The sequence below is a fragment of the Bidens hawaiensis genome, unplaced genomic scaffold, assembly GCF_021521415.1.
Source record: "Bidens hawaiensis isolate Kalapana, Puna unplaced genomic scaffold, B.hawaiensis_p1.1 tig00004774_1, whole genome shotgun sequence".
Classification (NCBI taxonomy): Eukaryota; Viridiplantae; Streptophyta; class Magnoliopsida; order Asterales; family Asteraceae; genus Bidens; species Bidens hawaiensis.
In genome coordinates, this window is record NW_027491298.1 from 1,333,863 (window position 1) to 1,405,951 (window position 72,089).

General features: G+C 38.3%; 3 protein-coding genes across 3 annotated transcripts; all 3 read left to right on the forward strand.

Moving 5' to 3' along the window:
* The first annotated feature begins 418 nt into the window (after positions 1–418).
* On the forward strand, positions 419–829 carry LOC143628044 (histone H3.2-like). Its single transcript, XM_077097724.1, has one exon. The coding sequence runs from the start codon at positions 419–421 to the stop codon at positions 827–829; it is 411 nt and encodes a 136-aa protein (XP_076953839.1).
* A 19,558-nt stretch (positions 830–20,387) lies between these two features.
* Positions 20,388–20,798, forward strand: LOC143628046 (histone H3.2-like). The gene has a single exon (XM_077097726.1). It carries the CDS (start codon positions 20,388–20,390, stop codon positions 20,796–20,798), a length of 411 nt encoding a protein of 136 aa, XP_076953841.1.
* Positions 20,799–50,750: 29,952 nt separating this feature from the next.
* On the forward strand, positions 50,751–51,161 carry LOC143628047 (histone H3.2-like). Its single transcript, XM_077097727.1, has one exon. The coding sequence runs from the start codon at positions 50,751–50,753 to the stop codon at positions 51,159–51,161; it is 411 nt and encodes a 136-aa protein (XP_076953842.1).
* Positions 51,162–72,089: the final 20,928 nt, after the last annotated feature.

Below are 72,089 nucleotides of genomic sequence, written 5' to 3' on the forward strand. Positions count from 1 at the left end.
CTCCTGTGTGAAAACTCGTGCTGGCTTGAAACCTGAACCGAACTCGTTCCAATCTCAAACCCGTTTCGTGCCGAAACCTATCTCGCGCGAAAACCGGTTCTGATCCGAAACCTGCCACATTTCCTTAAGACACTAACCCACATTGACCTATTTATTTGAATACGTCGACCAATTTTGACCCAAAAATAGTAAGATGAAATTTCAGATGACCAATTTTGACCTATTTAGTTAAAATCTCTTACTCAAACCAACCCATTTAATTTTTAAAACAACCCAAATTAACCAATTTAAAATGGTTTGGGTCACGATTGCTTCAACCCTTCACAAACCCTCATAAATACCAAACCCCCAGTCACCAATCTCACGTCATCCAAACAATCAAACAAACTTGAAATTACAAAAAACCCATCTCTAAATCATGGCAAGAACCAAGCAAACCGCCCGCAAATCCACCGGCGGAAAGGCACCGAGGAAGCAACTGGCGACAAAAGCCGCTTGGAAATCGGCACCGGCGGCGGGAGGAGTGAAGAAGCCGCACAGATTCAGGCCAGGAACGGTGGCGCTGAGAGAGATCCGGAAGTACCAGAAGAGCACGGAGCTGTTGATCCGGAAGCTTCCGTTTCAGAGGCTGGTGAGAGAGATCGCTCAGGACTTCAAGACGGATCTGAGGTTTCAAAGCAGTGCCGTGGCGGCCCTTCAGGAGGCCTCGGAGGCGTATCTGGTAGGCTTGTTTGAGGACACGAATCTGTGTGCGATTCATGCTAATAGAGTTACTATTATGCCCAAGGACATGCAGTTGGCCAGGAGGATCAGAGGAGAGAGGCCTTAGGCTCATGAAATTAGATTTGAATTAGGGTTTATGCTGGCTTGGTATGTTACATATTTGTATGATGATGAAGTTTGATCTTTAAATGTAAATTAAGTTGTTTTGTGCAAATGGGTTCTGCAGTGTTGATTTTGGTTCAATTGTCTCAACTCTCAAAATGCTCCTTAAAACTCAAGTACAAATTACAGTCAATATTAACTTTTGATGCCTTCGTTTTGACTTTAATTTATATAAGTGGAAGCCATCTTTTACAAACAAAATCTCTACAGTTGGTATTTTTGCAAACTTAACAGAAGTAAAGCCTAAAACATTAGAAGCATGGAGACATCAAGATGGAGGATCTGCAGGGTGGAATCAAAACAGAAGAAGTCGAACACCCAAACAAGTGGCAAATGTGAGAATTTGTTTTGGTTTTATGGTTAGCCTGTTACCTATTTGTGCGTGTAGACATTGCAAAAAAAATCCAAAAAAATGAAAATGCACATTAAATTCAAAACACAACAAACTTGCAAGGGTACCAAAGTTTAAAAATTCAATAAAGTTCTTAATAAAAAAACACTAAAAATTTAGTTCAATTCATTCTTCATCTTATTCATTTTCAAAGTTTACTCCAAATCTTAATCATCTTCATAATCTTATCACCATCAACGGTATATCCTTTTGGTGTTTTGTTTTTTGTCATAACATCTAAAAAAACACATATAATTGTATTAATATTTAAGTAAAAATACATATCGGGTTCGGTTCGGTTTTTTTTGGTTTTTTAAAAATGGAAAACCAAACCGAAACCGAAAATTCGGTTTTTAAAAAAAACAAAAACTTAACCGTCGGTTAATGCTTTTCGGTTTGATTTTTCGGTTAAATCATTTTCGGTTCGGTTAATTCGGTTTTCTGCTCACCCCTAAAACATAAGCTCTTTATAAGATAGCAAGCACATTTAAAGTTAAAGTGTTGCGCAGACTTTTTTTCGGTCTTGAGTTATTGCTTCGTTTATAAATCATATGTCTGTCATCCACTTAATCGGTTTGGTTCTGATTTGTTTAGCTTAGAAAATCAAAGTTTGGTTCAAACCTTGGCGTAATGTTACTTACAGTTTTTCTCAAACTAACTAGTAAGGTTTTATTTTTGTGATTTTTCTTTGTGGGGAATGTGCAAGAATACACAAACTCTTTCGTGATGATGAGATGGTATACAACTTTATTACAACTCTTTATGAGTTATAATGTGTAAATCCGTTAATTTTTTTTAGCTAAATTGGTTACATGAATCATATTTAGGTCATTTTCTAAGGGGGTGTTTGGTATTTCTTATTTTACCTCCTTATAATTTTTTATTAAGTTAATAAGTTACAATATTGTAACTTATGAAACTTTTTCTCTTACAATATAAACAATCCAAAACACCTTATTACTTTTTAAAAAATTAATAAGTTAGTGAAAATAAGCAATCCCAAACACCTCATGTGCTTAGATTAGAGTTGATTTATTTTATGCAGCTAAATATTCTAGTTGTATTCAAGTACACCAATTTCAAGCTACCGATCTGACACGGTTGTCACTCTACTATTGCGTCTTCATTTTCCTATAAAAAGGTTGTATCTTCTCATTTTTTCTTACCTAAACAAATATTTCCTCTGTTTTTCACTTTTAATTCGATAAATCTAATTTTTAGTTATCATTTAAAAACGGGTAGCAGCGCAGCTTGTTGCCCGCTTGTCTTCTATTTCGATGTCATTATAAACATTTAAGTTTAAAGATAATATAATTATAATTGTAATAATTTTTGCTAGTTTTTTTCTGTAAGTCATGAGAAGAGTTGTATTATAATGTATGAACATGTATAAACAAAAAGACACTCATAGCAAATGAAATATTGACCAAGTCGTGTCAACTAGACCAAAGTACGTGTAGTCGTCCAAGTCATGTGTAGCTAGTTGGCGTGTCTCCTGTATGACATCCATCTATGTGCAGCTTACTAACAGGGCCGGCTCAACTGTCTCGAATGCTTAAAACCAATTAAAATGGTGAGGCCTTTTCTTTTCTTTATGCATATAGCATCAGAAAGTATCTAAAAATTATGAAATATTAATGATATGTAGTGATAATTGATATGAAACAATCCTCTTTAGTTTGTGGTTCATCAATAAGTTATTAATTCTAAAAAGAACTCTACTTTCAAAAACTCATAACATTTAACCCCCATTTAAGATTGAGGCCCTATAAAACTGGAGGCCTAAAGCCGTTGCCTCATTTAGCTTACACAAGAGACGGCCCTGCTTACTAAGTGTTGTGCGATCAACCAAAAGACTTTTTGCATGTATAATCGTGAGGGTATGTTTGGTATCCATATGAGGTAATGGAATCGACGATAGAATAGAATAAACGCGGAAATGGAATTTACAAAGGAATGGAATGAGTTATTACCATTTCAATGAGATGTTTGGTTACTACATGAGAATAAAATGAATTATTACTTTACGTTTTTTGGTAGGTAGGAAAAAAATTAAATTAAAATGGTAGTGAGTGGCGACGGTGGTGGGAGGTAGGTGACGGTCGTGGCATTAGTGGGCGTTGATGGTGGCTGGTGGTGGCGGGTGGTGGTGGTGAGCGACAGGAGATATTGGTGGCTGGAGGTGGATGGTGGCGGTAACGATAAAGGTGGCAGGCGGTGGTGGCATTGGCAGTGGTGGGCAGCGTTGACCGTAGGCAGTTGGTGGCGGGTGGTGGTGGTGAGGGGTGGGGGCAATGGTTGATGTTGGCGGCTGGCGGTGGCAAGCAGCTGGCATTGATGGTGATGGTTGGTGGCGGTGAACGACAATGGTGGTGGTTGGTGGCAGCGGCGGTGGTGGTGGATAACGTGAAAAAAAATATGGGGTACGGATAGAATGAAATTAGGGTGTTTTAGAGGGAATTGAATGGACTAGATAACGAGTCATTCCATTCCTTTGATCAACCAAACACATTTTTCTCCATTCTCTCACAATAGGCCATTTCATTCCGTTTTTATTCCTTCATAACAAACGCTACCTAAGTGGTTTTTTTTAAAAGATAATCATAAGTGAACAATTATTTATTACTAACTAGTTTGAGACCCATGTATTACATAAGTAATTGATAAAAATTTTTAACTTTAAACATTAAGAAATATACAATCAACAATAAAATTATCATATACTATTAATACAATTACAATTTACAATAAAATTACATGAATTAAAAAAGAAACATTACGCAAATATTTTATAAATAAGAAAAAATTTCCTTATACACTACATTTGTGGATGTATTGGTCAGATTATCTTGTTTATCAAGAATCAAAATCTTTAAAACATATTAATAAATATAATCTATGAATCGTTATATCTTAAAGTGGTCGAATTGGTATAATTTTACATGTGGAGGTAGTCGTTGGCGGTTGGTTGATTTATTTATAAAAGTTTATCGTTCAAAAAAAAATTGTATATATGGTAATTTAAATATGCAAACACAAAGAAAGATAAATAATAAGTAAAGATAAATATAATAAGTACATAAAAATATTTTAATAATGTTACAACATGTTCAAATGAGAGTCAACTTCTTAGTATGAAAATGCGGATTTTTGTCGGTTGTAATCACAAAAGAAACAATGTATTCACTAAAATGACATTAGAAATGATCATAATATTTTTCCGTATTAGTTTGTAACTTGATAATCCAGATACTAAAAAGGGACTTCAAAAATGAACATCTTACAAGTTTCAAGAATATGATTCAATACAACTACAACAACTATCTATTCTTAAAGCAAGGATTCAACATCTTTTGCATTTAATCAAGATAAATATAAATAATTGTAACATAATCCATATTTGACAAATAAAAACCCAAATTCATAAAAAAAGAAGAAGAATAAAATAATAGTAATGAAATTGAACCTACCTCGTACCTTCAAAAAGCTTTCCTTCTTGGCATGTTGCATACGTTTTTGTAGTAAGATATTACTATTAATTTTCAAAATGTTTATACTTACATATTCACTTTTAATTTATTTTAGTGCTTTAAATGATTTTATATTAGGTTTTTACATTTATTTGGGCGGGTTAATCCGAAATAAATACCATTTATTGAATATGGGTTAAAAAAATGAGAAGTTGTGAGAGCTTGACAAGTGGCAAAAAATAGTATTCTTTTATTAGAGTAGTAAAATATTAATATTAATTTTCAAAATTTTTACACTTACATATTCACTTTTCATTTATTTTAGTGTTTTAAATGATTTTATTTTAGGTTTTAACATTTATTTAGGCGGGTTAATCTGAAATAAATACTATTTATTGAATATGGGTTAAAAAAGATGAGGATTGTTGAGAGCTTGACAAATGGTAAAAAAGAGTATATTTTTATTAGAGTAGTAAGATATTAATATTAATTTTCAAAGTTTTTACACTTACATATTCACTTTTCATTTATTTTAGTGCTTTAAATGATTTTATATTATGTTTAAACATTTATTTGGGCAGGTTAATCCGAAATAAATACAATTTATTGAATATGGGTTAAAAAAGATGACGAATAATGAGAGCTTGACAAGTGACAAAAAGAAGTATTCTTTTATTAGAGTAATAAGATATTAATATTAATTTTCAAAATTTTTAAACTTACATATTCACTTTTCATTTATATTAGTGCTTTAAATGATTTTATATAAGTTTTTAACATTTATTTGGACGAGTTAATCCGAAATAAATACCATTTATTAGATACGGGTTAAAAAAATGAAAAGTTATGAGAACTTGACAAGTGACAAAAAAAAGTATCGTTGAAGATATTAGTGAAGGTCCCATCCCCGTATTCCCTTTATGAGCTTAACATTCACGTGTCTTGTCTCAAAGCAAAAATATATAGTTTTTGTTAAAAGTGAAAACGCAAATGCCATGAATGATATTGAAGTCTATCACATATATATATTTTTTAGGGACAATTACATATCTCTCTGCCAACTTTGAATAATTATATATATACCAAACTCAAACTTTTAATTAGATATATTCTCTTTCTTATACATTAATATTACATATTTATCCATTTAATTAAAATTAACTTACTAAATGATAGTTTTATCCTTCGTTTTAATAAAACTATAATTTTAGATATTCATTTAAATCACATATTACTTCGATTTCAAAGCACACCTGAGTGCATCAAAATCACATATTAATTTATTAATTTCACATATTTAAATCACACATTCACACAGGTTCGTCCCTAACGCAACACAATTATGGGTTTGATTTCTGAGTGAGATGAAATTATTGAATTTTTAAAGCCATTTTGTGGGTTTTGAGCATTGGATAAGTTTTTTTGCTTTGGAAACAACATCGATTAGGTTACAGTTGGTAATCGGAAGCAACATCAATTTAGGAATTGAACAATTTCATCCCTGGAGTCTCGATTGTCCTCCGATACAATCGGCGACACATAGAAGCAAAGCTTAAAGTCACCAATTCCATCTTTCTCAAATCTCAATCATCTCTCCACATTTAACCCGCTCTCATTTTCCTTTTTCGGATGTTCTAATAATCAGGTCTGCAACTCAAGGTATACCGTCGACCATGTTTCTTCGCTCCGCTGGTAAGAGCGAGGATGATCGTCGCAGCCGTGGAAGGTTAGTGGTTCTTCTCCCGCTTGTTTTATCAGTTAGATTAGATAGGGTTGCATAAGAAAAGGATAACTTGAGATATATGTAATTAAAGGTTTAGGTTGGGTATATATGTAATTTATTAAGTTAGCAAGAAGATACACGTAATTCCCCCTTTTTTTATACATGCAATCTTTAATGATATTTAGACAAAGAAAATAAAATTAATAGAGTGTAAGGTAATAGTTTATAATATATTAATAACATTAAAAAAGATGTGTTGGTTTATATTAATAACGTAAAAAAACATGTGTTGGTTTGTAAATAATTTGAATGAATATAAACGATGCCTGTTCATGTACGTTTGCTTAACTTTAACTAAACAAACGATCGAAAACAAACACTTAAGCAAACGTACCTTATAATATCTCATTTTTAAAGTAGGGTCTAAGGAGGTTGAGATAAGAGAAAACAATATCTATCCCATGAGATAGAGATCTTTCTCCCGACAAACTCCAACATAACGTACCATGATACATGAAAAAAAAAACATCTAAAAAAAATAACTAGTGCAAACATCTTGACGAAAGGAAACGAAAAGGTAGAACAAGCCACAATACCAAGACAAGCTAAAACACAATGACACGTATCTTTCCAAGTCCCTAACATTTAGAGGGTATTTGTTTTATTTTAAAAAGCTCTTCCTAACATCTTTTGTCTGCGCCACGCAGACGTTTAGGTCTACAGTGTGTTTGTTTTTCGGAATACATTTTATTAAAAAAAAGTTCGTACGCCCTCTTTTTAAAACAAACATTGATCATGTGCTTCAAATCTCTTCCAACTTCTTCTGCTTATTATTCAAACCATAACCTAGAGCATATTATTCATCTCTTATTTCCTTCAAATCCTAGCTCCTCCACCATCACACCTCCGACCACTCCCTCCATAGCCTTCGCCTACCTTCGCCACCTCTGCCTACCTCCAAGTATTATTATTTTATTGATTTGTGTACTTTACCTATATTTGTATGATTTGTGATGTAAGCGGTTTGAATTTGTGTATTGGATTATACGATTGAAAGTTTATAAGATCGGAATTTGTTGAAATCAGGTTTAATTGATGTTCGTATACTGATTATTGATGTTGTGTTTATAAATTTAGGGTTATTTTGTGTAAACGAGCTCGAACTTGACTCGTTTTGACTTACGAGAGCCCGAGAGTTGTTTTTTTTGTAGTATTACATGATATTCAATATTCATGTCAGACTTTATTTTCTTTGTAGATGATGTGATCTAAACCTTGAAGATAATCGATAAGAAGATGATTGATGTGCTTGAAGTAGTTTAATAATTATTAACTAAATTAACTAAAAATAAACACTAAGTAATATTCTAGACTCTCTAAAACTCGACTAAACTACTAACCGGCAAGTGAACCGATCGAATCTAGTAAAGCTAAGTAAATCCGGATATCGAACCCACGAGACTCTTTAAATTACGTTTATTAGCTAATTAGACTCGACAACAAAACACGAGTTATTAAATATGATGATGAGAAAACTACCTAGGCTAGAATCCCCTAAATTTCAGTAATGAATTAACCCGGGAAAATATTTAGTTATGGACTGTGATCGTAAAATAGACACTTAAAAGAAAACCCGAACAGGACCCCTGACCCTTATCAAGAGACACCTATGGATTTCTAACAAGTTTTAACGCACACCAGTATTGAAAATCAAGTTCCCTTACGGTCACCTAATTAATTATAATTTAGTTCCTTTATACGAAATCCTACTTTACAGCGCGAAAATTAAAGGCAATTTAGTATACTTAATTGATTTGACAAACAATAATAAATAATCAAACATAGACGGACTTCTTACGAAGAACTAAATCTAGCAAGATTAAACAGTAAAGACTTATCAATAACCTAGCACTTTACAGATTTTAGGTTAGCGGCACACTTAGGTTTATTTGACAATATTATTCCTATGACCTTATCATGACATCAATCATAAAACAATCAAGAAAACGAAGTAATTGACCTAATAACAATCCTATCATATGACAAGCAATAATCAAGGAAAACTATGGAATAAAACTCATCAAACAATCCTAAGCATTCATATGCATCAATTAATTATAAATAAATCTTTTACTAAACCATAAAAACCATAACGTAAATAAATCCCAAAGTCAAATCAAAACATCAAAGTAGGTTCATCATAAGCCTAGATAGTTCATGCAATTTAGCCTAGCATCTTAATTTTAAGCAAAACAAACAATAAAGAACTCATGGCGTTAAAATAAACGAAAACGAAAGAAACAAAAGATAAAACCCGTGTTCTTCGTCTTCAAACAATATGTTCAACACCATCTGATTCTTCGACTCCAAAGCTGCTAAAATCTGATCTCGGACGCCTCGGAACTCACCAAATTCAGATGGAACTTCAGGGTATGCTTAAGGGTGAGTTTAGAGGTTTTTAGGCAACATGAGTCCAAAAATACATAAGACGGTTAAAATAATCTGGAATCTTCCAATATAGGGCCGCCGCGCCGCGCGGCGGGCTTGGCCACCCCGGTCGCGCGGCGCTCCGGCGTGATTAGGGGGGCCGACCGTCCTAGCCGGTCCGGTTCTCTTCCTGGTCTAGTCCGGTTCGTTTCCTGATCCTTCGGTTCTCTGGTTCAACTTGTTTTTGCTCTTTTTTCGTCCTTTTTTCACCACAATTCAAACCCGAAACCTAAAATATAAAAATATGTTAGTAGTATACAAATCTTACGAGAAACCCAACAAAACTAATAAAATAATAAATAAAATGTACATGAGATTAATGTATATTAAACTTTATATCAATGATTATTACAATCATGTAATGAGTGGTGAAAACTTCAATATATTAAGAGCATGGGATTGCCCCGCCTTCGTAACGGGTCCGAAAAGACCGAACCTAAGACTTTGATCCAAATGAGTCTATGGAACTAGAAATCTGGAAAGACTTCCTAGAAGATTTGTATGAAACCCTAATCACCCGACTCCAAATTGCAACCTTTTTCGGTTCAAATCCGTTTACCAGAAATGGAACTCGAAAATTTGATTTGTTGAATTATTAGTGTTTTTTTTGGTAGAAATTGATTTGTAGAAATTGTTTTTTTGAATTTTTATTAGTTTCTTTTGTAGAAACTGATTTGTTGAATTACTATTAGTTTTTTATTCAATTAGTGGTTTGCATAATTGTTCAATTATTAATAGTTGTTTTTTTTATTGAAAAAGGTTTGTAGAAAGTTTAGGACCAATGAAGATCTTGCTGCATTAGGTTTGCATAAAGTTTTATGTTTTAAAAAATCAGTTTATTTAAACATCTGTTTATTTTAGCAGTTGGCAGACGTTAAAAAACAAACAGTCTTTTTCTTGCAGACTGCAAAGATTAGGTCCATCTTATATTACAGATGTAATCCGCAAACTGTAGATATTTAATATATGAAAAAACAACACCACCTTATTTATCTTATGTCTTGAAAATTTCTATCACCGATCATATTCTCGTAGATGTGAATGCTTACAAAATTTCTTTTAATTTGCTCATTCCAAGTTAGTTTAAATTTGTTGTTACTACTTTTTTTCATATCCGTTCATTAAGAAAATAAATGTCCTCGCTTTCATTTGTTTATATCTTAAACAAACATAAATAAACGAACGTATGCGAACATAAAATCATAAATGAACAAATAAAAGCGAGGAACATAAAAAAATAATCAAAATAATAATAAAAAATGCACCGGCACAAAACAATGACGTCGAACCGGCCGGTCTGCCTTTAAGATAAAAACCGCCAACCGTCACCATGAACAATAAGAGAAGTTCCTATAACTACCCACACGTACCCCTCAGTACCTACGCTTTGACCACGATGGAAGAACCACAACCAACTCCATTGATGATCAACAACACATGCTTCACCATTTACCGAACACTTCAACAAATCGAAGCCGAAATCATTCAGTTCACCAATCTCCCAAACAATACACCCTCTCTCGATCTTCTAGCCCAACACATCAAGAGCAAGTTAGTGTTCATCAGAAGCATGTTGAACGCAGAAATCAGTTCTAAAGGCACGAAAGCTCATGATTTGTTGGAACTCGAAGGGAGATTAACCGAACTGGAAACCGAATTTTACGAGTCGAATTTGCATCCTGTCATTGTTGAAGATCGAAGTGACGACAGTGAGATTGATTCTGGTTGTGAGTCACGCTTTGATAATGATCGTGTTGATGTGTCGAGTGGTGATGAGGCTCCGGAGGTGTTGCATGATGTCCTGGAAACAGTGTTTGAATGTAAGGGTGAGGTTACGGGTGGTGGTAAGAGGCGGCGGTGGTGGAGGACGGTGGCGGTTTTGACGATGGTGAGTGTGGCTTTAATGGTGAGTTTTTCTGGTTGTTTGGTTAGCAATCAATGTGAAGGTTTTACTATCCCTACTTGATTATTAGTTTTACTTGTTCTATTAGATTAGATGAAAGTTATTTATTCCTGTTAAATTTATAAAATGTTTTGTTTTTTTTTTCTGTCGTAAGTTTTTGATAAATTATATAATGTTCATGTTCTCGGTGACGGCTAAGTCTTAAGAAGCATGCAAATGGGCTCAAAATGAGCTTTTGTCAAAGGAAAATAACTGTGAATGAAGGGTTAAAGGGTATTTAAACTGAAGTAGTTGGCCCAACCTAACTTCTATGCCCAACATAACTCACTAGGTAGTCTAGGTCAATGGGTATAAAAGTGAGCTTACAACGCCTTTAATAAATATGAAATAATGTGGCATGCAGGTTCGTATACATGCATTGTTTGGTAAGCAATTATTATGAAGAGATTATGAAATCATCCATTTAATTGGTGCAAAAATAAGGTGTTGGCTTTTGTGCAAAGAAATGGAATTGCTTATTCTAGGGATTTCTTTTTCAAAATATAACGAAGAGTGAATGGCAAATGGTTTCTAAGAGGGAAATTTTATTTCATGTTTTTTGGTGATTCGCTTTTTCAAATGGAGTATTCTAAATTTTTTTAACCGTTTTAAACTGGTAAATTTTTAAAATTGAGTGTTGTAGTGTGAATTGGGGGAGAGAGTCATGAGTGTACTCATGTAAGTGAGTCGCACCAATGGTACATGGGTGGAAGGCACCGTGTGAGGTGTGAGACCCATGGATTCATGAGAAGCGAGCTGCACTAGTGCGGGTGAGGCATGGTACATGTGAGGCATGAAGCCCATGCATGTTAAATAGCCTTAAGGCCATTCTTTAATCTGATCAACGTTAAATTTAACCATGGAATGATCGTACACCTTACTTCAAAATGACTCTGTTGTAAAATCCTCACTTCATGTATGTGACTGGTTATGCTAGAATCTTTATAATTTATTTAATGGTGTTCTAAAGACATGACACCCCAATTAAACCACTTAATAAATGTGTAGCACTTGCATATCAAAAGCCATGAAACTACCATTTGTAGAATTTTTTCACAATTTACATTCCCTGAAGCCGGATCCCCTTAAATTACTACCATTGAGGAAATAAACATTCCCATCCACTCAAAGGTACCCACCAAGGTGGATATCCTGGGTCCACTACCACAGATAACCCAATTTCATTTGGTTGCAGAGCTACTCCACTTGAGTTGAATCTCATGAAAACAAAATGTAAAATGTCAAATTTCCAGATATCCAATTATCGTTATTTGCGTGTACATGTGTTGTAAATAGTACAAGTAGCATATTTTATAACTTTAGCTAAGAGCTTCTGCTAGGCGAAAGGATTTCCTTCTACACATCCACCGTGGCACTCCGTTTGTGGGAAGAATGCAAAAAGTGTGCATTGGGGCTACGCTTCTCAAACTTAACACATCAATTCACAAACCAACTTAACCCAATCTTTATTATAAAATTAATATATCTTTCTTTCACATACCCAATCCAATCAAACTCAAAATTTCCACACTCATTAGCAACCCAACCATTATTATTTTCAATAAATGTAATTTATAATTGTTTTTTTAAGTGGCTAGAAATATAAAACATAATAGCTTTATTTAAAAAACAATCAAACTATTTATTTTAAAATATTAAAAAATCTATACTCATCATACATGCTAAAATAAGTAATATTAATTTTTTTAAGTAACTCATTTTTTAATAAAATTTATACCTGTATGTTCACGAAAAAAAGTTGAACAAGGTTGTGTTTTTAGATTTTTATAAAAACTTAATTATTAAAAATTAGTAGCAAAACTCAAGATTAGACGTAAAACTATTTATTGTGAAAGAATAAAGAAAAAAATTAAAAAGATACCCACTCATATAATGATATGTGACACCAATATGGGTTGCAAGCTAGTTTGCTTTAGTTCATCATATTTTCAAAGATTTTTAATATTTTTTTTCTATATAGTGCGGCAAACCACCATTAGTTTACCAATGAGAGTAGTCTAAGGGTGCTTAACATGCGAATTTGGTAGGCCCCTTTAACATAAAAACATTTTTGTATGGATATAAGAGCATCCACAATGGGGTGTGGAACCCAAGATCCTGATCTACGTGGTGTACTACGGACGAGGTGGCTACAAACTTTCTCGTTGTGGAGTAAAGTCCATGGACCAAAGTTTGTTCCTGCAAACTAATGAGGTGGACAACTTTTTCTCTCTCTATCTGACATACACATATAGGTATATTATATACATATATATTATATATTATTATAATTAGATTTGTAGAGGTTTGTTGTTGTGGGATAAACGGAGGCTTTCGAGAAAAGTTTAGAATCTGACATGAAGCTGATGTGACGGTTTGTGAAAGTTTGTTATTGTAGATGCTCTAATGGGGTGTTTGTGGTAAGAATGAATATGATAGTGTTATTGGTAAAATGAGTTTGTAAGAAATATAGGTAAAAAGGTGATGTGATGGCTGACTACTCATGTTTGTGGAAAGAATGAGGCGTTGTGGATAATCTAACGAGTATTAGCCCGCACATAATTTAACTATGATTTAATGAGTAAATTACAGTTTTAATCCTTGTTATTTGGTAAAAATAATCATTTGAGTCCAATAATTAACTTTTTCAGTCACTGTTGCTACATTTCTGTTTAAACTAAATGTAGACGTCTAGCAACAACCAAGTTTTCTAGTTATTTTTTTTTGGTAAGACAAAAATTCGCATACACACACACTAATACTTTATCATACATTACATGCGCGAAATTCTAGATCGTTGATTTTCAAAAACATGCTAACCCTAAAATCATAACCACGCTAGCCGATCTTCGTCCACCTCTACTCTTATCAATTCCGTCCACCATCAACGTCATCGCTCAAAAATCCGTCATCATCCAGCGATTTTGTCCGCCGTCGAAACCATCATCCATCGTCGTGATACACCGTCGCCTTTTGTTGTTCACAGGTTTGTTTAGCTTTTTGATAAGAATTGATATTAAAATTGTAGTCAATTGATCAATTAATCTTTGAAATAAATCCAATTAATCATCAATTTGAAACTTCAATCGATCAATTTTGACTTTGAGTGATGGGTTTTAATCTTGAAAGTATCATATTTAAGCCTGAACGCTTTAGGTTTAAGTCTGAACATTTTAGAATTTAACCTTGAACGTATTTCGCGTACGTAATGTATGTTAAGCGGTTATTGTATGTTATATATATATATATATTGAACTCTTTTTTTTTCAACATTCCAACACTATTTATTCTCTCTCTCCGCAAGTTTCCCAACAACCTCTCTCTCTCTCTTCGCAAGTTTCCCAACAACCTAACCCCTATTGAATACCTAACTACTCCCTATGCTATCCATATCACCACCCAACCACTAACCACTGTTGATTAGAGAAACAACCTTAAGACTCCTAAGTCGTCGGAGATAATCAATAATCATCTAGATCGTTAAAAATCTTCAAACCCCTCATGTGTCTCGGTGGGGGTGTTTAATCAAACTGAAAAATGCATTCAAGTTCTTAACCACATATACACAATTTCAAGTTGAATTGGCCCTTGTTTTTTTCATGCTTTCTTACACCATAAAAGGGCAATTTGGAAAACATAGTAAGCATGATAACAGATAAAATCGAATAAGCAATGCACACACACACAAACACTAAAACCCTAATTTCCTAAGAACAAACACATGTAGTTAGAAAATAAAATGACTAAATAAGCCAAAAAACGAAATCACAACTGCACATTCTGAAATTTATAAACATACATTTATGGGAGTTTTGGTGCAATAAGGGTTGTGCCATACGCTTCTAATGTGTGTACCATAATGAGTCATCCTACTTGTCTGGTTTGTTGACAACTGTCCATATTAGTGGTATTGTGTCGGTTTTTGGTTTATAACCTTCTCTCTTTCATGTATCTCTCTTTTAAAGATCTCACCACCGCCATCCTCTTCTTCATCTCGGTAATCCATCGGTTTATCACGGGGTTATAACACAAATAGGGTGATTCCAGAGAGAGAAGCAGAGAGAGGAAGTGTTTGCTTGTTGTTACCGGCGGTTCCTGGCAGTGGTTTCATCGGCTTAGGCCGACGAATGTCCATTACCGGCCGTCTATGGTGGCGGCGAAGGCGTCTCTGTTATCTCTCCCTGTTTGGGAGGCAGCGTTGTGCCTCTTATCTCTCTACTTGGATCATAGTTCGTCTATCGTTGCCGGGTTTGGGGATGTTGTTGGACACGGTTTATGAGGTTGGCTATGGCAGTGACAAAGCTACAATGTTGACAGTTACGACCTAGATTTCTACTGTTGCTGGTTACCCACCTCTATTTCTGATGTTGTTGGGTTTCTTATCAAAACCCTAGCTGATGGAGGTGTTGTGTTGATAGTGGTCTGACAGGGGTATACCGATTTCTATTGTATATTCTAACTGGATTCGGCACGTTCTTCATCGATTTCGTTGTTTATGATTTTCTCAAAGGTTAGTCTTCATGTTGTTAGCGTATCATGCTGTAGGGTTCGTAGGTCTTGTTGGCCCAGTTTATTATTTGAAGTCCAAAGGGCAGATGGGTGTAGGGTGGCCGGGCCGGTTTAGATTTCTTGCTTAATAATTTACTAACCTTAGTTCAATATCTATATAAACCACATCATGTACTTGTAATCTTTGTCACTCAATAAAGAATACCTAGTTGCCACCCATGGACATAGGTCAGTTTAGACCGAACCACGTTAAATCCTCGTGTTCGTTATTGCTTTCGCGTGTGTGTTCAGTTTCGTGTGTGAGTTTAATCCTAACAAGTGGTATCAAGAGCTTAGGTTTAGATCATGCGAAGAACACGTTGAACCAGCCAAGTCGCTGCCAAACCATCCAGCCGCCGCCACCCTACTGAGCTATTTGGTTCTGTTGCCGCCTACGGTTTTCTGATCGCCGTTAGGGTTTACGCCGCCGTTGTCGCCGCCACAGCAGTCGGCTGCCACGGTCTATCGCCGTCAAGGATTGGAGTTTTTGGGTTCCATACGAAAGTAGTTTGAGCACCGCGTAACCACCATTTGACCGCCACTAGAAACTGCTTCAGATCTGATCGAAAAGGGCAACTTATTGGCCGAATTGCAGGTGCGTCCGTCGAATAAGAGGCTTGAATCGATAGAAGGAAGTAGAGTTTGAAAAGAAAGTGCCGCCCAAAGTTTTTGTTCGAGATCGAAAAGTTAGTTTGGTGTTTGCGATGGACTAGAAAAAGGAATTTTATTTATTCCTTTGCTTTCTGGAGTTCATTTGCAAATTGCATTTGAGTGGGTCAAGATCCGGTTTAGAAAAGTACGAGCTAAAAATAGCTGAATCAAGATCCTAATTTTGTTGAAAAACAGTTGTTAAGCAAGAAGAAGCGTTAAAGAAACAGTGAACCAGTGCCAACCGCGTTTGTCAGGTTTTATCGTTTCGGTTTAAAGTTTCAGTTTCTGATTTACAAGTTCGTTATTCTGTTGCGTTTAAATAGGTTGATTTTTAACAGAGTTCAGTAATCAGCCGTTAAGTTCAGGCTCGTGCCATTGCTGTGTTTGTCTCTGTATTTATCTAGGTTTTTGTTTAGTCATTGTCATGGTAGAAGACAGAAAGGTTTCGATACAGAAGATTGATGGACAGAAATTTGGTTGGTGGAAGATGCAGATTAAAGCTTTACTTTGTCAGAAAAACTTGGATGTAGTGCTTGAGGATGAAAAACCAGAAAAGATGTCAGAAGCAAATTGGAAGAAGTTGGATAAGAGGTTAGGGCTTGCATTACTTTATCATTGTTGGAAGATGTGGCGTTTAATATCATGAAGGAAACCACAGCGCGGGGTATGCTGGAGGCACTGTCCAACATGTATGAGAAGCCTTCGGCAGCTAATAAAGTCTATCTTATCCGAGAGCTAGTGACAACAAGAATGAAAGAGGGTGGGTCAGTTACAACGCATATTAATAATCTTAATTCGATCTTGTCCCGCTTAGTGTCAGTTGACATTAAGTTTGATGATGAAGTTCAAGGCCTGTTGTTATTATCCTCTTTGCCTGATAGTTGGTCGCAAACAGTGACTGCGGTTTGTAGTTCGTTTACAAAAATTACCTTTGATGGGATTCGGGATATGATTCTGGGAGAAGATTCAAGATGCAGAAGTTCAGGTTAATCATTAGGCAATATGTTAGTCACAAAAGGTAGAGGTAGGGGAAAGCAGCGAGGCAGTGGGAGCAGGAAGAGGAGCCAGTCTAAGACTCGTAAAGATATTGATGTTGGAGTTGTAAAGAGAAAGGACACTTCAGGAATCAGTGTTCGAATGGTAAGAAAGAGGTGAACGTTACAGAAGACGACACAGATGACGGGGTCAATAGTGAAAAGGCTTTGGTTTGCAGTGTTAAGAGTAACATTGATTCTTGGGTGATGGATTCTGGTGCATTGTTTCATGCCACTCACTATAGTGAAACGATGAAGAATCTCAATTTTGGGGATTTTGGAAATGTTTGACTAGCGAACGATGATATTTTAGAGGTTACGGGTATGGGAGATCTTGATTTGATAACTTCAGCCGGTAGTTCTTGAACTTTGAAAGACGTGAGGGTTATTCCAGGTTTGAAGAAACGTTTGGTTTCAGTTGGGCAGTTGGATGACCAGGGACACGGTGCTAAGTTCGGGAATGGGCAGTAGAAGGTAGTCAAATGGAATCTCGTGGTTGCTCGTGGCAAGAAAATGGGTTCGTTGTATATGGTCGATATGTCACCGAAAGGAGTGGATCCAGTTTTGGTGAAAGACAAAATCCGGTTCACAGAATCTCGTGGGCAGAAGAAGGTTCGTTTTGCAAGTAACAAACCCAGAGCCAAAGTGAAGATTCATGATGAACGAGCTAGGAAGGTTAAATCAGTTGGGGGACATTGTGACAGTGGAAGCGGAGGTCGTATTTCAGTTACAGGTCCAGGTCATCAGTGGATTAAGAAAACCATTATTCCAGCTGTAAAAGTCTCTCCAGTGAATTACTTACTGAATATGGAGAGTGTTTGTTCTCAGGCTATCTTAGAATTTGGTAGTTCATTACGGTGGGAGTCGGTAGGGATAGAGAGCGGTCGGGAGCAGTTTTAGCTGCGATTGACGTGTTGGAGCTCCGGAGAGCTTCAACGAGCCTTCAGGTTCATTGATGAGAAGGCGGTGGTTCGTAGGCCTTGTTGGCCCGGTTTATTATTTGAAGTCTAAAGGGCAGACGAGTGTAGGGTGGCCGGGCCGGTTTAGATTTTCTTGCTTAATAATTTACTAACCCTAATTCAATATCTATATAAACCACATCATGTACTTGTAATCTTTGTCACTCAACAAAGAATACCTGGTTGCCACCTATGGACGTAGGTCAGTTTAGACCGAACCACGTTAAATCCTCGTGTTCGTTATTGCTTTCGCGTGTGTGTTCAGTTTCGTGTGTGAGTTTAATCTTAACACATGCTGCCTCAGTTTTTTTGGGTCTTTTTTAGAGGGACAATGATCTATCGATTTAGGGTTTCTCCAAACCAAATTGTGTGCAGGTGTGATTGACTAGCGTTGGGCGATTGCTCCAGTTGGTTTGGCAGAGGCAATTCTTTGTTGCCTTTGGATGTAGTTATGGTAGCAAGCATCAAGTTGTTTTGGTGGAAACACACATGAATGGAACTTTAGTGAGATGCAATTCATGTTGTTTTTGATTATTGGTTTATGATTAAGTTTTTGAGTTCATCTCAAGTAATTTTATAAATATGAAAGACCTTTATAAATCTATAAACTTATGAAAAGCTTTGGTGTTCAATCATTCTATTTTTAGTACGGTCTTACTTTTGGTTGAGTGCTATTATCTTATAGCATAAGCTATATTATTTATTGTTTATCTTATTTCATATATCTATTTGATATCAATATATTTGTGGCAGGCTTAATCTTGATATTCAACATATTCTTGGATGCATCGAATCGTTACCTTCTGCCAAGCTAAACAAGAGCCTAGGACTCCCATTCCTAGACAACTTCAGTCCTTAGTAGTTTACATTTTGGCTTTATAACAAGAGCCTAAGATCTAAAATTAGTTTGTGTATTATAACAATTAACCCCTCTATCTTCACTAGTTTACATTTTGGCTTTCAAACTTATGAATTTTAACATACAAAGGTATAAGATTAACATTATATGCTTGTAAAGTTATATATAAAATTATGCATGATATTAAAATTACCGATATCTCACCGCGAAAACCGATATATCATCTATCGGTCCTCGTCCGATATTCGATATTTTTCCTCATTAACTACATAACATCTAATTGGTCCAAGAATAACAACACGGATACCTATCCGGATACCCTCCTAATATGCAATCTTAACAGCCCATTTCTCACTTCGTAATACGACGATCCATCCCCTCTACTACTCATATTTCCCCAAAAATTCAAACCTAGAGGTGGCAAACGGGTTGGGTTGGGTTGGGTCGAATGAGTCATGAGTCGAAATGGGTTTGGGTCATAATGGGTTAGGGCCAAAATGGGTCAACTAAAAAAGGGTTGTTTTGGTTTGGATTAGAATAGGTTAGGGTCGGAACGAGTCAGAATGGGTTTCGGGGTTTTTTTTTTGGAACGAGAATAGCGGCGGATACATTTTTGATTTTTAGATTTTTTATTTTTTATTTATATTTTGAGTTATAATTTTTTTTATTATTTTTTAAGGGGTTTTCTATTAAGATAAAAAACCCCTCAAAAAAATATTCAAAAATAATAATAAAAACATCATAACTCAAAATATAAATAAAAAATAAAAAAACTAAAATGTTTTCTCCGTTGTCTTCGTTCCATAAAAAAAAACCACCTACCACCAAAAAACCGAACCGAAACCGAAAAGTCAACGGAAATGAAACAAAAAGCCAAAACCGAACCAAATCAATCGAAATAAAAAATCGATCAAAACGAAACTAAAATCGAACAAAAACGAAACTAAAAAAACATACTAAAGCGAAACAAATAACCAAAAACGAGTCCGGATTCGACGAAAAAGAAACCAAAACCCAATCCTCCTGTGTGAAAACTCGTGCTGGCTTGAAACCTGAACCGAACTCGTTCTAATCTCAAACCCGTTTCGTGCCGAAACCTATCTCGCGCGAAAACCGGTTCTGATCCGAAACCTGCCACATTTCCTTAGGACACTAACCCACATTGACCTATTTATTTGAATACGTCGACCAATTTTGACCCAAAAATAGTAAGATGAAATTTCAGATGACCAATTTTGACCTATTTAGTTAAAATCTCTTACTCAAACCAACCCATTTAATTTTTAAAACAACCCAAATTAACCAATTTAAAATGGTTTGGGTCACGATTGCTTCAACCCTTCACAAACCCTCATAAATACCAAACCCCCAGTCACCAATCTCACGTCATCCAAACAATCAAACAAACTTGAAATTACAAAAAACCCATCTCTAAATCATGGCAAGAACCAAGCAAACCGCCCGCAAATCCACCGGCGGAAAGGCACCGAGGAAGCAACTGGCGACAAAAGCCGCTTGGAAATCGGCACCGGCGGCGGGAGGAGTGAAGAAGCCGCACAGATTCAGGCCAGGAACGGTGGCGCTGAGAGAGATCCGGAAGTACCAGAAGAGCACGGAGCTGTTGATCCGGAAGCTTCCGTTTCAGAGGCTGGTGAGAGAGATCGCTCAGGACTTCAAGACGGATCTGAGGTTTCAAAGCAGTGCCGTGGCGGCCCTTCAGGAGGCCTCGGAGGCGTATCTGGTAGGCTTGTTTGAGGACACGAATCTGTGTGCGATTCATGCTAATAGAGTTACTATTATGCCCAAGGACATGCAGTTGGCCAGGAGGATCAGAGGAGAGAGGCCTTAGGCTCATGAAATTAGATTTGAATTAGGGTTTATGCTGGCTTGGTATGTTACATATTTGTATGATGATGAAGTTTGATCTTTAAATGTAAATTAAGTTGTTTTGTGCAAATGGGTTCTGCAGTGTTGATTTTGGTTCAATTGTCTCAACTCTCAAAATGCTCCTTAAAACTCAAGTACAAATTACAGTCAATATTAAGTTTTGATGCCTTCGTTTTGACTTTAATTTATATAAGTGGAAGCCATCTTTTACAAACAAAATCTCTACAGTTGGTATTTTTGCAAACTTAACAGAAGTAAAGCCTAAAACATTAGAAGCATGGAGACATCAAGATGGAGGATCTGCAGGGTGGAATCAAAACAGAAGAAGTCGAACACCCAAACAAGTGGCAAATGTGAGAATTTGTTTTGGTTTTATGGTTAGCCTGTTACCTATCTGATGCTATCTCGCTAGTTCTAATGTATCCATTTTGCCCTCGTGTTCCTTTTTCTTTTCTGTAGTTTTAAAATGTGCTCGTTCGGACTCCTACAGAAAAATAGTTTACTCAAAATATGATTTTGTTTTCACAGCCCAAAGCAGTAAGAATTTAACATGCGGGTTAAGATTGCAATGTCTATTAATCGGAACCTAATTTATATTAGTAACAGGGCCATATGATGTGCTATTTATTTAAGGTCCTACTTTGATTGTAAGTTTGGCTTATAAAGCATGGAACATGATAGGGCTGAGCACGGTTCAGTTTGGTTCGGTTTTTAGGTGAAACCGAAACCGAAATGTCAGTTTTCAAATTCACAAACCGATCTGTTTTCGGTTTTCGTTTTTTTTTCTTTTGTTTCGGTTCGGTTATAATCGGGTTTTTTTTTTGTGCGTGTAGACATTGCAAAAAAAATCCAAAAAAATGAAAATGCACATTAAATTCAAAACACAACAAACTTGCAAGGGTACCAAAGTTTAAAAATTCAATAAAGTTCTTAATAAAAAAACACTAAAAATTTAGTTCAATTCATTCTTCATCTTATTCATTTTCAAAGTTTACTCCAAATCTTAATCATCTTCATAATCTTATCACCATCAACGGTATATCCTTTTGGTGTTTTGTTTTTTGTCATAACATCTAAAAAAACGCATATAATTGTATTAATATTTAAGTAAAAATACATATCGGGTTCGGTTCGGTTTTTTTTGGTTTTTTAAAAATGGAAAACCAACCGAAACCGAAAATTCGGTTTTTTAAAAAAACAAAAACTTAACCGTCGGTTAATGCTTTTCGGTTCGATTTTTCGGTTAAATCATTTTCGGTTTGGTTAATTCGGTTTTCTGCTCACCCCTAAAACATAAGCTCTTTATAAGATAGCAAGCACATTTAAAGTTAAAGTTTTGCGCAGACTTTTTTTCGGTCTTGAGTTATTGCTTCGTTTATAAATCATATGTCTGTCATCCACTTAATCGGTTTGGTTCTGATTTGTTTAGCTTAGAAAATCAAAGTTTGGTTCAAACCTTGGCGTAATGTTACAGTTTTTCTCAAACTAACTAGTAAGGTTTTATTTTTGTGATTTTTCTTTGTGGGGAATGTGCAAGAATACACAAACTCTTTCGTGATGATGAGATGGTATACAACTTTATTACAACTCTTTATGAGTTATAATGTGTAAATCCGTTAATTTTTTTTAGCTAAATTGGTTACATGAATCATATTTAGGTCATTTTCTAAGGGGGTGTTTGGTATTTCTTATTTTACCTCCTTATAATTTTTTATTAAGTTAATAAGTTATAATATTGTAACTTATGAAACTTTTTCTCTTACAATATAAACAATCCTAAACACCTTATTACTTTTCAAAAAATTAATAAGTTAGTGAAAATAAGCAATCCCAAACACCTCATGTGCTTAGATTAGAGTTGATTTATTTTATGCAGCTAAATATTCTAGTTGTATTCAAGTACACCAATTTCATGCTACCGATCTGACACGGTTGTCACTCTACTATTGCGTCTTCATTTTCCTATAAAAAGGTTGTATCTTCTCATTTTTTCTTACCTAAACAAATATTTCCTCTGTTTTTCACTTTTAATTCGATAAATCTAATTTTTAGTTATCATTTAAAAACGGGTAGCAGCGCAGCTTGTTGCCCGCTTGTCTTCTATTTCGATGTCATTATAAACATTTATGTTTAAAGATAATATAATTATAATTGTAATAATTTTTGCTAGTTTTTTTCTGTAAGTCATGAGAAGAGTTGTATTATAATGTATGAACATGTATAAACAAAAAGACACTCATAGCAAATGAAATATTGACCAAGTCGTGTCAACTAGACCAAAGTACGTGTAGTCGTCCAAGTCTTGTGTAGCTAGTTGGCGTGTCTCCTGTATGACATCCATCTATGTGCAGCTTACTAACAGGGCCGGCTCAACTGTCTCGAATGCTTAAAACCAATGAAAATGGTGAGGCCTTTTCTTTTCTTTATGCATATAGCATCAGAAAGTATCTAAAAATTATGAAATATTAATGATATGTAGTGATAATTGATATGAAACAATCCTCTTTAGTTTGTGGTTCATCAATAAGTTATTAATTCTAAAAAGAACTCTATTTTCAAAAACTCATAACATTTAACCCCTATTTAAGATTGAGGCCCTATAAAACTGGAGGCCTAAAGCCGTTGCCTCATTTAGCTTACACAAGAGACGGCCCTGCTTACTAAGTGTTGTGCGATCAACCAAAAGACTTTTTGCATGTATAATCGTGAGGGTATGTTTGGTATCCATATGAGGTAATGGAATCGACGATAGAATAGAATAAACGTGGAAATGGAATTTACAAAGGAATGGAATGAGTTATTACCATTTCAATGAGATGTTTGGTTACTATATAGAATAAAATGAATTATTACTTTACGTTTTTTGGTAGGTAGGAAAAAAATTAAATTAAAATGGTAGTGAGTGGCGACGGTGGTGGGAGGTAGGTGACGGTCGTGGCATTAGTGGGCGTTGATGGTGGCTGGTGGTGGCGGGTGGTGGTGGTGAGCGACAGGATATTGGTGGCTGGAGGTGGATGGTGGCGGTAACGATAAAGGTGGCAGGCGGTGGTGGCATTGGCAGTGGTGGGCAGCGTTGACCGTAGGCAGTTGGTGGCGGGTGGTGGTGGTGAGGGGTGGGGGCAATGGTTGATGTTGGCAGTTGGCGGTGGCAAGCAGCTGGCATTGATGGTGATGGTTGGTGGCGGTGAACGACAATGGTGGTGGTTGGTGGCAGCGGCGGTGGTGGTGGATAACGTGAAAAAAAATATGGGGTACGGATAGAATGAAATTAGGGTGTTTTAGAGGGAATTGAATGGACTAGATAACGAGTCATTCCATTCCTTTGATCAACCAAACACATTTTTCTCCATTCTCTCACAATAGGCCATTTCATTCCGCTTTTATTCCTTCATAACAAACGCTACCTAAGTGGTTTTTTTTAAAAGATAATCATAAGTGAACAATTATTTATTACTAACTAGTTTGAGACCCATGTATTACATAAGTAATTGATAAAAATTTTTAACTTTAAACATTAAGAAATATACAATCAACAATAAAATTATCATATACTATTAATACAATTACAATTTACAATAAAATTACATGAATTAAAAAAGAAACATTACGCAAATATTTTATAAATAAGAAAAAATTTCCTTATACACTACATTTGTGGATGTATTGGTCAGATTATCTTGTTTATCAAGAATTAAAATCTTTAAAACATATTAATAAATATAATCTATGAATCGTTATATCTTAAAGTGGTCGAATTGGTATAATTTTACATGTGGAGGTAGTCGTTGGCGGTTGGTTGGTTTATTTATAAAAGTTTATCGTTCAAAAAAAAATTGTATATATGGTAATTTAAATATGCAAACACAAAGAAAGATAAATAATAAGTAAAGATAAATATAATAGGTACATAAAAATATTTTAATAATGTTACAACATGTTCAAATGAGAGTCAACTTCTTAGTATGAAAATGCGGATTTTTGTCGGTTGTACTCACAAAAGAAACAATGTATTCACTAAAATGACATTAGAAATGATCATAATATTTTTCCGTATTAGCTTGTAACCTGATAATCCAGATACTAAAAAGGGACTTCAAAAATGAACATCTTACAAGTTTCAAGAATATGATTCAATACAACTACAACAACTATCTATTCTTAAAGCAAGGATTCAACATCTTTTGCATTTAATCAAGATAAATATAAATAATTGTAACATAATCCATATTTGACAAATAAAAACCCAAATTCATAAAAAAAGAAGAAGAATAAAATAATAGTAATGAAATTGAACCTGCCTCGTACCTTCAAAAAGCTTTCCTTCTTGGCATGTTGCATACGTTTTTGTAGTAAGATATTACTATTAATTTTCAAAATGTTTATACTTACATATTCACTTTTAATTTATTTTAGTGCTTTAAATGATTTTATATTAGGTTTTTACATTTATTTGGGCGGGTTAATCCGAAATAAATACCATTTATTGAATATGGGTTAAAAAAATGAGAAGTTGTGAGAGCTTGACAAGTGGCAAAAAATAGAATTCTTTTATTAGAGTAGTAAAATATTAATATTAATTTTCAAAATTTTTACACTTACATATTCACTTTTCATTTATTTTAGTGTTTTAAATGATTTTATTTTAGGTTTTAACATTTATTTAGACGGGTTAATCTGAAATAAATACTATTTATTGAATATGGGTTAAAAAAGATGAGGATTGTTGAGAGCTTGACAAATGGTAAAAAAGAGTATATTTTTATTAGAGTAGTAAGATATTAATATTAATTTTCAAAGTTTTTACATTTACATATTCACTTTTCATTTATTTTAGTGCTTTAAATGATTTTATATTATGTTTAAACATTTATTTGGGCAGGTTAATCCGAAATAAATACAATTTATTGAATATGGGTTAAAAAAGATGACGAATAATGAGAGCTTGACAAGTGACAAAAAGAAGTATTCTTTTATTAGAGTAATAAGATATTAATATTAATTTTCAAAATTTTTAAACTTACATATTCACTTTTCATTTATATTAGTGCTTTAAATGATTTTATATAAGTTTTTAACATTTATTTGGACGAGTTAATCCGAAATAAATACCATTTATTAGATACGGGTTATAAAAAATGAAAAGTTATGAGAACTTGACAAGTGACAAAAAAAAGTATCCTTGAAGATATTAGTGAAGGTCCCATCCCCGTATTCCCTTTATGAGCTTAACATTCACGTGTCTTGTCTCAAAGCAAAAATATATAGTTTTTGTTAAAAGTGAAAACGCAAATGCCATGAATGATATTTATCACATATATATATTTTTTAGGGACAATTACATATCTCTCTGCCAACTTTGAATAATTATATATATACCTAACTCAAACTTTTAATTAGATATATTCTCTTTCTTATACATTAATATTACATATTTATCCATTTAATTAAAATTAACTTACTAAATGATAGTTTTACCCTTCGTTTTAATAAAACTATAATTTTAGATATTCATTTAAATCACATATTACTTCGATTTCAAAGCACACCTGTGTGCATCAAAATCACATATTAATTTATTAATTTCACATATTTAAATCACACATTCACACAGGTTCGTCCCTAACGCAACACAATTATGGGTTTGATTTCTGAGTGAGATGAAATTATTGAATTTTTAAAGCCATTTTGTGGGTTTTGAGCATTGGATAAGTTTTTTTGCTTTGGAAACAACATCGATTAGGTTACAGTTGGTAATCGGAAGCAACATCAATTTAGGAATTGAACAATTTCATCCCTGGAGTCTCGATTGTCCTCCGATACAATCGGACACATAGAAGCAAAGCTTAAAGTCACCAATTCCATCTTTCTCAAATCTCAATCATCTCTCCACATTTACCCCGCTCTCATTTTCCTTTTTCGGATGTTCTAATAATCAGGTCTGCAACTCAAGGTATACCGTCGACCATGTTTCTTCGCTCCGCTGGTAAGAGCGAGGATGATCGTCGCAGCCGTGGAAGGTTAGTGGTTCTTCTCCCGCTTGTTTTATCAGTTAGATTAGATAGGGTTGCATAAGAAAAGGATAACTTGAGATATATGTAATTAAAGGTTTAGGTTGGGTATATATGTAATTTATTAAGTTAGCAAGAAGATATACGTAATTCCCCCTTTTTTTATACATGCAATCTTTAATGATATTTAGACAAAGAAAATAAAATTAATAGAGTGTAAGGTAATAGTTTATAATATATTAATAACATTAAAAAAGATGTGTTGGTTTATATTAATAACGTAAAAAAACATGTGTTGGTTTGTAAATAAATTGAATGAATATAAACGATGCCTGTTCATGTACGTTTGCTTAATTTTAACTAAACAAACGATCGAAAACAAACACTTAAGCAAACGTACCTTATAATATCTCATTTTTAAAGTAGGGTCTAAGGAGGTTGAGATAAGAGAAAACAATATCTATCCCAGGAGATAGAGATCTTTCTCCCGACAAACTCCAACATAACGTACCATGATACATGAAAAAAAAAACACCTAAAAAAAATAACTAGTGCAAACATCTTGACGAAAGGAAACGAAAAGGTAGAACAAGCCACAATACCAAGACAAGCTAAAACACAATGACACGTATCTTTCCAAGTCCCTAACATTTAGAGGGTATTTGTTTTATTTTAAAAAGCTCTTCCTAACATCTTTTGTCTGCGCCACGCAGACGTTTAGGTCTACAGTGTGTTTGTTTTTCGGAATACATTTCATTAAAAGAAAAGTTCGTGCGCCCTCTTTTTAAAACAAACATTGATCATGTGCTTCAAATCTCTTCCAACTTCTTCTGCTTATTATTCAAACCATAACCTAGAGCATATTATTCATCTCTTATTTCCTTCAAATCCTAGCTCCTCCACCATCACACCTCCGACCACTCCCTCCATAGCCTTCGCCTACCTTCGCCACCTCTGCCTACCTCCAAGTATTATTATTTTATTGATTTGTGTACTTTACCTATATTTGTATGATTTGTGATGTAAACGGTTTGAATTTGTGTATTGGATTATACGATTGAAAGTTTATAAGATCGGAATTTGTTGAAATCAGGTTTAATTGATGTTCGTATACTGATTATTGATGTTGTGTTTATAAATTTAGGGTTATTTTGTGTAAACGAGCTCGAACTTGACTCGTTTTGACTTACGAGAGCCCGAGAGTTGTTTTTTTGTAGTATTATATGATATTCAATATTCATGTCAGACTTTATTTTCTTTGTAGATGATGTGATCTAAACCTTGAAGATAATCGATAAGAAGATGATTGATGTGCTTGAAGTAGTTTAATAATTATTAACTAAATTAACTAAAAATAAACACTAAGTAATACTCTAGACTCTCTAAAACTCGACTAAACTACTAACCGGCAAGTGAACCGATCGAATCTAGTAAAGCTAAGTAAGTCCGGATATCGAACCCACGAGACTCTTTAAATTACGTTTATTAGCTAATTAGACTCGACAACAAAACACGAGTTATTAAATATGATGATGAGAAAACTACCTAGGCTAGAATCCCCTAAATTTTAGTAATGAATTAACCCGGGAAAATATTTAGTTATGGACTGGGATCGTAAAATAGACACTTAAAAGAAAACCCGAACAGGACCCCTGACCCTTCTCAAGAGACACCTATGGATTTCTAACAAGTTTTAACGCACACCAGTATTGAAATTCAAGTTCCCTTACGGTCACCTAATTAATTATAATTTAGTTCCTTTATACGAAATCCTACTTTACAGCGCGAAAATTAAAGGCAATTTAGTATACTTAATTGATTTGACAAACAATAATAAATAATCAAACATAGACGGACTTCTTACGAAGAACTAAATCTAGCAAGATTACACAGTAAAGACTTATCAATAACCTAGCACTTTACATATTTTAGGTTAGCGGCACACTTAGGTTTATTTGACAATATTATTCCTATGACCTTATCATGACATCAATCATAAAATAATCAAGAAAACGAAGTAATTGACCTAATAGCAATCCTATCATATGACAAGCAATAATCAAGGAAAACTATGGAATAAATCTCATCAAACAATCCTAAGCATTCATATGCATCAATTAATTATAAATAAATCTTTTACTAAACCATAAAAACCATAACGTAAATAAATCCCAAAGTCAAATCAAAACATCAAAGTAGGTTCCTCATAAGCCTAGATAGTTCATGCAATTTAGCCTAGCATCTTAATTTTAAGCAAAACAAACAATAAAGAATTCATGGCGTTAAAATAAACGAAAACGAAAGAAACAAAAGATAAAACCCGTGTTCTTCATCTTCAAACAATATGTTCAACACCAGCTGATTCTTCGACTCCAAAGCTGCTAAAATCTGATCTCGGACGCCTCGGAACTCACCAAATTCAGATGGAACTTCAGGGTATGCTTAAGGGTGAGTTTAGGGGTTTTAAGGCAACATGAGTCCAAAAATACATAAGACGGTTAAAATAATCTGGAATCTTCCAATATAGGGCCGCCGCGCCGCGCGGCGGGCTTGGCCACCCCGGTCGCGCGGAGCTCCGGCGTGATTAGGGGGGCCGACCGTCCTAGCCGGTCCGGTTCTCTTCCTGGTATAGTCCGGTTCGTTTCCTGATCCTTCGGTTCTCCGGTTCAACTTGTTTTTGCTCTTTTTTCGTCCTCTTTTCACCACAATTCAAACCCGAAACCTAAAATATAAAAATATGTTAGTAGTATACAAATCTTACGAGAAACCCAACAAAACTAATAAAATAATAAATAAAATGTACATGAGATTAATGTATATTAAACTTTATATCAATGATTATTACAATCATGTAATGAGTGGTGAAAACTTCAATATGTTAAGAGCATGGGATTGCCCCGCCTTCGTAACGGGTCCGAAAAGACCGAACCTAAGACTTTGATCCAAATGAGTCTATGGAACTAGAAATCTGGAAAGAATTCCTAGAAGATTTGTATGAAACCCTAATCACCCGACTCCAAATTGCAACCTTTTTCGGTTCAAATCCGTTTACCAGAAATGGAACTCGAAAATTGATTTGTTGAATTATTAGTGTTTTTTTTGGTAGAAATTGATTTGTAGAAATTGTTTTTTTGAATTTTTATTAGTTTCTTTTGTAGAAACTGATTTGTTGAATTACTATTAGTTTTTTATTCAATTAGTGGTTTGCATAATTGTTCAATTATTAATAGTTGTTTTTTTTTATTGAAAAAGGTTTGTAGAAAGTTTAGGACCAATGAAGATCTTGCTGCATTAGGTTTGCATAAAGTTTTATGTTTTAAAAAATCAGTTTATTTAAACATCTGTTTATTTTAGCAGTTGGCAGACGTTAAAAAACAAACAGTCTTTTTCTTGCAGACTGCAAAGATTAGGTCCATCTTATATTACAGATGTAATCCGCAAACTGTAGATATTTAATATATGAAAAAACAACACCACCTTATTTATCTTATGTCTTGAAAATTTCTATCACCGATCATATTCTCGTAGATGTGAATGCTTACAAAATTTCTTTTAATTTGCTCATTCCAAGTTAGTTTAAATTTGTTGCTACTACTTTTTTTCATATCCGCTCATTAAGAAAATAAATGTCCTCGTTTTCATTTGTTTATATCTTAAACAAACATAAATAAACGAACGTATGCGAACATAAAATCATAAAAGAACAAATAAAAGCAAGGAACATAAAAAAATAATCAAAATAATAATAAAAAATGCACCGGCACAAAACAATGACGTCGAACCGGCCGGTCTGCCTTTAAGATAAAAACCGCCAACCGTCACCATGAACAATAAGAGAAGTTCCTATAACTACCCACACGTACTCCTCAGTACCTACGCTTTGACCACGATGGAAGAACCACAACCAACTCCATTGATGATCAACAACACATGCTTCACCATTTACCGAACACTTCAACAAATCGAAGCCGAAATCATTCAGTTCACCAATCTCCCTGAAGAAACACTAACCGGACCCCGGGCAGATTACTGGTAACCTGGGGGTTGGATAGCTGTTTCCCACGAGGGGTTAGACCCTTGGAAGATGGTTCTTCTGATAACCTGCAAAACAGACACCGTGAGCTCGTCACTGAGAAGGGGGGGGGGTTCCTCCTTGTGACCACCCTCCGGCGTGAGAATCAGACTAGATTGCTCTTTAAATATAAAAGTATATTAAGAGATTGCTAGAGCAGATATCAGGTATAATATGATGATAATGTAGTAAGATATGTTGTGTCCAGATGATCATACCATTTGGGGTATTTATAGCCGAAGGTAGGTTTCCAAGGAGGTATGGCCGGCTGCAACAGTGTTCTTGTTCATCAACAGTAGCCTACGCACGTGCCCTGCTGGTAGTTGGTGGGTAGGCAGCGGCTGATAGTGACCAGGCCTGCTGTATACTGTTCCCTTTCCACCAACTGCCGGCTACGCACGTGGTATGACAGTAGTTGGTGAGTAGGCAGCGGCTAATAGTGATACAGTACAGGAGCATGCTGCTCGCCATACTGTATCAGTGAGCTGTCGTATCCCTGATCAGATCTTTCGCCCATACCTCGTCAGGTACAGTAAAAGATCCTTCAGTATACGGACTGGCTTATTTGGGCGGGAGTATTCCCCCTCCCGCCTCTGTGCGGGATTGCTCCCGGCTTGGCTCATTCCTTCAGGTGACACTGAATGATCGAGAGCTAAGTGCCTTGTGCGTGTAGCCATGCTGCGCGGGTGGCCTTCCCTAATGGCTTGTATCCGAGGCTGCGGGGACAGGCGGAGTCCTTCACCATTGGGAGGCATTTCCTGCGGGACCAGCTTGCGTACTGCGCGTAAGGACGTCACGTCTCTGAGCATGGTTGGTCCTGCGGATCCAGTTGGTCTCTGCGCAGACGTCCCTGTTTAAGGTGAGTCTTGCGGGTCCAACTGGGCTCTGCTGGGACCTACCTCTTCAAGTCCCCCCAGTCCAATGTTCTTCTCATGAGTGTTTAATAAAGTGAGGTGAACTTTTGGACTTGAGCAAAGGGTTTTGAAAAGGGTTTTGTAAGGTTTTCCATGGTGATTCTTTCCGCGGAAGTCCTTGTCACTTGCAGAAATGCCCGAGTTTCCTGCTTGGTCTTTGGGTATGATGCGGGTAGGTCTGTAACCTCCTCGCAAGTCAGGAGCATTGAGTCCCAGTTGTATGGATTTTCCATGAGGTTTTGGTAGTTTTGAACATAGTGATCAATTATGTTAAAACCACCAATTCCATCCTGGAGCTTCAAACAACGTAGTTCTCGACGTTCCCGCTATGCGGGGATGTTATTTCCGTTTCCGCAAGCATTGCCCAGAAGATCCTTCTTGGTTTCAATTCCCAGCGGAGCGCTAGGCATGTGAAGGGTTTTGCCTTGACACTGTACCTGCGCTCGTCTTACGGTTACTTTACTTCCAAGGTATTCCTGGCGTCAATTCCCTGCGGGTGCTAGGTATGTGGAGGGTTTTGCCTTTACACTGTACCCGCACCCGTCTTGTAGTTACTTGGTTGCCGAGGAATACTTGGCTTCAATTCCCTGCGGGTGCTAGGTATGTGAAGGGTTTTGCCTTTACACTGTACCCGCATCCGTCTTACGGTTACTTGTTTGCCAAGGTTTATTTGGCTTCAATTCCCTGCGGGTGCTAGGTATGTGAAGGGTTTTGCCTTTACACTGTACCCGCATCCGTCTTACGGTTACTTGTTTGCCAAGGGGTAAAGGGGTATTTTCCCGCTTACTTTTTAATATTTTCGAATTTTGAATTTTGAAATTCGAAGAGTTGGTGAAAAGACCAGAACAGTCCAAACCTCTGAAACGTCGTGCGACGGTTTCTTCTGACTGTGTCAGGACGTGCAGGAAGTTATGGTGACGTGACAGAACATGGTCATTCCAGACGCTTTTCCTGGCGCGTGGGCACGATTTTTCGGGCGCGTGGCCGCGAAATTACTGGCACACGTCCTGTCAACAGCTGTTGCCAGCCTGCTTTTTGCCACGTGTCATAGTTTCATTGCACCTTCGATTTCTCTCTCCTCCGCATTAAATTCACCGCATTAATTGCGATTAGTATATAAAGGGGGAGAGGCCTCTTTGTAATCCACACTTTCACCTCTCTTCTTCTTCTTCTTAGTGATTTCCGGCAAATACTCCCCCTTTTCAGGCAAGCATTTTCCCGAAATCACTCTTCTTTCTGCAAAAATGTCTTCTCATGATGCTGAAGCTGTAGCCGATGATAGGAGTACTGCTGGCGAGTGCCAGTGTGCTCTACCTGTCGATCAGTACCAGTACATCGTCAGGAAGTTCATGCTCGAGTCTCTCGAGCCTGAGTTTCCTGAATCCCACCAGACTGTGTACGATGCCCCCAGTGGCAAGATCGGGGTATATGCTGCATTCTTTGTTTATGGGAACCTTAGGTTCCCATTGACAAAGTTTGTGTACCGTGTCCTGGAGAGGCACGGGGTGCACCTGACCGAGGTGCATCCGATGGCGATTGCCAAGGTCCGGCACTTCGAGTGGGTGTGTCGGATTCTGGGTATTGAGCCCTACGTGGACCGCCTGATGACCTTCTATACTTGGAGGTGCGTCCAGGGGTGGTACACCCTGACAACCTGTATTAAGGGTTTGAAGATCTGCGTGACCGAGCGCAGTCTCCGATCGTGGAAGCGGGAGTTCTTCTACATCTCTGCCCGCGCCATCCCCATTGCTATGAAGTTCAAGAAGGGTCAAGCGCTTCCGAGCCTTCACGCTTCCAGCTACCAGGAGGCGGAATGGTTCGCGAAGATATCCCGGGTCCAATCTCCGGTTTACCGGTTTGCGGAGTCCGGGATGGTGCTGCTGGGGATGAGCCGGGTATGGAAGGATGCGTCCCGGTTTCCCATCCTTCTTGAATACGGTTTGAACTCTATTCCTTATGGTATGTCTTGTCTTTCTTGCTGATATTAGTTAATTTTCTAACTGTTTCTTTTTCTTTCAGAGGGGAATAATTTGGAGTCGCTCCTGTTCCCGCGGGAAGCTGACAGTCCCGTGCGGGTGGGCACTCGTGCTCTGGACGACAATGAGTTGCCCATCCTGGAGCAAACGGCGGATAGGTTTGTGGAGGTCTATCCGCCGGGCCAAGAGATCCTGAGCCACCGGCGGCCAGGTAAGGAGATATTCTATCCTGAACCCCTCAATGCTGTACCCGTTGCTGGAAATCCTTACATCCTGTCTTCTGAGGAATCCGCAGATGGTCCTCCCCTTGTGCGGAAGAAGAAGGCTGCTGCCGGCGTGAAAGGGAAAGAGAAGGCCTCCACAGCTGATCCAGTGGTTCTCTCTGACTCGGAGTCAGATAGTGAAGAGGTGGCGGGGAAGCCCGGTGGTGAGGAGACCACTGCTCCGGAGGCTACGACCGTTACCTCCGGAGAACCAACGAAGACGACGGTGACCGGTACCAAGAGGCCGGCTCCATCGGGTTCCTCCCCGCCCGTCCGTACGTTCAGGGTCAAGAAAACCCGTAAGTACAATCATAATGTCTTTGCAGATTTATCACTATAAATTTATCTAACACTTTCTTCTTTGTGCAGGCGTGGGTGTTGACGCATTCCGGGGTGAAGCGCAGGGGAGTATCTCCCCGCCAATGACGGTAGGCTCGGTCAGCCTTCCTGAAGCGTCGACCCAGGCGCCTGCGCCTGCATCCACTGGTCCAGTTGCTCATTCCTTTGAGCCAACTGTTCCGGCAGAGATGACGTCACCGCCGGCTGTGAGTGCGATTTTTACAGCATCCTTCACAGAGCCGGCGGTTACTGCTGCTGCTTACAAGGCGGCGACCAAGGCGGCGACCACAACGGCGACCACGGCGGCTGCCGCCATGCCCGCGCCACCGGCACCGATGGCCGGACCATCAGGTACGCGCAGGGCTTCCCGCCGATTTTTGCCACCTTCCCGTCTGCCTGACCTGTTGGATGGATTTCCTTTAGGTTCAGGTGATGGGTTTGGCGGCTATCGGCCTGTCATTGACCCTACAGGTGCGTAGGGTTCCTTTCTTTTTCCCTTATGTTTTTTATCATCTTTTCCTTACTGCTTTTGTTTCTTTTGCAGTGTCGGATTCCAATGAAGTGTATGTTCCTCGATGGAACATACGCCGAGGAACAACCCTTCGCACACCTGTGGAGTGCGTGGACTGGGCTCGCCACGCTGCTCCTCCGGGTGCGTTGGGGGAAGCCATGGTTAGCTACCAGGAGGGTAGGCTAACTAATGAGCTTCGGGTTCTCCAGGCCCGGATGCAGCCGCGCGTCGAGCTGCTTTGTCGTGAAAACGACAAGTTGAAAGCAGCTCGCGCCAAGGACGTATCTGAGGCGCGTGCTCTTCGGGAGGAGAACCAACAGCTGGCGGCAGCTGCCGCCGACAAGGAGAAGGCCTTCAAGGCCCTAGAGGTTGAAGTTCAGGCGCGACTCGAGGCCCGCTCCAAGGCTGCCCAAGCTGTGAATGAACAGCTTCGGCTGGCCAGGGAGACTGCGCGAAACGCAACCGAGAGGGCTGCCAAGGCTGAAGCCGTTGCTGAGCCTTTGCGTGTGGAGAATGAGGAGCTCAAGGCCAAATTAGAAGCTCTCCAAAGCGCTCATGATGCCTTGGCAATGGAAGATGCCAAGAAACTCCAGGAAATCCTGGACCAGAGGGGGGTGCTTGACCACACCGAGCGGAAACTTAAGGGCGTCGAAGAGGCTGCCGCAAAGGAAGTTTTACTTGCCAACCTTAACAAGAGCGAAGCCGAACGCGCCCATAACGAAGCTCAAGCTGCCCTCCAATGGCTTCTTCGAGAAGCGTTGCCTCAGGTATGTTTAGTTTTATCTTCACGCTTTTCTTTTGTAAGAAAAGGTTCTAATACTTGTATTTTTTCTTTGTAGGTTGTGCGTCGGGTCTTTTCAGAGACCTCTTACGATGATGCTATGACCGCAGCCCTCAACGCTTCTCATGAGGATGGGGAAAAGGCCGGCTTCTTGCTTGGTCTAGGGTTTGTTGAAAAAGGCGTCCCGCCTTCCAACTTCCCTTTGTTCAATGTGGATACCGAAGCCATTTATGACCAAGCATTGAACCAATACGCCGCCTTCCCGCATCCAGTGGTGGAGAAGGTGGACGAAGTAGCTGCTGCTGATGATGGGTTAGCTGTCCTCAAAGCGTTCCTCGAACCACCCCGTTCTTCTGACGGAGCGGGTCCAAGTGGAAGCGGCCCTGAAGCTTGATCCTGAAGATCCCTTCCCATTGCTAAGATAGACTTGTATAGTTTTTTTTCTTTTAGGCGGGTAGTTACCCGGCCATTCTTGTAATATATTCTTGAAATATTAATCTTTTTGCGTATAAGATTGTTATTTCCTTCTTTGGGTTCCTTGCTTTATAAACTTATGACTTGCATACTTAGTTTAAATTAGCAATTTTCCAAGTGTTTAGAATAAGAACCTTTGAACGTGGTTGATAGTGGGTTAAAGTTTCGCTTCCTCCTTCGTGATTGTGCGGGTAGAACCGTCACTTGCACTTGGTAGGATGGCTAAACTTTAACTTATATCTGACCTGCGTGTAGGTTTTCCTTTTCGAAATTTCTAAGGCATTAAGATAAGTTAACCTTTGAACGTGGTTGATAACAGGAAGTCTTGCTTCCTCTTTCGTGATTGTGCGGGTAGAACCGTCACTTGCACTTAGTGGGATGGCAAAACTTTACCCTTATCTGACCTGCGTGTAGGTTTTTCTTACCTTTTGAGGATAAGTTAACCTTTGAACGTGGTTGATAATAGGTGTGAAGTTTTGCTTCCTCTTTCGTGATTGTGCGGGTGGAACCGTCACTTGCACTTAGTAGGATGGCAAAACTTTACCCTTATCTGACCTGCGTGTAGGTTTTTCTTACCTTTTGAGGATAAGTTAACCTTTGAACGTGGTTGATAATAGGTGTGAAGTTTTGCTTCCTCTTTCGTGATTGTGCGGGTAGAACCGTCACTTGCACTTAGTAGGATGGCAAAACTTTACCCTTACCTGACCTGCGTTTAGGTTTTTCTTACCTTTTGAGGATAAGTTAACCTTTGAACGTGGTTGATAATAGGTGTGAAGTTTTGCTTCCTCTTTCGTGATTGTGCGGGTAGAACCGTCACTTGCACTTAGTAGGATGGCAAAACTTTACCCTTACCTGACCTGCGTTTAGGTTTTTCTTACCTTTTGAGGATAAGTTAACCTTTGAACGTGGTTGATAATAGGTGTGAAGTTTTGCTTCCTCTTTCGTGATTGTGCGGGTAGAACCGTCACTTGCACTTAGTAGGATGGCAAAACTTTACCCTTATCTGACCTGCGTGTAGGTTTTTCTTATCCTTTTTAAGAATTTTGTTTTGAACCGTTCGACGCGCGGTTGTCGATAGGTTAGTGTTCATTTTCCTTTCATGATTCATGCGGATAGACCGGCACTTTCATTTAATGGGATAATTGAACTCTTCTCCTTCAACTGACTCTGCGTGAAGGTTTGCCACGTTATTGGGTTCGTGCGGGTAAGACCGCCTTCCCACGCAACGACTTCACGTAATGTGAATGCCGTCACCAGTGTTGGATAGTTTAACCGTTCGATGCGCGGTTGTTGATAGGTTATTATTCAGTTTCCTTAATGATTCATGCGGATAGACCGGCACTTTCATTTTTGGGTGCTGAACTTTTTCCCCTTCAACTGACCTGCGTGAAGGTTTGTCACGTTGCTGGGTTCGTGCGGGTAGGACCGCCTTCCCATGCAATGACGACGTAATTATGCGGTGAACACCGGCATATTAGTTCAGAAAAGTATAAATGTAAAATCATCAGCTTCGGTGTTCTTAAAGAGAATCATTTCCATTAGAAGTGGCTCTTGGCCTTTTCCTTACAAATTGGAATTGATTTACATGCAGACTGTGTAAATGAGCTCCCTTCCATGTTGGGATGGGAGTGCCATCGAGCCGATACGCACCTGGTTCGGGATCTCGTTCTTTACGCAGCATGTATCGATTTTGAAGCTGGAATTGATTCGTGTTTTCCCCAGCTGGGGTTCTATACGCACTCGCCTGTTCAGCCTTTATTACGCCACGAGGTGCGCGAGCGTCCCATCTCTGACAAATGCTTCGACCATATCTTTTACATCTATGCATTCTTCAGTGTTGTGGCCCTTTGTCTTGTGAAAGTCACAGTATTTGCTCCGATCAGCATCGTGACGATGTCGGATTATTGGAGGCTTTGGCCATGGGAGCTCTTCAGTGGCGAATATCTCAGTGACGCTTTTGGTGAGTGGCGTCCATCTGGAGTTCCGGTGCGACTGTACATTATCCCTTCCGCCCAACCGATGTTGCAAGCCGGATGAGGTGTCAAAGTTTACCCTTGACTGCCAAATGCCTAGCTTTCGTTTTTTATTTAGTCGGGCGGTGAGGACGTTGTCTTCTCTCGTCCTCTGGGTGTAGAGGTTTGTGCTCTGTGGGAGATCTCTACCCAGTTGCTTCTCTGTTTCCGCATAGCGTTTTGCTGCTGTCATGATGCCATCCCATGTGGATGGCATGCCATCTTTACCCGTTAGGGTGCGGATGAGCTCTGGGTCATGTGCGCCCTGGATGAAGGCAGCGCGAACAAGATCTTCGCTAATATTGCCCAAACTTAGCTTCTTTGAGTTGAAGCGAGTGATGAAGTTTGGCAGAGATTCATCTTCCTCTCGTATGCATTTGAGGATTGTCCATTGCTCCTCGGTATACTTTCGTTGCTGGCTGAAGTGTTGGCTAAACTTCTGTTGGAAGTCTGCCCAGTCGTAGATGTGGTTGACCGGTAGACGATCGAACCATGCTCTAGCAGCCCCCACCAGCGTCATTTGGAACATGTAACACCACGTGGGTTCCGTCCAATTACTGACGGTTGCCCCCGCTATGAACCTGTTCAAATGATCGTCTGGATCAGATATACCGTCATATGTGCCTATGTTAGGCATTTGTTTGGCACTCTTTGGGGCGATTGCTTCAGCAATGTCCCTTGCAAATTTGGACGTTCCTGCATTTGCAACGTTTGGTCTGAACGTTTTAGAGAAGTCTCGTGGACTTCCACCTGTGCTTTTTGGTTTGAAGGCTTGTCCAAAATGCCTTTTCGGTTGGGATTCCGTTTCCTTACACTTCCCTTTTGCCCTATGGCGAGGGTTCGCGTCGGAGTCGGATTCCTCCGAGTCATCCTCCCAGTATTCGAATTCGTCGGCCTGTTGCACGGAACGCAAGCGTTCGTCCAACTCAGCCTGGAATTCCTTTTGTCGTGCCTCCGCCCATGCCTTAACTTCATCGAGAGTCTGGCGGGGGAGTCTTCGTTTCTCAAACTGGGTATCGGTGGATCCCAGTAGGCGATCATTTACTGCACTTGCCCCAGCTTTGGTAAGTGGGGTAGTGTTCGTAAAATTTACTTCACTTGCCCCGGCTCCGGTAGTCGGGGTAGTGTTCGTAAAAGCTGTGTTGCCGGTGTTCATCCCAGTAGCTGGGGTTGTGGTTACCGGAATTTCTCTAACCATCTTTGTAGAAGTTTGAAAAAACTGGAGAAAAATAAAGTTCTAGCTTTATGCACGGATGGCGCCAATGAAGAAACACTAACCGTACCCCGGGCAGATTACTGGTAACCTGGGGGTTGGATAGCTGTTTCCCACGAGGGGTTAGACCCTTGGAAGATGGTTCTTCTGATAACCTGCAAAACAGACACCGTGAGCTCGTCACTGAGAAGGGGGGGGGGGTTCCTCCTTGTGACCACCCTCCGGCGTGAGAATCAGACTAGATTGCTCTTTAAATATAAAAGTATATTAAGAGATTGCTAGAGCAGATATCAGGTATAATATGATGATAATGTAGTAAGATATGTTGTGTCCAGATGATCATACCATTTGGGGTATTTATAGCCGAAGGTAGGTTTCCAAGGAGGTATGGCCGGCTGCAACAGTGTTCCTGTTCATCAACAGTAGCCTACGCACGTGCCCTGCTGGTAGTTGGTGGGTAGGCAGCGGCTGATAGTGACCAGGCCTGCTGTATACTGTTCCCTTTCCACCAACTGCCGGCTACGCACGTGGTATGACAGTAGTTGGTGAGTAGGCAGCGGCTAATAGTGATACAGTACAGGAGCATGCTGCTTGCCATACTGTATCAGTGAGCTGTCGTATCCCTGATCAGATCTTTCGCCCATACCTCGTCAGGTACAGTAAAAGATCCTTCAGTATACGGACTGGCTTATTTGGGCGGGAGTATTCCCCCTCCCGCCTCTGTGCGGGATTGCTCCCGGCTTGGCTCATTCCTTCAGGTGACACTGAATGATCGAGAGCTAAGTGCCTTGTGCGTGTAGCCATGCTGCGCGGGTGGCCTTCCCTAATGGCTTGTATCTGAGGCTGCGGGGACAGGCGGAGTCCTTCACCATTGGGAGGCATTTCCTGCGGGACCAGCTTGCGTACTGCGCGTAAGGACGTCACGTCTCTGAGCATGGTTGGTCCTGCGGATCCAGTTGGTCTCTGCGCAGACGTCCCTGTTTAAGGTGAGTCTTGCGGGTCCAACTGGGCTCTGCTGGGACCTACCTCTTCACTCCCAAACAATACACCCTCTCTCGATCTTCTAGCCCAACACATCAAGAGCAAGTTAGTGTTCATCAGAAGCATGTTGAACGCAGAAATCAGTTCTAAAGGCACGAAAGCTCATGATTTGTTGGAACTCGAAGGGAGATTAACCGAACTGGAAACCGAATTTTACTAGTCGAATTTGCATCCTGTCATTGTTGAAGATCGAAGTGACGACAGTGAGATTGATTCTGGTTGTGAGTCACGCTTTGATAATGATCGTGTTGATGTGTCGAGTGGTGATGAGGCTCCGGAGGTGTTGCATGATGTCCTGGAAACAGTGTTTGAATGTAAGGGTGAGGTTACGGGTGGTGGTAAGAGGCGGCGGTGGTGGAGGACGGTGGCGGTTTTGACGATGGTGAGTGTGGCTTTAATGGTGAGTTTTTCTGGTTGTTTGGTTAGCAATCAATGTGAAGGTTTTACTATCCCTACTTGATTATTAGTTTTACTTGTTCTATTAGATTAGATGAAAGTTATTTATTCCTGTTAAATTTATAAAATGTTTTGTTTTTTTTTTCTGTCGTAAGTTTTTGATAAATTATATAATGTTCATGTTCTCGGTGACGGCTAAGTCTTAAGAAGCATGCAAATGGGCTCAAAATGAGCTTTTGTCAAAGGAAAATAACTGTGAATGAAGGGTTAAAGGGTATTTAAACTGAAGTAGTTGGCCCAACCTAACTTCTATGCCCAACATAACTCACTAGGTAGTCTAGGTCAATGGGTATAAAAGTGAGCTTACAACGCCTTTAATAAATATGAAATAATGTGGCATGCAGGTTCGTATACATGCATTGTTTGGTAAGCAATTATTATGAAGAGATTATGAAATCATCCATTTAATTGGTGCAAAAATAAGGTGTTGGCTTTTGTGCAAAGAAATGGAATTGCTTATTCTAGGGATTTCTTTTTCAAAATATAAAGAAGAGTGAATGGCAAATGGTTTCTAAGAGGGAAATTTTATTTCATGTTTTTTGGTGATTCGCTTTTTCAAATGGAGTATTCTAAATTTTTTTAACCGTTTTAAACTGGTAAATTTTTAAATTGAGTGTTGTAGTGTGAATTGGGGGAGAGAGTCATGAGTGTACTCATGTAAGTGAGTCGCACCAATGGTACATGGGTGGAAGGCACCGTGTGAGGTGTGAGACCCATGGATTCATGAGAAGCGAGCTACACTAGTGCGGGTGAGGCATGGTACATGTGAGGCATGAAGCCCATGCATGTTAAATAGCCTTAAGGCCATTCTTTAATCTGATCAACGTTAAATTTAACCGTGGAATGATCGTACACCTTACTTCAAAATGACTCTGTTGTAAAATCCTCACTTCATGTATGTGACTGGTTATGCTAGAATCTTTATAATTTATTTAATGGTGTTCTAAAGACATGACACCCCAATTAAACCACTTAATAAATGTGTAGCACTTGCATATCAAAAGCCATGAAACTACCATTTGTAGAATTTTTTCACAATTTACATTCCCTGAAGCCGGATCCCCTTAAATTACTACCATTGAGGAAATAAACATTCCCATCCACTCAAAGGTACCCACCACGGTGGATATCCTGGGTCCACTACCACAGATAACCCAATTTCATTTGGTTGCAGAGCTACACCACTTGAGTTGAATCTCATGAAAACAAAATGTAAAATGTCAAATTTCCAGATATCCAATTATCGTTATTTGCGTGTACATGTGTTGTAAATAGTACAAGTAGCATATTTTATAACTTTAGCTAAGAGCTTCTGCTAGGCGAAAGGATTTCCTTCTACACATCCACCGTGGCACTCCGTTTGTGGGAAGAATGCAAAAAGTGTGCATTGGGGCTACGCTTCTCAAACTTAACACATCAATTCACAAACCAACTTAACCCAATCTTTATTATAAAATTAATATATCTTTCTTTCACATACCCAATCCAATCAAACTCAAAATTTCCACACTCATTAGCAACCCAACCATTATTATTTTCAATAAATGTAATTTATAATTGTTTTTTTTAAGTGGCTAGAAATATAAAACATAATAGCTTTATTTAAAAAACAATCAAACTATTTATTTTAAAATATTAAAAAATCTATACTCATCATACATGCTAAAATAAGTAATATTAATTTTTTTAAGTAACTCATTTTTTAATAAAATTTATACCTGTATGTTCACGAAAAAAAGTTGAACAAGGTTGTGTTTTTAGATTTTTATAAAAACTTAATTATTAAAAATTAGTAGCAAAACTCAAGATTAGACGTAAAACTAATTATTGTGAAAGAATAAAGAAAAAAATTAAAAAGATACCCACTCATATAATGATATGTGACACCAATATGGGTTGCAAGCTAGTTTGCTTTAGTTCATCATATTTTCAAAGATTTTTAATATTTTTTTTCTATATAGTGCGGCAAACCACCATTAGTTTACCAATGAGAGTAGTCTAAGGGTGCTTAACATGCGAATTTGGTAGGCCCCTTTAACATAAAAACATTTTTGTATGGATATAAGAGCATCCACAATGGGGTGTGGAACCCAAGATCCTGATCTACGTGGTGTACTACGGACGAGGTGGCTACAAACTTTCTCGTTGTGGAGTAAAGTCCATGGACCAAAGTTTGTTCCTGCAAACTAATGAGGTGGACAACTTTTTCTCTCTCTATCTGACATACACATATAGGTATATTATATACATATATATTATATATTATTATAATTAGATTTGTAGAGGTTTGTTGTTGTGGGATAAATGGAGGCTTTCGAGAAAAGTTTAGAATCTGACATGAAGCTGATGTGACGGTTTGTGAAAGTTTGTTATTGTAGATGCTCTAATGGGGTGTTTGTGGTAAGAATGAATATGATAGTGTTATTGGTAAAATGAGTTTGTAAGAAATATAGGTAAAAAGGTGATGTGATGGCTGACTACTCATGTTTGTGGAAAGAATGAGGCGTTGTGGATAATCTAACGAGTATTAGCCCGCACATAATTTAACTATGATTTAATGAGTAAATTACAGTTTTAATCCTTGTTATTTGGTAAAAATAATCATTTGAGTCCAATAATTAACTTTTTCAGTCACTGTTGCTACATTTCTGTTTAAACTAAATGTAGACGTCTAGCAACAACCAAGTTTTCTAGTTATTTTTTTTTGGTAAGACAAAAATTCGCATACACACACACTAATACTTTATCATACATTACATGCGCGAAATTCTAGATCGTTGATTTTCAAAAACATGCTAACCCTAAAATCATAACCACGCTAGCCGATCTTCGTCCACCTCTACTCTTATCAATTCCGTCCACCATCAACGTCATCGCTCAAAAATCCGTCATCATCCAGCGATTTTGTCCGCCGTCGAAACCATCATCCATCGTCGTGATACACCGTCGCCTTTTGTTGTTCACAGGTTTGTTTAGCTTTTTGATAAGAATTGATATTAAAATTGTAGTCAATTGATCAATTAATCTTTGAAATAAATCCAATTAATCATCAATTTGAAACTTCAATCGATCAATTTTGACTTTGAGTGATGGGTTTTAATCTTGAAAGTATCATATTTAAGCCTGAACGCTTTAGGTTTAAGTCTGAACATTTTAGAATTTAACCTTGAACGTATTTCGCGTACGTAATGTATGTTAAGCGGTTATTGTATGTTATATATATATATATATATTGAACTCTTTTTTTTTCAACATTCCAACACTATTTATTCTCTCTCTCTCTCTCTCCGCAAGTTTCCCAACAACCTCTCTCTCTCTCTTCGCAAGTTTCCCAACAACCTAACCCCTATTGAATACCTAACTACTCCCTATGCTATCCATATCACCACCCAACCACTAACCACTGTTGATTAGAGAAACAACCTTAAGACTCCTAAGTCGTCGGAGATAATCAATAATCATCTAGATCGTTAAAAATCTTCAAACCCCTCATGTGTCTCGGTGGGGGTGTTTAATCAAACTGAAAAATGCATTCAAGTTCTTAACCACATATACACAATTTCAAGTTGAATTGGCCCTTGTTTTTTTCATGCTTTCTTACACCATAAAAGGGCAATTTGGAAAACATAGTAAGCACGATAACAGATAAAATCGAATAAGCAATGCACACACACACAAACACTAAAACCCTAATTTCCTAAGAACAAACACATGTAGTTAGAAAATAAAATGACTAAATAAGCCAAAAAACGAAATCACAACTGCACATTCTGAAATTTATAAACATACATTTATGGGAGTTTTGGTGCAATAAGGGTTGTGCCATACGCTTCTAATGTGTGTACCATAATGAGTCATCCTACTTGTCTGGTTTGTTGACAACTGTCCATATTAGTGGTATTGTGTCGGTTTTTGGTTTATAACCTTCTCTCTTTCATGTATCTCTCTTTTAAAGATCTCACCACCGCCATCCTCTTCTTCATCTCGGTAATCCATCGGTTTATCACCATAAAAGAGAGAATAAGCAATGCACACACACACAAACACTAAAACCCTAATTTCCTAAGAACAAACACATGTAGTTAGAAAATAAAATGACTAAATAAGCCAAAAAACGAAATCACAACTGCACATTCTGAAATTTATAAACATACATTTATGGGAGTTTTGGTGCAATAAGGGTTGTGCCATACGCTTCTAATGTGTGTACCATAATGAGTCATCCTACTTGTCTGGTTTGTTGACAACTGTCCATATTAGTGGTATTGTGTCGGTTTTTGGTTTATAACCTTCTCTCTTTCATGTATCTCTCTTTTAAAGATCTCACCACCGCCATCCTCTTCTTCATCTCGGTAATCCATCGGTTTATCACGGGGTTATAACACAAATAGGGTGATTCCAGAGAGAGAAGCAGAGAGAGGAAGTGTTTGCTTGTTGTTACCGGCGGTTCCTGGCAGTGGTTTCATCGGCTTAGGCCGACGAATGTCCATTACCGGCCGTCTATGGTGGCGGCGAAGGCGTCTCTGTTATCTCTCCCTGTTTGGGAGGCAGCGTTGTGCCTCTTATCTCTCTACTTGGATCATAGTTCATCTATCGTTGCCGGGTTTGGGGATGTTGTTGGACACGGTTTATGAGGTTGGCTATGGCAGTGACAAAGCTACAATGTTGACAGTTACGACCTAGATTTCTACTGTTGCTGGTTACCCACCTCTATTTCTGATGTTGTTGGGTTTCTTATCAAAACCCTAGCTGATGGAGGTGTTGTGTTGATAGTGGTCTGACAGGGGTATACCGATTTCTATTGTATATTCTAACTGGATTCGGCACGTTCTTCATCGATTTCGTTGTTTATGATTTTCTCAAAGGTTAGTCTTCATGTTGTTAGCGTATCATGCTGTAGGGTTCGTAGGTCTTGTTGGCCCAGTTTATTATTTGAAGTCCAAAGGGCAAATGGGTGTAGGGTGGCCGGGCCGGTTTAGATTTCTTGCTTAATAATTTACTAACCTTAGTTCAATATCTATATAAACCACATCATGTACTTGTAATCTTTGTCACTCAATAAAGAATACCTAGTTGCCACCCATGGACGTAGGTCAGTTTAGACCGAACCACGTTAAATCCTCGTGTTCGTTATTGCTTTCGCGTGTGTGTTCAGTTTCGTGTGTGAGTTTAATCCTAACAAGTGGTATCAAGAGCTTAGGTTTAGATCATGTGAAGAACACGTTGAACCAGCCAAGTCGCTGCCAAACCATCCAGCCGCCGCCACCCTACTGAGCTATTTGGTTCTGTTGCCGCCTACGGTTTTCTGATCGCCGTTAGGGTTTACGCCGCCGTTGTCGCCGCCACAGCAGTCGGCTGCCACGGTCTATCGCCGTCAAGGATTGGAGTTTTTGGGTTCCATACGAAAGTAGTTTGAGCACCGCGTAACCACCATTTGACCGCCACTAGAAACTGCTTCAGATCTGATCGAAAAGGGCAACTTATTGGCCGAATTGCAGGTGCGTCCGTCGAATAAGAGGCTTGAATCAATAGAAGGAAGTAGAGTTTGAAAAGAAAGTGCCGCCCAAAGTTTTTGTTCGAGATCGAAAAGTTAGTTTGGTGTTTGCGATGGACTAGAAAAAGGAATTTTATTTATTCCTTTGCTTTCTGGAGTTCATTTGCAAATTGCATTTGAGTGGGTCAAGATCCGGTTTAGAAAAGTACGAGCTAAAAATAGCTGAATCAAGATCCAAATTTTGTTGAAAAACAGTTGTTAAGCAAGAAGAAGCGTTAAAGAAACAGTGAACCAGTGCCAACCGCGTTTGTCAGGTTTTATCGTTTCGGTTTAAAGTTTCAGTTTCTGATTTACAAGTTCGTTATTCTGTTGCGTTTAAATAGGTTGATTTTTAACAGAGTTCAGTAATCAGCCGTTAAGTTCAGGCTCGTGCCATTACTGTGTTTGTCTCTGTATTTATCTAGGTTTTTGTTTAGTCATTGTCATGGTAGAAGACAGAAAGGTTTCGATACAGAAGATTGATGGACAGAAATTTGGTTGGTGGAAGATGCAGATTGAAGCTTTACTTTGTCAGAAAAACTTGGATGTAGTGCTTGAGGATGAAAAACCAGAAAAGATGTCAGAAGCAAATTGGAAGAAGTTGGATAAGAGGTTAGGGCTTGCATTACTTTATCATTGTTGGAAGATGTGGCGTTTAATATCATGAAGGAAACCACAGCGCGGGGTATGCTGGAGGCACTGTCCAACATGTATGAGAAGCCTTCGGCAGCTAATAAAGTCTATCTTATCCGAGAGCTAGTGACAACAAGAATGAAAGAGGGTGGGTCAGTTACAACGCATATTAATAATCTTAATTCGATCTTGTCCCGCTTAGTGTCAGTTGACATTAAGTTTGATGATGAAGTTCAAGGCCTGTTGTTATTATCCTCTTTGCCTGATAGTTGGTCGCAAACAGTGACTGCGGTTTGTAGTTCGTTTACAAAAATTACCTTTGATGGGATTCGGGATATGATTCTGGGAGAAGATTCAAGATGCAGAAGTTCAGGTTAATCATTAGGCAATATGTTAGTCACAAAAGGTAGAGGTAGGGGAAAGCAGCGAGGCAGTGGGAGCAGGAAGAGGAGCCAGTCTAAGACTCGTAAAGATATTGATGTTGGAGTTGTAAAGAGAAAGGACACTTCAGGAATCAGTGTTCGAATGGTAAGAAAGAGGTGAACGTTACAGAAGACGACACAGATGACGGGGTCAATAGTGAAAAGGCTTTGGTTTGCAGTGTTAAGAGTAACATTGATTCTTGGGTGATGGATTCTGGTGCATTGTTTCATGCCACTCACTATAGTGAAACGATGAAGAATCTTAATTTTGGGGATTTTGGAAATGTTTGACTAGCGAACGATGATATTTTAGAGGTTACGAGTATGGGAGATCTTGATTTGATAACTTCAGCCGGTAGTTCTTGAACTTTGAAAGACGTGAGGGTTATTCCAGGTTTGAAGAAACGTTTGGTTTCAGTTGGGCAGTTGGATGACCAGGGACACGGTGCTAAGTTCGGGAATGGGCAGTAGAAGGTAGTCAAATGGAATCTCGTGGTTGCTCGTGGCAAGAAAATGGGTTCGTTGTATATGGTCGATATGTCACCGAAAGGAGTGGATCCAGTTTTGGTGAAAGACAAAATCCGGTTCACAGAATCTCGTGGGCAGAAGAAGGTTCGTTTTGCAAGTAACAAACCCAGAGCCAAAGTGAAGATTCATGATGAACGAGCTAGGAAGGTTAAATCAGTTGGGGGACATTGTGACAGTGGGAGCGGAGGTCGTATTTCAGTTACAGGTCCAGGTCATCAGTGGATTAAGAAAACCATTATTCCAGCTGTAAAAGTCTCTCCAGTGAATTACTTACTGAATATGGAGAGTGTTTGTTCTCAGGCTATCTTAGAATTTGGTAGTTCATTACGGTGGGAGTCGGTAGGGATAGAGAACGGTCGGGAGCAGTTTTAGCTGCGATTGACGTGTTGGAGCTCCGGAGAGCTTCAACGAGCCTTCAGGTTCATTGATGAGAAGGCGGTGGTTCGTAGGCCTTGTTGGCCCGGTTTATTATTTGAAGTCTAAAGGGCAGACGAGTGTAGGGTGGCCGGGCCGGTTTAGATTTTCTTGCTTAATAATTTACTAACCCTAATTCAATATCTATATAAACCACATCATGTACTTGTAATTTTTGTCACTCAACAAAGAATACCTGGTTGCCACCTATGGACGTAGGTCAGTTTAGACCGAACCACGTTAAATCCTCGTGTTCGTTATTGCTTTCGCGTGTGTGTTCAGTTTCGTGTGTGAGTTTAATCTTAACACATGCTGCCTCAGTTTTTTTGGGTCTTTTTTAGAGGGACAATGATCTATCGATTTAGGGTTTCTCCAAACCAAATTGTGTGCAGGTGTGATTGACTAGCGTTGGGCGATTGCTCCAGTTGGTTTGGCAGAGGCAATTCTTTGTTGCCTTTGGATGTAGTTATGGTAGCAAGCATCAAGTTGTTTTGGTGGAAACACACATGAATGGAACTTTGGTGAGATGCAATTCATGTTGTTTTTGATTATTGGTTTATGATTAAGTTTTTGAGTTCATCTCAAGTAATTTTATAAATATGAAAGACCTTTATAAATCTATAAACTTATGAAAAGCTTTGGTGTTCAATCATTCTATTTTTAGTACGGTCTTACTTTTGGTTGAGTGCTATTATCTTATAGCATAAGCTATATTATTTATTGTTTATCTTATTTCATATATCTATTTGATATCAATATATTTGTGGCAGGCTTAATCTTGATATTCAACATATTCTTGGATGCATCGAATCGTTACCTTCTGCCAAGCTAAACAAGAGCCTAGGACTCCCATTCCTAGACAACTTCAGTCCTTAGTAGTTTACATTTTGGCTTTATAACAAGAGCCTAAGATCTAAAATTAGTTTGTGTATTATAACAATTAACCCCTCTATCTTCACTAGTTTACATTTTGGCTTTCAAACTTATGAATTTTAACATACAAAGGTATAAGATTAACATTATATGCTTGTAAAGTTATATATAAAATTATGCATGATATTAAAATTACCGATATCTCACCGCGAAAACCGATATATCATCTATCGGTCCTCGTCCGATATTCGATATTTTTCCTCATTAACTACATAACATCTAATTGGTCCAAGAATAACAACACGGATACCTATCCGGATACCCTCCTAATATGCAATCTTAACAGCCCATTTCTCACTTCGTAATACGACGATCCATCCCCTCTACTACTCATATTTCCCCAAATATTCAAACCTAGAGGTGGCAAACGGGTTGGGTTGGGTTGGGTTGGGTCGAATGAGTCATGAGTCGAAATGGGTTTGGGTCATAATGGGTTAGGGCCAAAATGGGTCAACTAAAAAAGGGTTGTTTTGGTTTGGATTATAATAGGTTAGGGTCGGAACGAGTCAGAATGGGTTTCGGGGTTTTTTTTTGGAACGAGAATAGCGGCGGATACATTTTTGATTTTTAGATTTTTTATTTTTTATTTATATTTTGAGTTATAATTTTTTTTATTATTTTTTAAGGGGTTTTCTATTAAGATAAAAAACCCCTCAAAAAATATTCAAAAATAATAATAAAAACATCATAACTCAAAATATAAATAAAAAATAAAAAAATAAAAAAACTAAAATGTTTTCTCCGTTGTCTTCGTTCCATAAAAAAAACCACCTACCACCAAAAAACCGAACCGAAACCGAAAAGTCAACGGAAATGAAACAAAAAGCCAAGACCGAACCAAATCAATCGAAATAAAAAATCGATCAAAACGAAACTAAAATCGAACAAAAACGAAACTAAAAAAACATACTAAAGCGAAACAAATAACCAAAAACGAGTCCGGATTCGACGAAAAAGAAACCAAAACCCAATCCTCCTGTGTGAAAACTCGTGCTGGCTTGAAACCTGAACCGAACTCGTTCTAATCTCAAACCCGTTTCGTGCCGAAACCTATCTCGCGCGAAAACCGGTTCTGATCCGAAACCTGCCACATTTCCTTAGGACACTAACCCACATTGACCTATTTATTTGAATACGTCGACCAATTTTGACCCAAAAATAGTAAGATGAAATTTCAGATGACCAATTTTGACCTATTTAGTTAAAATCTCTTACTCAAACCAACCCATTTAATTTTTAAAACAACCCAAATTAACCAATTTAAAATGGTTTGGGTCACGATTGCTTCAACCCTTCACAAACCCTCATAAATACCAAACCCCCAGTCACCAATCTCACGTCATCCAAACAATCAAACAAACTTGAAATTACAAAAAACCCATCTCTAAATCATGGCAAGAACCAAGCAAACCGCCCGCAAATCCACCGGCGGAAAGGCACCGAGGAAGCAACTGGCGACAAAAGCCGCTTGGAAATCGGCACCGGCGGCGGGAGGAGTGAAGAAGCCGCACAGATTCAGGCCAGGAACGGTGGCGCTGAGAGAGATCCGGAAGTACCAGAAGAGCACGGAGCTGTTGATCCGGAAGCTTCCGTTTCAGAGGCTGGTGAGAGAGATCGCTCAGGACTTCAAGACGGATCTGAGGTTTCAAAGCAGTGCCGTGGCGGCCCTTCAGGAGGCCTCGGAGGCGTATCTGGTAGGCTTGTTTGAGGACACGAATCTGTGTGCGATTCATGCTAATAGAGTTACTATTATGCCCAAGGACATGCAGTTGGCCAGGAGGATCAGAGGAGAGAGGCCTTAGGCTCATGAAATTAGATTTGAATTAGGGTTTATGCTGGCTTGGTATGTTACATATTTGTATGATGATGAAGTTTGATCTTTAAATGTAAATTAAGTTGTTTTGTGCAAATGGGTTCTGCAGTGTTGATTTTGGTTCAATTGTCTCAACTCTCAAAATGCTCCTTAAAACTCAAGTACAAATTACAGTCAATATTAAGTTTTGATGCCTTCGTTTTGACTTTAATTTATATAAGTGGAAGCCATCTTTTACAAACAAAATCTCTACAGTTGGTATTTTTGCAAACTTAACAGAAGTAAAGCCTAAAACATTAGAAGCATGGAGACATCAAGATGGAGGATCTGCAGGGTGGAATCAAAACAGAAGAAGTCGAACACCCAAACAAGTGGCAAATGTGAGAATTTGTTTTGGTTTTATGGTTAGCCTGTTACCTATCTGATGCTATCTCGCTAGTTCTAATGTATCCATTTTGCCCTCGTGTTCCTTTTTCTTTTCTGTAGTTTTAAAATGTGCTCGTTCGGACTCCTACAGAAAAATAGTTTACTCAAAATATGATTTTGTTTTCACAGCCCAAAGCAGTAAGAATTTAACATGCGGGTTAAGATTGCAATGTCTATTAATCGGAACCTAATTTATATTAGTAACAGGGCCATATGATGTGCTATTTATTTAAGGTCCTACTTTGATTGTAAGTTTGGCTTATAAAGCATGGAACATGATAGGGCTGAGCACGGTTCAGTTTGGTTCGGTTTTTAGGTGAAACCGAAACCGAAATGTCAGTTTTCAAATTCACAAACCGATCTGTTTTCGGTTTTCGTTTTTTTTTCTTTTGTTTCGGTTCGGTTATAATCGGGTTTTTTTTTTGTGCGTGTAGACATTGCAAAAAAAATCCAAAAAAATGAAAATGCACATTAAATTCAAAACACAACAAACTTGCAAGGGTACCAAAGTTTAAAAATTCAATAAAGTTCTTAATAAAAAAACACTAAAAATTTAGTTCAATTCATTCTTCATCTTATTCATTTTCAAAGTTTACTCCAAATCTTAATCATCTTCATAATCTTATCACCATCAACGGTATATCCTTTTGGTGTTTTGTTTTTTGTCATAACATCTAAAAAAACGCATATAATTGTATTAATATTTAAGTAAAAATACATATCGGGTTCGGTTCGGTTTTTTTTGGTTTTTTAAAAATGGAAAACCAACCGAAACCGAAAATTCGGTTTTTTAAAAAAACAAAAACTTAACCGTCGGTTAATGCTTTTCGGTTCGATTTTTCGGTTAAATCATTTTCGGTTCGGTTAATTCGGTTTTCTGCTCACCCCTAAAACATAAGCTCTTTATAAGATAGCAAGCACATTTAAAGTTAAAGTGTTGCGCAGACTTTTTTTCGGTCTTGAGTTATTGCTTCGTTTATAAATCATATGTCTGTCATCCACTTAATCGGTTTGGTTCTGATTTGTTTAGCTTAGAAAATCAAAGTTTGGTTCAAACCTTGGCGTAATGTTACTTACAGTTTTTCTCAAACTAACTAGTAAGGTTTTATTTTTGTGATTTTTCTTTGTGGGGAATGTGCAAGAATACACAAACTCTTTCGTGATGATGAGATGGTATACAACTTTATTACAACTCTTTATGAGTTATAATGTGTAAATCCGTTAATTTTTTTTAGCTAAATTGGTTACATGAATCATATTTAGGTCATTTTCTAAGGGGGTGTTTGGTATTTCTTATTTTACCTCCTTATAATTTTTTATTAAGTTAATAAGTTACAATATTGTAACTTATGAAACTTTTTCTCTTACAATATAAACAATCCTAAACACCTTATTACTTTTCAAAAAATTAATAAGTTAGTGAAAATAAGCAATCCCAAACACCTCATGTGCTTAGATTAGAGTTGATTTATTTTATGCAGCTAAATATTCTAGTTGTATTCAAGTACACCAATTTCAAGCTACCGATCTGACACGGTTGTCACTCTACTATTGCGTCTTCATTTTCCTATAAAAAGGTTGTATCTTCTCATTTTTTCTTACCTAAACAAATATTTCCTCTGTTTTTCACTTTTAATTCGATAAATCTAATTTTTAGTTATCATTTAAAAACGGGTAGCAGCGCAGCTTGTTGCCCGCTTGTCTTCTATTTCGATGTCATTATAAACATTTATGTTTAAAGATAATATAATTATAATTGTAATAATTTTTGCTAGTTTTTTTCTGTAAGTCATGAGAAGAGTTGTATTATAATGTATGAACATGTATAAACAAAAAGACACTCATAGCAAATGAAATATTGACCAAGTCGTGTCAACTAGACCAAAGTACGTGTAGTCGTCCAAGTCATGTGTAGCTAGTTGGCGTGTCTCCTGTATGACATCCATCTATGTGCAGCTTACTAACAGGGCCGGCTCAACTGTCTCGAATGCTTAAAACCAATTAAAATGGTGAGGCCTTTTCTTTTCTTTATGCATATAGCATCAGAAAGTATCTAAAAATTATGAAATATTAATGATATGTAGTGATAATTGATATGAAACAATCCTCTTTAGTTTGTGGTTCATCAATAAGTTATTAATTCTAAAAAGAACTCTACTTTCAAAAACTCATAACATTTAACCCCTATTTAAGATTGAGGCCCTATAAAACTGGAGGCCTAAAGCCGTTGCCTCATTTAGCTTACACAAGAGACGGCCCTGCTTACTAAGTGTTGTGCGATCAACCAAAAGACTTTTTGCATGTATAATCGTGAGGGTATGTTTGGTATCCATATGAGGTAATGGAATCGACGATAGAATAGAATAAACGTGGAAATGGAATTTACAAAGGAATTGAATGAGTTATTACCATTTCAATGAGATGTTTGGTTACTACATGAGAATAAAATGAATTATTACTTTACGTTTTTTGGTAGGTAGGAAAAAAATTAAATTAAAATGGTAGTGAGTGGCGATGGTGGTGGGAGGTAGGTGACGGTCGTGGCATTAGTGGGCGTTGATGGTGGCTGGTGGTGGCGGGTGGTGGTGGTGAGCGACAGGAGATATTGGTGGCTGGAGGTGGATGGTGGCGGTAACGATAAAGGTGGCAGGCGGTGGTGGCATTGGCAGTGGTGGGCAGCGTTGACCGTAGGCAGTTGGTGGCGGGTGGTGGTGGTGAGGGGTGGGGGCAATGGTTGATGTTGGCGGCTGGCGGTGGCAAGCAGCTGGCATTGATGGTGATGGTTGGTGGCGGTGAACGACAATGGTGGTGGTTGGTGGCAGCGGCGGTGGTGGTGGATAACGTGAAAAAAAATATGGGGTACGGATAGAATGAAATTAGGGTGTTTTAGAGGGAATTGAATGGACTAGATAACGAGTCATTCCATTCCTTTGATCAACCAAACACATTTTTCTCCATTCTCTCACAATAGGCCATTTCATTCCGCTTTTATTCCTTCATAACAAACGCTACTTAAGTGGTTTTTTTTAAAAGATAATCATAAATGAACAATTATTTATTACTAACTAGTTTGAGACCCATGTATTACATAAGTAATTGATAAAAATTTTTAACTTTAAACATTAAGAAATATACAATCAACAATAAAATTATCATATACTATTAATACAATTACAATTTACAATAAAATTACATGAATTAAAAAAGAAACATTACGCAAATATTTTATAAATAAGAAAAAATTTCCTTATACACTACATTTGTGGATGTATTGGTCAGATTATCTTGTTTATCAAGAATCAAAATCTTTAAAACATATTAATAAATATAATCTATGAATCGTTATATCTTAAAGTGGTCGAATTGGTATAATTTTACATGTGGAGGTAGTCGTTGGCGGTTGGTTGGTTTATTTATAAAAGTTTATCGTTCAAAAAAAAATTGTATATATGGTAATTTAAATATGCAAACACAAAGAAAGATAAATAATAAGTAAAGATAAATATAATAAGTACATAAAAATATTTTAATAATGTTACAACATGTTCAAATGAGAGTCAACTTCTTAGTATGAAAATGCGGATTTTTGTCGGTTGTACTCACAAAAGAAACAATGTATTCAATAAAATGACATTAGAAATGATCATAATATTTTTCCGTATTAGTTTGTAACCTGATAATCCAGATACTAAAAAGGGACTTCAAAAATGAACATCTTACAAGTTTCAAGAATATGATTCAATACAACTACAACAACTATCTATTCTTAAAGCAAGGATTCAACATCTTTTGCATTTAATCAAGATAAATATAAATAATTGTAACATAATCCATATTTGACAAATAAAAACCCAAATTCATAAAAAAAGAAGAAGAATAAAATAATGGTAATGAAATTGAACATGCCTCGTACCTTCAAAAAGCTTTCCTTCTTGGCATGCTGCATACGTTTTTGTAGTAAGATATTACTATTAATTTTCAAAATGTTTATACGTACATATTCACTTTTAATTTATTTTAGTGCTTTAAATGATTTTATATTAGGTTTTTACATTTATTTGGGCGGGTTAATCCGAAATAAATACCATTTATTGAATATGGGTTAAAAAATTGAGAAGTTGTGAGAGCTTGACAAGTGGCAAAAAATAGTATTCTTTTATTAGAGTAGTAAAATATTAATATTAATTTTCAAAATTTTTACACTTACATATTCACTTTTCATTTATTTTAGTGTTTTAAATGATTTTATTTTAGGTTTTAACATTTATTTAGGCGGGTTAATCTGAAATAAATACTATTTATTGAATATGGGTTAAAAAAGATGAGGATTGTTGAGAGCTTGACAAATGGTAAAAAAGAGTATATTTTTATTAGAGTAGTAAGATATTAATATTAATTTTCAAAGTTTTTACACTTACATATTCACTTTTCATTTATTTTAGTGCTTTAAATGATTTTATATTATGTTTAAACATTTATTTGGGCAGGTTAATCCGAAATAAATACAATTTATTGAATATGGGTTAAAAAAGATGACGAATAATGAGAGTTTGACAAGTGACAAAAAGAAGTATTCTTTTATTAGAGTAATAAGATATTAATATTAATTTTCAAAATTTTTAAACTTACATATTCACTTTTCATTTATATTAGTGCTTTAAATGATTTTATATAAGTTTTTAACATTTATTTGGACGAGTTAATCCGAAATAAATACCATTTATTAGATACGGGTTAAAAAAAATGAAAAGTTATGAGAACTTGACAAGTGACAAAAAAAAGTATCCTTGAAGATATTAGTGAAGGTCCCATCCCCGTATTCCCTTTATGAGCTTAACATTCACGTGTCTTGTCTCAAAGCAAAAATATATAGTTTTTGTTAAAAGTGAAAACGCAAATGCCATGAATGATATTGAAGTCTATCACATATATATATTTTTTAGAGACAATTACATATCTCTCTGCCAACTTTGAATAATTATATATATACCTAACTCAAACTTTTAATTAGATATATTCTCTTTCTTATACATTAATATTACATATTTATCCATTTAATTAAAATTAACTTACTAAATGATAGTTTTACCCTTCATTTTAATAAAACTATAATTTTAGATATTCATTTAAATCACATATTACTTCAATTTCAAAGCACACCTGTGTGCATCAAAATCACATATTAATTTATTAATTTCACATATTTAAATCACACATTCACACAGGTTCGTCCCTAACGCATCACAATTATGGGTTTGATTTCTGAGTGAGATGAAATTATTGAATTTTTAAAGCCATTTTGTGGGTTTTGAGCATTGGATAAGTTTTTTTGCTTTGGAAACAACATCGATTAGGTTACAGTTGGTAATCGGAAGCAACATCAATTTAGGAATTGAACAATTTCATCCCTGGAGTCTCGATTGTCCTCCGATACAATCGGACACATAGAAGCAAAGCTTAAAGTCACCAATTCCATCTTTCTCAAATCTCAATCATCTCTCCACATTTACCCCGCTCTCATTTTCCTTTTTCGGATGTTCTAATAATCAGGTCTGCAACTCAAGGTATACCGTCGACCATGTTTCTTCGCTCCGCTGGTAAGAGCGAGGATGATCGTCGCAGCCGTGGAAGGTTAGTGGTTCTTCTCCCGCTTGTTTTATCAGTTAGATTAGATAGGGTTGCATAAGAAAAGGATAACTTGAGATATATGTAATTAAAGGTTTAGGTTGGGTATATATGTAATTTATTAAGTTAGCAAGAAGATATACGTAATTCCCCCTTTTTTTATACATGCAATCTTTAATGATATTTAGACAAAGAAAATAAAATTAATAGAGTGTAAGGTAATAGTTTATAATATATTAATAACATTAAAAAAGATGTGTTGGTTTATATTAATAACGTAAAAAAACATGTGTTGGTTTGTAAATAAATTGAATGAATATAAACGATGCCTGTTCATGTACGTTTGCTTAACTTTAACTAAACAAACGATCGAAAACAAACACTTAAGCAAACGTACCTTATAATATCTCATTTTTAAAGTAGGGTCTAAGGAGGTTGAGATAAGAGAAAACAATATCTATCCCAGGAGATAGAGATCTTTCTCCCGACAAACTCCAACATAACGTACCATGATACATGAAAAAAAAAACACCTAAAAAAAATAACTAGTGCAAACATCTTGACGAAAGGAAACGAAAAGGTAGAACAAGCCACAATACCAAGACAAGCTAAAACACAATGACACGTATCTTTCCAAGTCCCTAACATTTAGAGGGTATTTGTTTTATTTTAAAAAGCTCTTCCTAACATCTTTTGTCTGCGCCACGCAGACGTTTAGGTCTACAGTGTGTTTGTTTTTCGGAATACATTTCATTAAAAAAAAAGTTCGTGCGCCCTCTTTTTAAAACAAACATTGATCATGTGCTTCAAATCTCTTCCAACTTCTTCTGCTTATTATTCAAACCATAACCTAGAGCATATTATTCATCTCTTATTTCCTTCAAATCCTAGCTCCTCCACCATCACACCTCCGACCACTCCCTCCATAGCCTTCGCCTACATTCGCCACCTCTGCCTACCTCCAAGTATTATTATTTTATTGATTTGTGTACTTTACCTATATTTGTATGATTTGTGATGTAAACGGTTTGAATTTGTGTATTGGATTATACGATTGAAAGTTTATAAGATCGGAATTTGTTGAAATCAGGTTTAATTGATGTTTGTATACTGATTATTGATGTTGTGTTTATAAATTTAGGGTTATTTTGTGTAAACGAGCTCGAACTTGACTCGTTTTGACTTACGAGAGCCCGAGAGTTGTTTTTTTTTGTAGTATTACATGATATTCAATATTCATGTCAGACTTTATTTTCTTTGTAGATGATGTGATCTAAACCTTGAAGATAATCGATAAGAAGATGATTGATGTGCTTGAAGTAGTTTAATAATTATTAACTAAATTAACTAAAAATAAACACTAAGTAATACTCTAGACTCTCTAAAACTCGACTAAACTACTAACCGGCAAGTGAACCGATCGAATCTAGTAAAGCTAAGTAAGTCCGGATATCGAACCCACGAGACTCTTTAAATTACGTTTATTAGCTAATTAGACTCGACAACAAAACACGAGTTATTAAATATGATGATGAGAAAACTACCTAGGCTAGAATCCCCTAAATTTCAGTAATGAATTAACCCGGGAAAATATTTAGTTATGGACTGGGATCGTAAAATAGACACTTAAAAGAAAACCCGAACAGGACCCCTGACCCTTCTCAAGAGACACCTATGAATTTCTAACAAGTTTTAACGCACACCAGTATTGAAAATCAAGTTCCCTTACGGTCACCTAATTAATTATAATTTAGTTCCTTTATACGAAATCCTACTTTACAGCGCGAAAATTAAAGGCAATTTAGTATACTTAATTGATTTGACAAACAATAATAAATAATCAAACATAGATGGACTTCTTACGAAGAACTAAATCTAGCAAGATTAAACAGTAAAGACTTATCAATAACCTAGCACTTTACAGATTTTAGGTTAGCGGCACACTTAGGTTTATTTGACAATATTATTCCTATGACCTTATCATGACATCAATCATAAAATAATCAAGAAAACGAAGTAATTGACCTAATAGCAATCCTATCATATGACAAGCAATAATCAAGGAAAACTATGGAATAAAACTCATCAAACAATCCTAAGCATTCATATGCATCAATTAATTATAAATAAATCTTTTACTAAACCATAAAAACCATAACGTAAATAAATCCCAAAGTCAAATCAAAACATCAAAGTAGGTTCATCATAAGCCTAGATAGTTCATGCAATTTAGCCTAGCATCTTAATTTTAAGCAAAACAAACAATAAAGAATTCATGGCGTTAAAATAAACGAAAACGAAAGAAACAAAAGATAAAACCCGTGTTCTTCGTCTTCAAACAATATGTTCAACACCAGCTGATTCTTCGTCTCCAAAGCTGCTAAAATCTGATCTCGGACGCCTCGGAACTCACCAAATTCATATGGAACTTCAGGGTATGCTTAAGGGTGAGTTTAGGGGTTTTTAGGCAACATGAGTCCAAAAATACATAAGACGGTTAAAATAATCTGGAATCTTCCAATATAGGGCCGCCGCGCCGCGCGGCGGGCTTGGCCACCCCGGTCGCGCGGCGCTCTGGCGTGATTAGGGGGGCCGACCGTCCTAGCCGGTCCGGTTCTCTTCCTGGTCTAGTCCGGTTCGTTTCCTGATCCTTCGGTTCTCCGGTTCAACTTGTTTTTGCTCTTTTTTCGTCCTCTTTTCACCACAATTCAAACCCGAAACCTAAAATATAAAAATATGTTAGTAGTATACAAATCTTACGAGAAACCCAACAAAACTAATAAAATAATAAATAAAATGTACATGAGATTAATGTATATTAAACTTTATATCAATGATTATTACAATCATGTAATGAGTGGTGAAAACTTCAATATGTTAAGAGCATGGGATTGCCCCGCCTTCGTAACGGGTCCGAAAAGACCGAACCTAAGACTTTGATCCAAATGAGTCTATGGAACTAGAAATCTGGAAAGAATTCCTAGAAGATTTGTATGAAACCCTAATCACCCGACTCCAAATTGCAACCTTTTTCGGTTCAAATCCGTTTACCAGAAATGGAACTCGAAAATTGATTTGTTGAATTATTAGTGTTTTTTTTGGTAGAAATTGATTTGTAGAAATTGTTTTTTTTGAATTTTTATTAGTTTCTTTTGTAGAAACTGATTTGTTGAATTACTATTAGTTTTTTATTCAATTAGTGGTTTGCATAATTGTTCAATTATTAATAGTTGTTTTTTTTATTGAAAAAGGTTTGTAGAAAGTTTAGGACCAATGAAGATCTTGCTGCATTAGGTTTGCATAAAGTTTTATGTTTTAAAAAATCAGTTTATTTAAACATCTGTTTATTTTAGCAGTTGGCAGACGTTAAAAAACAAACAGTCTTTTTCTTGCAGACTGCAAAGATTAGGTCCATCTTATATTACAGATGTAATCCGCAAACTGTAGATATTTAATATATGAAAAAACAACACCACCTTATTTATCTTATGTCTTGAAAATTTCTATCACCGATCATATTCTCGTAGATGTGAATGCTTACAAAATTTCTTTTAATTTGCTCATTCCAAGTTAGTTTAAATTTGTTGCTACTACTTTTTTTCATACCCGTTCATTAAGAAAATAAATGTCCTCGTTTTCATTTGTTTATATCTTAAACAAACATAAATAAACGAACGTATGCGAACATAAAATCATAAAAGAACAAATAAAAGCAAGGAACATAAAAAAATAATCAAAATAATAATAAAAAATGCACCGGCACAAAACAATGACGTCGAACCGGCCGGTCTGCCTTTAAGATAAAAACCGCCAACCGTCACCATGAACAATAAGAGAAGTTCCTATAACTACCCACACGTACCCCTCAGTACCTACGCTTTGACCACGATGGAAGAACCACAACCAACTCCATTGATGATCAACAACACATGCTTCACCATTTACCGAACACTTCAACAAATCGAAGCCGAAATCATTCAGTTCACCAATCTCCCAAACAATACACCCTCTCTCGATCTTCTAGCCCAACACATCAAGAGCAAGTTAGTGTTCATCAGAAGCATGTTGAACGCAGAAATCAGTTCTAAAGGCACGAAAGCTCATGATTTGTTGGAACTCGAAGGGAGATTAACCGAACTGGAAACCGAATTTTACGAGTCGAATTTGCATCCTGTCATTGTTGAAGATCGAAGTGACGACAGTGAGATTGATTCTGGTTGTGAGTCACGCTTTGATAATGATCGTGTTGATGTGTCGAGTGGTGATGAGGCTCCGGAGGTGTTGCATGATGTCCTGGAAACAGTGTTTGAATGTAAGGGTGAGGTTACGGGTGGTGGTAAGAGGCGGCGGTGGTGGAGGACGGTGGCGGTTTTGACGATGGTGAGTGTGGCTTTAATGGTGAGTTTTTCTGGTTGTTTGGTTAGCAATCAATGTGAAGGTTTTACTATCCCTACTTGATTATTAGTTTTACTTGTTCTATTAGATTAGATGAAAGTTATTTATTCCTGTTAAATTTATAAAATGTTTTGTTTTTTTTTTCTGTCGTAAGTTTTTGATAAATTATATAATGTTCATGTTCTCGGTGACGGCTAAGTCTTAAGAAGCATGCAAATGGGCTCAAAATGAGCTTTTGTCAAAGGAAAATAACTGTGAATGAAGGGTTAAAGGGTATTTAAACTGAAGTAGTTGGCCCAACCTAACTTCTATGCCCAACATAACTCACTAGGTAGTCTAGGTCAATGGGTATAAAAGTGAGCTTACAACGCCTTTAATAAATATGAAATAATGTGGCATGCAGGTTCGTATACATGCATTGTTTGGTAAGCAATTATTATGAAGAGATTATGAAATCATCCATTTAATTGGTGCAAAAATAAGGTGTTGGCTTTTGTGCAAAGAAATGGAATTGCTTATTCTAGGGATTTCTTTTTCAAAATATAAAGAAGAGTGAATGGCAAATGGTTTCTAAGAGGGAAATTTTATTTCATGTTTTTTGGTGATTCGCTTTTTCAAATGGAGTATTCTAAATTTTTTTAACCGTTTTAAACTGGTAAATTTTTAAAATTGAGTGTTGTAGTGTGAATTGGGGGAGAGAGTCATGAGTGTACTCATGTAAGTGAGTCGCACCAATGGTACATGGGTGGAAGGCACCGTGTGAGGTGTGAGACCCATGGATTCATGAGAAGCGAGCTACACTAGTGCGGGTGAGGCATGGTACATGTGAGGCATGAAGCCCATGCATGTTAAATAGCCTTAAGGCCATTCTTTAATCTGATCAACGTTAAATTTAACCGTGGAATGATCGTACACCTTACTTCAAAATGACTCTGTTGTAAAATCCTCACTTCATGTATGTGACTGGTTATGCTAGAATCTTTATAATTTATTTAATGGTGTTCTAAAGACATGACACCCCAATTAAACCACTTAATAAATGTGTAGCACTTGCATATCAAAAGCCATGAAACTACCATTTGTAGAATTTTTTCACAATTTACATTCCCTGAAGCCGGATCCCCTTAAATTACTACCATTGAGGAAATAAACATTCCCATCCACTCAAAGGTACCCACCACGGTGGATATCCTGGGTCCACTACCACAGATAACCCAATTTCATTTGGTTGCAGAGCTACACCACTTGAGTTGAATCTCATGAAAACAAAATGTAAAATGTCAAATTTCCAGATATCCAATTATCGTTATTTGCGTGTACATGCGTGTACATGAGTTTCCTGAACCTCATCAGACGGTGTATGATGCCCCCAGAGGCAAGATCAGGGTATATGCCACATTCTTTGTCTATGGGAATCTTAGGTTCCCCTTGACGAAGTTTGTGTACCGTGTTCTGGAGAGGCACGGTGTACACCTGACCGAGGTACACCCGATGGCGATCGCAAAGATTCGCCACTTCGAGTGGGTGTGCCGGATTCTGGGCGTTGAGCCCTTCGTCGACCGCCTGATGACCTTCTACTCTTGGAGGTGCATCCAGGGGTGGTATACTCTGATAACCCGGATCAAGGGTTTGAAGATTTGCGCAACCGAGCGCAGTCTTCGTTCATGGAAGCGGGAGTTCTTTTATATCTCCGCTCGCCCCATCCCCCTTGCCATGAAGTTTAAGAATGGGCAAGCACTCCCCAGCCTTCACGCCTCCAACTACCAGGAGGCGGAATGGTTCTCAAAGATTTCCCGAGTCCAATCTCCGGTTTACCGCTTTGCGGAGTCCGGGATGGTGATGCTCGGGATGAGCCGGGTGTGGAAGGATGCGGAGGCGCAAAAGATCCCGATCGTCCTTGAATACGGTTTGAACTATGTCCCTTACGGTATGCTCTGTCTTCTTTGTTTATATAGGTTAGTCTTCTAACTGTTTTTCTTTTATTTCAGAGGGGAACGACTTGCAGTCGCTCCTGCATCCGCGGGAGGCTGATAGTCCCGCTCGGATGGGTACTCGTGCTCTAGATGAGAACGAGTTGCCCATCCTTGAACAGACGGCGGATCGGTTCGTGGAGGTCTACCCGCCAGGCCACGAGATCCTGAGCGCCAGGCGGCCAGGTAAGGCGTTATTCAACCCTCGACCCCTCAATGCTGAAACCTCTGCTGGAATTCCTCTAATCTTGTGTTCTGATGAGGAATCCGCAGATGGTCCTCCGTTGGTGCGGAAGAAGAAGGCTGCCGGCGGGAAGGGGAAGGCGAAGGTGGCCTCCACTGCCGATCCGGTGCCTCGGTCTGATTCAGAGACCGAGAGCGAGGAGGTGGCGGGGAACCCTGGTGGTGATAAGACCACTGCTCCGGAGGCTGCGACGACTGTCACCTCCGGAGAGCCCAGGATGACGACGGTGAGCGGCGTAAAGAGGCCGGCTCCATCGGGTTCGTCCCCGCCTGTCCGCACTTTTAGGCTCAAGAAAACCCGTAAGTACAAACTTCCTTTATTTTTAACTTCATAGCTTTCCATCATTAATACTTATCTTCTTTGTGCAGGCGTGGATGCTACCGCATTCCAGGGTGGAGCGGGGAGGAGTACCTCCGGACCCATGACGGTAGGCTTGGTCAGCCTACCTGAGGCGACGACCCAGGCGGCTGCGCCTGCTTCAGTTGGTTCAGTTGCTCACCCAGTTGAGCCAACTGTTCCAACTGTGATGACATCACCGCCGGCTGTCAGTGCCATATTTACTGAATCTTTCACTGAGCCGGCGGTTACTTTTTCTGCGGACTCCGCAGCGGCGACCACGGTTGTGAGTTCACCTCCGTTGGTTTCTACTACCGCGGCGGCCTTCACCATGCCTCCTCCGTCATCGGTAACGACGGCCGATCCTTCAGGTATGCTTGGGGCTTCTCGCCAACCTCTGCCTCCTTCCCATATGCCTGACCTCTTGGATGGATTTCCCTTGGGTTCAGGTGATGGGTTTGGCGGCTATCGGCCTGTTGCCGACCCTACAGGTGCGTAGGGTTCTTTTGGCCTTTTTTTTTTTTTTATATATATATCATCTTTTCCTAACTGCTTTTTGTTTTTTGCAGTGTCGGATTCCAATGAAGTGTATGTTCCACGATGGAACATCCGCCGAGGAACAACCCTTCGCACGCCTGTGGAGTGCGTGGAGTGGGCTCGTCACGCAGCTCCCAGTGGTGCGTTGGGGGAAGCCTTGGCTAGCTACCAGGAGGGTAGGCTAACCAATGAGCTTCGGGATCTCCTGGCCCGGATGCAGCCGCGCGTCGAGCTGCTTTGTCGTGAAAACGACAAGTTAAAAGCAGCTCGCATCCAAGAAGTAGCTCAGGCGCGGGCTGTCCGGGAGGAGAATAGGAGGCTTACCGCAGTGGCTGCGGAAAAGGAGAAGGCCTTCAAGGCCCTCGAGGTTGAAGTTCAGGCCCGGCTCGAGGCCCGTTCCAAGGCTGCCCAAGCTGTTAACGAACAACTTCGGCTGGCTAAGGAAACTGCACGGAACGCAATCGAGAGGGCCACCAAGGCTGAAGCTGTTGCTGAGCCTTTACGCCTCGAGAATGAGGAACTTAAAGCCAAACTAGAGGCGCTCCAACAGGTTCATGATGCCTTGGCGATGGAAGACGCCAAGAAGCTCCAAGAGATCTTGGACCAGAGGGGCGTGCTTGACCACACTGAGCGGAAGCTAAAGGGCGTTGATGAGGCTGCTGCAAAGGAAGTGTTGCTTGCCAACCTCAATAAAAGTGAAGCCGAACGCGCCCGTAACCAAGCTCAAGCCGCCCTCCAAGAGGCTCTGGTTGCCAAGGAATGGCTTCTTCGAGAAGCGTTGTCTCAGGTAAGCTTAACTTCATAATGTCTTTATGCTTTTCTTTGTAAATAGAAAAGGTTTTGATACTTGTATTTTTTTTTGTAGGTTGTGCATCGAGTCTTTACGGACACATCATACGACGATGCTATGAGCGCAGCCCTCAACGCTTCTCATGAGGATGGGGAAAAGGCCGGCTTCCTGCTTGGTCTAGGGTTCGTTGAGAAAGGCATCCCGCCTTCCAACTTCCCTTTATTTGATGTGGATACTGAAGCTGTATATGACCAAGCAGTGAATCAGTATGCCGCCTTCCCGCATCCGGTGGTGGAGAAGGTAAACGAAGTTGCCGCTGCTGATGATGGGCTAGCTATCCTTAAAGCTTTCCTTGAACCGCCACACTCTACTGATGGTGCTGGTCCAAGTGGAAGTGGTCCTGAGGCTTGATCCTGAAGATCCCTTTCCACCATTAGAGTAGATTTTTATTTTTGTATAGCTTCTTTTGTATGCGGGTATGTACCCAGCAATCTTTGTAATATTTGAATTTCGACGGAATAAAGATTATTTGCCAATCCCTTGCCTTGTTTATTTCACGCATATTCTGATTTAACTTAGCAATTTCTTTAGTACTTAGATAATTTAACTTTTCAACGTGGTAGATAATAAGTTAAAGTTTTGCGTCCTCTTTCATGATTGTGCGGATAAGACCGTCACTTGCACTTAGTAGGATGGCTAAACTTTACCTATATCTGACCTGCGTGGAAGTTTTCCTCATCTTTTCCTCTGAAATTTTCTAAGTGTTTAGAATAAGTTAACCTTTGAACGTGGTAGATAATAGGTTGAAGTTTTGCTTCCTCGTTCGTGATTGTGCGGGTAAGACCGTCACTTGCACTTAGTAGGATGGCTAAACTTTACCTACATCTAACCTGCGTGGAGGTTTTCCTCATCCTTCTGTTAGAAATTTTCTAAAGTATTTTGAATAAGTTAACCGTTCGACGCGCGGTTGTCAATAGGTTCGGTTTCCTCTCATGATTTGTGCGGTTAGGACCGGCACTTTCATTTAGTGGGATGACCAAAGTTTACCTATGACTGACCTGCGTGAAGGTTTACCGTTTTTTGGGTTTATGCGGGTTTTGCCGCCTTCCCCACGCAACGACTTTCCACGTAATTATGCGGTGAGTACCGGCATCAGTGTTGAATAAATTAACCGTTCGACGCGCGGTTAATAGGTTAGTGTTCAGTTTCCTCTATCATGATTCGTGCGGATAGACCGGCACTTTCATTTAGTGGGATGACTGAACTTTACCTTTAACTGACCTGCGTGAAGGTTTGCCGTTTTTTGGGTTTATGCGGGTTTTGTCGCCTTCCCCACGCAACGACTTTCCACGTAATTATGCGGTGAAAACCGGCATATTCGTGTGGAAAGTTCATAAGTATAAATGTAAAATCATCAGCGTCGATGTTCTAAGGAGAATCATTTCCATTAGAAGTGGCTCTGGGCCTTTTCTTTACAAATTTGGAATTGATCTACATGCAAACTGTGTAATTGAGCTCCCTTCCATGTTGTTGGGACGGGAGTGCCATCGAGCCGATATGCACCTGGTTCGGGATCTCGTTGTTTACGCAGTATGTAGTCTCCGGTATTGAAGCTGCAATTTTATTCGTGTTTTCCCCAGCTGGGGTTCTACACGCATCATCCTGCTCAGCGTTCGTTACGCCACGAGGTGTGCGAGCGTCCCATCTCTGACAAATGCTTCGACGATGTCCTTACGTCTGTGCATTCTTCAGTGTTGTGGCCTTTTGTCCTGTGAAAGTCACAGTATTTGCTCCGATCAGCATTGTGACGATGTCGGATTATTGGAGCCTTTGGCCATGGGAGCTCTTCAGTGGCGAATATCTCGGTGACGCTTTTGGTGAGTGGCGTCCATCTGGAGTTCTGGTTCGACTGTACGTTATCCCTTCCGCCTAACCGATGTTGCAAGCCGGATGAGGTGTCAAAGTTTACCCTTGACTGCCAAATGCCTAGCTTCCGCTTTTTGTTTAGTCGGGCGGTAAGGACGTTGTCTTCTCTTGTTTTCTGGGTGTAGAGGTTTGTGCTCTGGGGGAGGTCTCTACCCAGTTGCTTCTCCGTTTCCGCAAAGCGTTTAGCTGCTGTCATGATGGCATCCCATGTGGATGGCATGCCATCCTTACCCGTTAAGGTGCGGATGAGCTCTGGGTCGTTCGCGCCCTGGATGAAAGCAGCGCGAACAAGATCTTCGCTAATATTACCCAGACTTAGCTTCTTTGAGTTGAAGCGAGTGATGAAGTCTGGAAAAGATTCATCTTCCTCTCGAATGCATTTGAGGATTGTCCATTGCTCTTCGGTATACTTTCTTTGTTGGCTGAAGTGTTGGCTAAATTTCTGCTGGAAGTCTTCCCAATCGTAGATGTGGTGGACCGGTAGACGATCGAACCACGCTCTAGCTGCCCCAACAAGCGTCATTTGGAACATGTAACACCACGTAGGTTCCGTCCAACTACTGACGGTTGCCTCCGCTATGAACCTGTTCAAATGATCGTCTGGATCAGATATACCATCGTAAGTGCCGATGTTGGACATCTGTTTGGCACTTTTCGGGACGATTGCTTCCGCAATGTCCCTTGCAAATTTGGACGTTCCCGCCTTTGCAGCAGTTGGTGTAAATGTTTTGGAGAAGTCACGTGGCTTTCCACCTGCGTTTTTTGGTTTGAAGGCTTCTCCAAAACGCCTTCTCGGTTGGGAGTCTGTTTCCTTACGCTTCCCTTTCGCCCTATGACGAGGGTTTGCGTCACTATCGGATTCCTCCGAATCATTGTCCCAGTACTCTCCGAATTCCTCAGGCTGTTGGAGTGAACGTAAGCGTTCATCCAACTCGGCTTGGAATTCTTTTTGACGTGCTTCCGCCCACGCTTTAACTTCATCGAGTGTTTGGCGGGGGAGCCTCGTTCGTTGTCTCTCTAACTGGGTATCGGTGAATCCCAGTGAGCGAGTATTTACTGCTTTGTCCCAGCTTGGGTAACTGGTGTAGTGTTCGTAAAATTTACTGCACTTGCCCCGGCTTGGGTAACCGGGGTAGTGTTCGTAAGAACTGTGTAGTTGCCGGTATTCCCCTCAGTAGCTGGGGTTGTGGTTACCGGAGTTTCTTTAACCATCTTTCCAGAAGTTTGAAAAAACTGAAAAGAAATGAAGTTCTAGCTTTTATTCACGGATGGCGCCAATGAAGAAACACTAAGTTACCCCGGGCAGATTACGGATAATCTGGGGGTTAAATAGATGTTTCCCACGAGGGGTTAGATTCGGCAAAGATGGTTCTTCTGAGAACCTGCAAAACAGACACCGTGAGCTCGTCACTGAGAAGGGGGGGGGGGGGGTACCTCCTTGTGACCACCCTCCGGCGTGAGAATCAGACTAGATTGCTCTTGAATATAAGTGTATATTAAGAGATTGCTAGAGCAGATATCAGGTATAAGATGTAAGATACAAGATAAGATGAGATGATCATACCATTTGGGGTATTTATAGCCGAAGGTAGGTTTCCAAGAGGGTATAGCCGGCTGAATAGTATTCCTGTTCTACCAACTGTGGCCTACGCACGTGCCATGCTGGCAGTTGGTGGGTAGGCAGCGGCTGACAATGACCAGGCCTGCTGTGCACTATTCCTTTTCCACCAACTGCAGGCTGTGCACGTGGTATGACAGGAGTTGGTGAGTAGGTAGCAGCTAATAGTGACATACAGTACAAGAGCATGCTGCTCGCCATACTGTTGTCAATGGGCTGTCGTATCTCTGGTCAGATCTTTTGCCCATACCTCGTCAGGTACAGTACAAAAGATCTTCCAGTATCGTACGGACTGGCTCATTTGGGCGAGAGTATTCCCCCTCCCGCCTTTGTGCGGGATTGTTCCCGGCTTTGCTCATTCCTTCAGGTGACTACTGAATTATTGAGAGCTAAGTGCCTTGTGCGTGTAGCCTTGCTGCGCGGGTGGCCTTCCCTGATGGCTTGTATCCGCAGCTGCGGGAACAGGCGGAGTACTTCACCATTGGGAGGCATTTCCTGCGGGAACAGCTTGCGTACTGCGCGTAAGGACGTCACGTCTCTGAGCATGGTGGGTCCTGCGGATCCAGTTGGTTTCTGTGCAGACGTCTCTCTTCAAGGTGAGTCTTGTGGGTCCAACTGGGCTCTGCTGGGACCTACCTCTTCAATAACTTTAGCTAAGAGCTTCTGCTAGGCGAAAGGATTTCCTTCTACACATCCACCGTGGCACTCCGTTTGTGGGAAGAATGCAAAAAGTGTGCATTGGGGCTACGCTTCTCAAACTTAACACATCAATTCACAAACAAACTTAACCCAATCTTTATTATAAAATTAATATATCTTTCTTTCACATACCCAATCCAATCAAACTCAAAATTTCCACACTCATTAGCAACCCAACCATTATTATTTTCAATAAATGTAATTTATAATTGTTTTTTTAAGTGGCTAGAAATATAAAACATAATAGCTTTATTTAAAAAACAATCAAACTATTTATTTTAAAATATTAAAAAATCAATACTCATCATACATGCTAAAATAAGTAATATTAATTTTTTTAAGTAACTCATTTTTTAATAAAATTTATACCTGTATGTTCACGAAAAAAAGTTGAACAAGGTTGTGTTTTTAGATTTTTATAAAAACTTAATTATTAAAAATTAGTAGCAAAACTCAAGATTAGACGTAAAACTAATTATTGTGAAAGAATAAAGAAAAAAATTAAAAAGATACCCACTCATATAATGATATGTGACACCAATATGGGTTGCAAGCTAGTTTGCTTTAGTTCATCATATTTTCAAAGATTTTTAATATTTTTTTTCTATATAGTGCGACAAACCACCATTAGTTTACCAATGAGAGTAGTCTAAGGGTGCTTAACATGCGAATTTGGTAGGCCCCTTTAACATAAAAACATTTTTGTATGGATATAAGAGCATCCACAATGGGGTGTGGAACCCAAGATCCTGATCTACGTGGTGTACTACGGACGAGGTGGCTACAAACTTTCTCGTTGTGGAGTAAAGTCCATGGACCAAAGTTTGTTCCTGCAAACTAATGAGGTGGACAACTTTTTCTCTCTCTATCTGACATACACATATAGGTATATTATATACATATATATTATATATTATTATAATTAGATTTGTAGAGGTTTGTTGTTGTGGGATAAATGGAGGCTTTCGAGAAAAGTTTAGAATCTGACATGAAGCTGATGTGACGGTTTGTGAAAGTTTGTTATTGTAGATGCTCTAATGGGGTGTTTGTGGTAAGAATGAATATGATAGTGTTATTGGTAAAATGAGTTTGTAAGAAATATAGGTAAAAAGGTGATGTGATGGCTGACTACTCATGTTTGTGGAAAGAATGAGGCGTTGTGGATAATCTAACGAGTATTAGCCCGCACATAATTTAACTATGATTTAATGAGTAAATTACAGTTTTAATCCTTGTTATTTGGTAAAAATAATCATTTGAGTCCAATAATTAACTTTTTCAGTCACTGTTGCTACATTTCTGTTTAAACTAAATGTAGACGTCTAGCAACAACCAAGTTTTCTAGTTATTTTTTTTGGTAAGACAAAAATTCGCATACACACACACTAATACTTTATCATACATTACATGCGCGAAATTCTAGATCGTTGATTTTCAAAAACATGCTAACCCTAAAATCATAACCACGCTAGCCGATCTTCGTCCACCTCTGCTCTTATCAATTCCGTCCACCATCAACGTCATCGCTCAAAAATCCGTCGTCATCCAGCGATTTTGTCCGCCGTCGAAACCATCATCCATCGTCGTGATACACCGTCGCCTTTTGTTGTTCACAGGTTTGTTTAGCTTTTTGATAAGAATTGATATTAAAATTGTAGTCAATTGATCAATTAATCTTTGAAATAAATCCAATTAATCATTAATTTGAAACTTCAATCGATCAATTTTGACTTTGAGTGATGGGTTTTAATCTTGAAAGTATCATATTTAAGCCTGAACGCTTTAGGTTTAAGTCTGAACATTTTAGAATTTAACCTTGAACGTATTTCGCGTACGTAATGTATGTTAAGCGGTTATTGTATGTTATATATATATATATATATATATATATATATATTGAACTCTTTTTTTTTCAACATTCCAACACTATTTATTCTCTCTCTCTCTCTCTTTCTCTCTCTCTCTCTCTCTCCGCAAGTTTCCCAACAACCTAACCCCTATTGAATACCTAACTACTCCCTATGCTATCCATATCATCACCCAACCACTAACCACTGTTGATTAGAGAAACAACCTTAAGACTCCTAAGTCGTCGGAGATAATCAATAATCATCTAGATCGTTAAAAATCTTCAAACCCCTCATGTGTCTCGGTGGGGGTGTTTAATCAAACTGAAAAATGCATTCAAGTTCTTAACCACATATACACAATTTCAAGTTGAATTGGCCCTTGTTTTTTTCATGCTTTCTTACACCATAAAAGGGCAATTTGGAAAACATAGTAAGCACGATAACAGATAAAATCGAATAAGCAATGCACACACACACAAACACTAAAACCCTAATTTCCTA

Bases quoted from the DNA above. Each gene is read 5' to 3' on its own strand.
- LOC143628046 (XM_077097726.1), top strand. From the start codon at position 20,388: ATGGCAAGAACCAAGCAAACCGCCCGCAAATCCACCGGCGGAAAGGCA.
- LOC143628044 (XM_077097724.1), top strand. From the start codon at position 419: ATGGCAAGAACCAAGCAAACCGCCCGCAAATCCACCGGCGGAAAGGCA.
- LOC143628047 (XM_077097727.1), top strand. From the start codon at position 50,751: ATGGCAAGAACCAAGCAAACCGCCCGCAAATCCACCGGCGGAAAGGCA.